The 72,089-nt window shown below is 35.0% G+C and overlaps 1 protein-coding gene across 1 annotated transcript; it reads left to right on the forward strand.

The window, feature by feature from the left end:
* Positions 1-44,615: 44,615 nt before the first annotated feature.
* On the forward strand, positions 44,616-46,587 carry LOC107847169 (tetraspanin-9-like). The gene is made up of 2 exons (XM_016691398.2): positions 44,616-45,121; positions 45,995-46,587. Exons 1-2 carry the CDS (start codon positions 44,693-44,695, stop codon positions 46,376-46,378), a joined length of 813 nt encoding a protein of 270 aa, XP_016546884.1. The 5' UTR covers positions 44,616-44,692; the 3' UTR covers positions 46,379-46,587.
* The last annotated feature ends 25,502 nt before the right edge of the window (positions 46,588-72,089 follow it).

The raw sequence follows: 72,089 nt of genomic DNA on the forward strand, positions 1-72,089 counted from the left end.
AAAGTGCAATGGGAGAGCACAATTTTATCTTATAAGATAAATGGAGTCTCTTATCTTACCCTTAGATTAATAGAGGGTGGGGGTAGGATATTTAATTTAAGGTGATGGGATTATCAACTGACCCCTAGGGAAAGAGAAATATTAATTTTTAGGAGCTGATACCAATGTACTCCCTCGTCCATCTTTACTTGTTCATTTTTCTATTTTGAAACGTTCAATAATACTTGTTTAGTTTATAAATCAATGGATAATTTACTCATTTGTACCTATTTTACCCTTGATATTAAATACAATGCATCATTGCATTTTTCAAAGCAATAAATTTATCATATTCAAAGGAGGTGATATAGTGAAATCACTCATTTATTTTTTGTCTTTTAAGACATGTACCAAGTGAATAAGTACTTATGAACGGAGGGAGTATTTAGTGAAGAATTTATTTCAACTGATGATAGTGCAAGGTTAGTAGACTGTTTTACCTTACAAGGTAAAACTTGTCTCCCGCCTTATTAGTTTTCTTTTATAAAGCATTCATTTCATTCATTTTTTTGTCCACATTATTTTTAATGGTTGTTCAACCGTTCATTCTCTCTTGATTCATATTATTTTCAATCTTTGTTCATGTTCTTGTTCAAATCTATTTCATCTAAAATCTTATACTTTACGGTATATTTTGATCACCTTTTTATATAATTATTTCAATACCTAACAACCAAGTACGTAGTAGTAATATTATTAATCATCTTTTTAGCTTACTAATATGCCAAATGTTACAGGGGAATGTTCAACTGACGCATACATGTCAAGCCTCTATAGATAAAGGAGACTACCAAAAATTTCAATGTTACGATGAAATAAAGATAAATAATCATCATTCCAAATTGAGGTTTCACCAAATATTGGTTGTCCGTTGGGCGTAAAATAATTTGGATATCGACTAGAAATAACCACATCGTCTTCTGCATTAGTTATGCCCATTTTATTCCTAGTCAACCGTTCCAAATAATCATATTTGAGAGATAAAGGAATTGATTGAACCACTACAGGACGCCGACTATATCACATTGAATCCCACTCAAACAAAACTTCATCACCCCAATGTAAATTTACTCTTACCTTATTATCATCCATCTTAAAGTAAGAAATGAATAAGGTTCAACAAATATTTTACGTTATGCACTTTGACAAAATTTTTTAGAATTAAAGTAATTTAAAGAAACCTACACTCTTTATATAGCACCATGCAACATTGTTACAAGACAAACATCAGATCCTACCGTACAAGGTGAGAACTCATACTCGACTTACAAGTAAGTCCCATCAACTAGCAAAAGGAAATTTATTCACTCACTTGTCAACAAAAGGCAAAAGAGAATTTATTCCCTCACTTGATTTGCAAATACAAAAGGATAAGGTAAGGGACTTCATTTATCTTCGAAGGTAAATCGTTCTTTCGCCTTGCAGTTTACCATTACCTGACGACGTTAACCTTTTATGGACAAGGCAAATACCTTCGATTTCCTTGTCTGTTTTGAATTTTTTTTCATAAGCCCTCTCAAAACTTGCCCTTTAGGATCCAGACTCTTTTATCTTATATTAACAGGCTATAATATTTTTATTTTTGGATTTTTGACTTTTCAAATGAAGCAACTCTCTGCTCCAGTAATCATGCCGAGTCATATGGATTAACGTGGTCAGTTAAATACCCTTTGTCAAAAAATTATATTATATATTTGAAGAATTATACGAAATATTTAGGTCAAAAAACAATATTCAATAAGCTAGCTTAGATTGTTGAAATGAGTACACATCAATTTTAAAGGCAGAGATTATTTGTGAATTCGTAAGTTGTTTTCCTACTCAAAAAGCTCTCCAAAATATGTGGAAATAAGTGGATCTTTGTCTCCCCTCTGAGTGCCTTTTATATCTTGTGAAAATTTAGCTATGTGTCAGCATAATTGTTGCAATATACGCCAAATATGAGATTTTTCCCAAATGTTGTGCCACCCACACAGCTATACAGCATTGGAACACTGGATAATTTCATTTTGAAAATGTTATAATTTCACGGCTTGCTCGGTCCTAAGATATTTTATTGTATCCATATATATACTGGATCTCATATCACCTGGTACGTACATTAATAAAACCTAACCACTGCATTAAACCTCAAGTGGATTTCAAAATGGTTAGAACATTATGGGGCATTATAGTAATAACCATAAAAATTAAAAAGAACGAGAGAGAGTAGTTAATTGTAATGTTAAAAAGAAAAGAAATAGAGGCATGTTTTCTCTCTAAGCGCAGGATAGCAAGGTTGCTAAGATACTCCTTCACTGAGAAATAGAACCGCGTCGGACCTTGAGCTCTCCACTGCTGGCTATCATTACGCCAGTGAGTGGAATTCAACAATCTCTGTGTCCTTTAACATTTGGAAGCTTACAAGCTAGGCTTTCCAGACTTTGGTGGAAGAGCCTAAATTCGTAGATGATGTTGAAATGCGACCTACCCCAACAGGGAAACAGATTTCTCACCAGATTGAGGAAATGTAAGTACCTCAATGACTGCAATTCTTTGAGGATGAGACTTCATATTGAGCCTGTCCAACTGAACCCACCCTTGCTCCTACAAATCCTAAAATGAAGCTCAAGGAAGAGCCTAGGGGTGGGGGGGGGGGGGGGGGAACAGCTCGCAACAGGAATCGAAGTTTGCATATTGGTAAGAAACTCACCGATGTTCTAGCTTCTTAGAAAGGAGGTACATTTGTGGTACAAATTGAGGAGAAAGACATTCAAGAGAAAGATGTTCGGTGATACTCCGTATCTCAAATCAATGGAAAATTATGTGATGCACGCATGAAATTGCCTTAAAACCTCAAATTATGTATCACGATGATGGTTATTATGCATTCATGTTTGAAAATCTATTGAATAGGGATATTTTCATGAACTCAGGTCCTTATACGTACTATAATGAACCATTTATACTGTAGAATTAGTCAGTGGATTTTCAGTTTGACCTTGAATTCCTTAATGGTATTCCCTTGTGGGTTAAATTTTCTAGTCTTCTACTTGGATTTTGGTCAGTTGCGTTGTTAAGCAAAGTGGATAGTATGGTGCACAAGCCATTGTATATGGATAAATTCCTTCATATTTAGAGCATATTTCCTTTGGCAAGGTGTTAGTAGTAATGAATATTGGGTATCCCCTTACCCATACAGTGGAGTTGCATACAACAGCTAGGGTAGTTCAACAAGTTATTGAGTACGTTGGATCCCATAATACTGTGGTGATTGTAATAAATTTGGGCACAATGGTGAAGACTATTGGAAGATAAAGATATGAGGAATAAAAGTCCCATATTTAGAAACCACCATGAAGAAAAAGAATCGCAGACATCAGAGAATGGTCTAGAAGTGAGAGGTCAAGGATCAGGAAGAAGCTACTCCTACTGAGAATCTTGAGGTTATTGTTGAAGGCAGTGATCCTCCAAAAGAACAAATATGGAAGCTAATTTGTCTGTGAGTATTACTCCTACTATCCTCAAAGAAATAGATCCTATTATTGGAAATGATAATGAGAGAAGGGAGGTAGTAATGATGTTGGCATATGTCATGTTGGTACTAGAAAAGGTGTTGGGAGTTAATTCCATACCTATGATCATTTGTACATGTAATGTTAAAGGTTTCTACATGACCTTTAAATAGAAAGAGATAGCACTCTTTCTAAAGAAGAATAAGGCAGAGATAATGGGAGTTATTAAAACTAGAGTGAAGATTCATAATTCAAATAAGGTTAAAACAAAGGTGGTTAAAGATTAGAATGTAAATTCTAATTATAGTCATACTCCCAATGGTAGGGTTTGGACTTTATGGAAGACTTATATTTAGGTTTAGATCTTAGAAGTTGGGGCTCAATCCATCCATTATGAAGTAGTTAATTCCAACCTCAGTTCAAATTATTGTTGACTGTCATATATGCTAGTAATGATTTAGGGGAAAGGCAACTCACTCTCTTAGGAGCTCAAATACAATCTGAGTGGCTTATTAGTGGGGATTTCAACAATGTTTTAAATTTTGATGATAGAAATGGTGCTATAGTCACTCAAGCAGAAACACTTGGGTTCAAAGATATTAATGAGAATACACAATTAACCCTTTTGAAGATTACATGGTATCATTTTACTTGTGTAATATGCATGAGGAGAGGACTAGAGTATATATAAAAATATATTGGGCATTGGGTAACTACTGGTGGCTCCTATAACATATGCCTATTGAGGCTGAGTATATGAGCCGGGGGTACAAGATCATTTCCCTATTTGGGTAAATTGTCAACCAGATGCCCATCATGGGAATTTGCATCCAAAACTATTCAAACTATATATCATTATTATGGAGCTCCATATTCTGTCAAATCAGTAGAAAGGGGTTGGAGATAAGAGGTATCAATGCAACTTATGCAGGTTCTGTGGGCTAAATTGATGTCAGTAAAAGTGGCTATTTTAAAGGTTTGAATTCCTATCTAGCTTCTTAACAACAAAAAAGGGGCTATAAGACAAAAATTGGAAGGGCTATAAGACAAAAATTGGAGATCATTCAAGCATGTATCTCAGTCGATCCTTTAAATCATCTTCTCTTTGATTAGGAAAAGGAAGCTCTGGTAGAGGTTGAGAAGTGGAGCGATATAGAAGAACAAGTTATGAGACAAAAAGCAAGAGCAATATGGATTAAGTGTGGAGATTCTAATACCAAATATTTCCATGCTCAGTGGAAAATTAGGACTAGTGTTATACTATTACTTCTGTGCATAAAGAGGCTGGGGTAAAACTTACTGTTACCCGGTTGAAAGCGAAATTTATCTCTTATTTGTTGGTGTTTGTCCTAACTTTCTTACCATAACTGGGTTTCCTTTAGGTACCATAGTTAGATTTCCTTTTAGGAAAAGGAAAACATATTTTCCATATTTGGCTAATCCTTATTCTTGTAAAAAAAAGGTTATAGATTCTATAAATAGAGACTCTTTTCTTCTAACTTGGTAGCATCCACAATGTAGTCCTATGGGTTTGAGAGTTTCGTTTGGAGGAGACTTTGTGAGACACAAGTGTTGCGGGATCACTTGTGTGGACCTCTTTTATTCTGAGTGAATTATGTGAGGTTGTCTCTCTTGACAGTTTGTACTCTCTTTTATATAGTGGATTGCTCATCTCCTTTTGTGGATGTAGGTCGATTGACTGAACTATGTTAAATTATTGTGTTTCTTTTGATTATTTCTCATTTATCTTCTTATGTGGCATCTTTCGAGGTTTGGTTTGCTAACTTCCGCATGACACCTAATTATTTCGATCCTAACATTATTATACTAATCTTACATGACAAGAGGGGGGTGTTCATCCATATCCTGATGTTGAGGTTATAAAGAAAGGTTATTGTTTAAATAAAGATCAATAAATGAGACTTATTAAATAGGTCACTCTAGATGAAATCTTGGTAGTAGTAAAGGATATGCCAAAAAAGAAGGCTCAAGGGGTGGATGGATTTCCAAAACTTTTCACTAGATATTAGGAAGAGGTGAAGGGTGATCTTATAAATATTGTGCTCCATTTATTCAATACTAGCGAGTGGATAAGTCTATAAATTATACCGTTGTAACTTTAGTTCCTAAAGTTCTAGCTCCATCACATGTCAAGGACTTCCCGGCTATTGCTTATTGTACTTTTGGGTACAAGATTATCACTAAAATTTTGACTTGTAGGATCAAAGGTATTATTGGTGATTTGATTGGGAATTCACAATCTGTGTTTATTGAAGAAAAGTGAATTTTTAATAAAGAACTAGTTGCACATGAGTTGTTTAAAGGATACAAAAGGAAGGGCATTTCACCAAGGTGTGTGCTAAAGGTGGATATTAGGAAAAGCTATGACTCACTAGATTGGTGTTTCTTGAAGAGAACATTGATTGAATTGGATTTTCTAAATAAGTTTGCAGTATGATTATGACTTGTATCTCTACTATTTCCTATTCTTTAACTATTAATTGTGGGTCTACTAGACCTTTTCCTTGTAAGAGGAGTATCAGACAAGGGGATCCCATGGCACCATATTTGTTTATTATAGCCATGAAGTACCTGCACAAAGTATTTGTAACACCTTAAGAATTTTAAGCTAAGACTAAACTATTCTGTAATACCCCACCTTTCTAGTCATCTAATGACCTTTCATAAGTTCATATAAGGCTTCGAAATTAAGTGAAAAAGGTTTAGAAAATGTAAGACAAGTTCCTAAGAAAAACATTAGGTTGGTCTACTAGGTGGGGCTCTATGGCAGAGACAAAACTCTAGCTAGCCAATCTGGCGTACTAGGTGTCCCTTTGTGCTAACTGCTACACACAAAAAAAGTCTTTATTTTCTTATTTTTTCTATATTATTTAAGGGTCTTTTTGTCTTTTCTCACTCCCATAAGCCCAATCACGATTTATAAATCCTCTATAATCTATATTAAGGAGAATTTAAATATTTATGATTCAAATTCCTCTTACCCTTCCTCAAACACTTTTACGGGCAAATTCTCCAGAATCTTAGAGGATTTCTGAGAGGTGTTTTCTAGGTTCTTTGTCAAAAAATTTGTCGAACAATCCTCTTTCAAATAAATCTACAAGTGGTTTGTTTCCTATTACCAAAGTTGTATTCATGTGGATTTTGAATATGGGTGTTCAGAATGATTTTTGAAAATGAATTGAATTAAGCTTGCAACCCCTTTTCTACGAAAGTACTCTTGAATTGTCATTTGAATTTGGGAATTAAGATTATTGCTGAATGATTAAATCTTGTTATTATGAAATTATATTTAGACATTTGAAGTCAAGAATCCATGTTTTTTTTTATGAATAACCTTTATTATTCAAATAATATTTTTGGTGAAAAAATAAAAGTACTACATCCCTTGCTTTAGAAAAATATTGATATTTAATGTGAAATCTTCAACCTTTAAGGGATATTTAAATGTTTTTAAGTCTTCAAAATGGTGGGGATAATGATGTAAGAATATACAAAATAATTATGGCATGTTATGTATGACTTGCAAGTCTTGGTATGACGAAACCAATATAGCAATTACCCTATGAAAAACTTATTATAAGTCAAATGGTAAATATTCATGTACATATAAGAATTGGGTTTAAAGTGAATTATGTAGTTCACTATAAGGTGTAAGTACACGTGAACCAATGCCTAAAACCTATGTTTTGCCGACATAGAGATGGTTTTTCCCTTAATGGACAACCCAACACTTGAAGCCTATGTTTTGCCGACATAGAAATGTTTCGTTCCTTAATGGAAAACTTGATGATGATTTTCTCTAGTGAGTATATTATGATATCCAAATTACGTATATCTCAATTCATGAGATAAACATAGATTGGTGCTCCGCCGAATGGGCAAAGATCAGATTCACATAGCCCATAGGTTACTTAATGTCGGTCAAACTACGTTGTTCATAATTTAAGTTTAATAATTGGTAATGATTTATGATTTAGAGTAATTTTTCTCATATTTTCCCTTGTTATGATTTATGTTAATACTTTTATGACTTGCTTTATAACTATTTTTCCCTTCCTCTGGGTTGCATACCAGTACTCATCGTACTGACCATCTTTAAAAGTTACATCATTTCATGATATAGGTTTGAAGGTATTTTATCGTGGTTCTATGCAACATTAGGGTTCTTTAGAATAATTTTAATTTTTGTGAGCCCTTGTTTGGAAGACATAGTCCATTTGATGTCTAGACTTTGTCTCAATGTTTATGGTATAGTCGAGACCTTGTCCCGACGTAATTACTAAGTCAGGCTATGTAGAGGCTTCATAGATCTAGATACCAGTTTTTAAATATTTTAAAGATGTTTTAGTCTTATTCAATTACTTTGAAATTTACCCTTTTCATGTTTTTAAGTATATACAAAATGGGTTCCATTTTTGTAATTGCCTATATGATTTTAAATATTAGTTCTGCACCTTTTAATTTAATTCTTATTTTGAATTCTAAGAGGTTTTATCAAGCCATAATAGTTCTGGGTGCTTGTTACATCAAGAGTCTAGTCGTGGGTCATTACAAACTTAGTATCAGAGCTCAGAGTTCTAGTATCCTAGGGTGTCTATAAAGTCCTGTATAGTAGTCTTTCTTATGGGTGTGCTGTGTACCTCACTTATAATTAGGAAGCTACAGGGTATTTAGAAAATATTTCTTATTTTTTCAGACTCTAGATCATACATCAGTGTTGCCCGTACGAAAGTTATCCAGATTCCTACTTAACTCTGATTCTACTGGTTATACCTCATTTTTGAAGTGATAGAAGTACAAAATCTCAAATTTCTAACTATGTGATCTTTTCTAATTGAGTCATAAAAAATTTACAAAAACTACACAAGGACTTAAGGGAGTCCATTTGTGTGTCAAAGTCTATTGATTTTAAGTTTATACCTCTATCTTTATAAATCATACGGTTAAGTCAAGGTGAGACCTGTATTCATACCTTTTGAAGAACTTTGTTATAGATGACTTTCTTAAGGGGGAAGGTATATAGCTTAATATTATGGTAATGTTGTCACCTAAGAGATACTGTAAATGTAATAACACCAAATATCGTTATGAAAATAATTTATGATAAACAATATGCTCAAATTACACCTGAGAAAAATTAAATCAAAAAGATAATACTAAGACTGATTGGGCCAAAAGGCCCAAAAGAAATTGGGTTATCCTACCTACCACTGAAGTGGTCATATAACCGCTACACAATACGCGACAATAGCCAACCTAAAGAAATTATAAAATCCTCATCTTTATTATTTCCCTATTTACTTTTCCCATATTTACTTTTCCCAACTCATAGCATACTTTGCTAACTTATTAACTTCCTATCTCAATTAGAAAGAAGTTAAATTATAAACTACTTTAAAATAATGAAATCGTAGCCTAAAGTACGTCAACATGGAGCCTTACCCTCAGGAACGGCGTCAACACCAACTACAATATTCAAATATTGTATCTACGCATTAAAATAAAGGTAACGATATCTATATTGTTCATATTCAAGCTAGGACAAGAATGGGTTCGAAAAATGAGTTCAAAAATAAAGTGGGTAAAACCAGAGTTTTTGTTTCAAAAACACATTCTCTAAGTTTATAAGAGTCTGCAGGAGAAAACCCATACGAAAATAGGTTAAAATTGAGGTTCAAAATGAAGAGAACCCCTTTTTAAATTTTATTGGTAAACCCCCCCAATTTTCCACTTTGAAATCATTGATTTAAAAATAAAATCAATGTGAAATAGTGGGATTATGATTTTAGAAGTTACACACATGAAAATCAACATTGAAACCTTCAAAAATCATCTTACCCAAGCTTATATGTCCAAATATAGCGTAAACTCGTGAAAATAGGATGTTATACTATTTAGTGAACAGTACCTAGTAAACAGTGTTAACCTTTCATATTAGTGAGGGTCAACACTGACCGGCCAATTAAATTGGCCATCACGTTTGTGGCCAGGGATTCTCATTCGCGAAGGTCTAAGACCCAGACCCTCGCATTTGTAACAACTCTGTGCATTCGTAAAGAAGGGCCTTCTATTCGACCCAGCTTGATTAACCTTTGCGATCATGACCCTACTATCGCGTTTGCGATGAAGGAATAATTCCTTCTCTAGTTTAAAATAAGAGGGCCGTATTCACAAAAAAGGTAACATTCAGGCACTAGATATCGACAATCATCTAATTTGCATGATTTTCAAAATATTTAAACTGACCCTCGAAATTCGTTTGAGATTTGACAGAAATGAACCATATAATTTTGTAGGCTAATTTCTATATGATGAACTCAAAGGCGATGTTAGAGTTTCAAAAAAGGTTTTTTTCAAAAAATTAACCCCTAAGACCCTATTTTAATATTTTCTAAATAAAGGATCCAAATAAGATATAACAGTCTCGAAATCGAACCTAACCTACTGCTAACCCAAATTTGATATTCTGGATTTGTTGGTGCAGTTCGTTAAGTCATCTGACACTGTGAACAACAGAAGTTGAATGAAGTCAACTATATGGATTCTCAAGCCTTAAAACATTACAAACTCACACAATTATTGCCGATTGGATTGGAATCTATGCAAACCATCCACAATCCTTATAATGAAAATGTAGAAACAATGGTGAACGTTGAAATGGTGAAAAAACATAGAAATGAAAATTTACAAATTTAGGTCACTGTAGCACCACCAATTAAAATTTAGTTCGCCCTTGAACTAAAGGTGAGAAAAAATTACCTAAATTGGTAAAGTTATGAGGGTAACAATTACGCATGTCAGACTCAACCTTCCAAGTAGCCTCCTCAATAGGACGATGTCTCCACTGAACCTTAACTACAGAAATATCTCTAGAACACAACTGCCTTACATCCCTAGCTAAAATGGATATTGGCTCTTCAACAAACGCCAATCTCTCATCCAACTGAACCGAGTCCTAATGAATCCCAAGAGACTTATTTGGAATATAGCGTCAAAGAAAGTAAACATGAAAAACTAAATGAATGGTTGAAAAGTTTGGAGGTAAAACCAACTCATAAGCAACCTCCCTAACTGCTCGGAGAATCTCAAATAGTCTAATATACTTGGCGCTAAGCTTGCGCCTCTTCCAAAAACTCATCATGCCCTTCATGGGTGACACACGGAGAAATGGTTTATCACTAATCCCAAACTTCAAGGCACGAAACCTATGGTCTGCTTAACTCTTTTGCCTACCCTGGACTGCTTGAAACCAATTTTGAATCACCAGAACTCTATCCAAAGACTCATAAAGAAAATCAATACCACAGGGTCTAAACTTTGAAGTCTCAAACCAACTAAAAGGATATCAATAATGCCTACTATACGACACCTCAAAAGGGGCCATCTCGATACTTGCAATTGAATGGTAGCTATTATTATAAGTGAAATCTGCCAAGGCCAAAGGTTGCTCCCACTGACCCCTAAAATCCATAACACATGTGTGGAGAATATCATTCAAAACTTAAATAGTCCACTCCGTTTGACCATCAGTCTACGGGTGGAAAGTTGTGCTAAGGTCAACTTGAGTGAGCAACTTTTCCTGAAAGGTTCGCCAGAAGATAAAAGTGAACACTGGGCCTCATTCTGATATAATAGACATGGGTACCCCATGAAGATGAACTATCTTATAAACATAGATATGGAATAACCTTTTGATAATGAAGAAAATCTAAATAGGGATGAAATGGGTTGATTTGGTCAACTGATCCATGATGACCCAAATATAATTTGAACCATAAGAAGTACGACGCAACCCAATCATGAAGTCCATAAGGATCCACTCCCATTTCCACTAAGGAATAGGTAATCTCTGAAGAAAACCACCTATCTCTTATGCTCGGCCTTCACATACTGACAACACAAAAAATGAGCTACAATATCTGCCACATCCTTCTTCATACCACCCCACTAGTAAAGCTGCTTCAAATCATGATACATCTTGGTCACATAAAGATGGATATAATATCCAAAGCAATAAGACTCCTCTAAAACTAACCTCTCCTAATCTCTGACTTTCAACATATAAACTCGGCCTCAAATCCTCAATACATTGCAAAAATCAAGAGTGGTTTCCTTACCTTTGCTACACAACGCCTTATCCCAAATTACCCAAAATTATCATCATTAAACTAGTAAGCTCCAATCTACTCCATCAAGGAAAATCTAGCATCAACAAAGTCTAAAACACACTCGAGTATCAAAATATAAAGTCTAACCATATAATTTCCTAAAGACTGAACCTTCAAAGATAAAGGTAACTTATGGGTCAAGAGATGAGCTAAACTCACCATACTTGTCAAATTCTAACTCAAGGAATTCATAACCTACATTAGCCTTGCTCAGATGGTACAAAATAGTGATGTCATAATACTTAAGCAACTCAAGCCAAAGTTTCTGCCTAATATTAAGATGTCGTTGTTTGAAGAAGTACTGAAGGCTTTGGTGGTTTGAGAAAATCTCACAAGGCACCCTATACAAGTAGTGTCACCACAACTTCAGCACAAACATTATGGATGCAAACACCAAATCATGGGTAGGGTAATTCTTCTGTAATACCCCGTACTTCTACCAAGCTTAAATTCATCCCGAAGATGTCAAAGAAATGCTTTAAATATTAATAAACTTTTATATATGTGTAATTTTTAATATTTTCACTTTTTGGTGTGTGAGAAATTCAATAAGCTTTCCATCGATACCAAATTTGCCCAAATTTGACACTCGGGCGAAGAGTTAGGGCCTTTTTAGTAAAACAATGTATCACCTGAGCCATCAGCACATTGCAGAGCCCGCTTAAATAGAAATTGTCAATTTTCAGTATTGGTCCGCGATAGTGGTGCATTGTTCCAAAGGCCCAGTTCACAATTATCCTTTTTCAGTGTTCCAACGTGATACCACCGCATCACGGTGAGATCCCAGGTCGCGTCCAAGGTGGCAACGCGATTGTATTGCATCGCGCTACCATGCAATTTTCCAGTTTTCACTTTCCATAGACACGGTGTGATAGCGCCGCATCGCGCTAGGGGTCCAGATCAAGAAATTTTCACAAAAATTAAAAGACGCGTCCAGTGTTAAATGGGTCTTTTCCCATAATTTTATTCCACCCAGATATGAGATTTAAGCCCTAAAAACATCCTTAGCTACTTATTATTCACTTTTTTCCCAATATCAAGAACATTCTTTCTCAAGAAAACAAAACCCTATCCCTTGAGAATCAAGATCAATCTCAAGAAATCCATCCAAGAACTCCAAGAATCTTCAAGGTTTCCTTTCTCAGGTATGCAAAGTGTTCATTCATGGATTCCTTTCGTCCATGAAGCCCAAGAATCAAATTTTAAACTATGAATTATGATATTTATGCTATGTGCTGATTATATTCATGTGGTTGTTATTGTTGTTGTATGGTTCCCAAGTTGGAATCTTTATGTGTTTTTATGAAAATATGTTAGCATGTGAGTTGAAAATCATGAATTTTAGTTGGTTATGAAATGTTAATTTGATGATTATGTCATGCCCTAAGTCATGCACCCCAAGTGTTTGACAAAATGCCTAAGAGACTAGAAATTATGTAATATGTCTCAACTGTGACTTAAGTGAAGGATTCATGTTTTACCCTTATGTTCAAATGACTCCCATGCTATTGATGTGCCATGTAGATATTTGTTGGAATGCTCATACTGTTAGAGTATAAAATTATGAAATTAAGTATATGCATTCCTACCATGTACAATATTATAATAACCATGTACTTCATGAAATCCCTAACTTATTATATTACGGATTGTTGATGTTGGTCGTGTATTCAAGAATGTCATGCCTTGTTATTTTTCTTCTATCGAGTCCTAAGGATACTTGTACCTGACAATTTAGCTGTGTGCCTAGAGCCAGTGTCATGTTTTTATGATATCCTCAGTCAAGCCATGTTCAGTAGAATTCAGTCAGTCATGTGACTCAGGAAAACTCAGTAAACTCAATAATCCCAGTAATCTCAGAAAGCTCAGTACTTCAGTAATCTCAGTAGTATTTCGTCACTTAAAGAAACTCAATTAAATCATTTCAATTTAATTTAGTTAATCATGTTCAGTGTCTACTCAGATGGGAGTAGGATTTAGCACCGAGTGAACCCAATGATGAGGACACATACTGACAGTTGAGGGTGTGATCCTTAGAAGTAATCCTTGCATTCTAGAACTATGTAGCCAGCATAGGTTGAGACATCAACACTGATAGATGAGGGTTGATGAGGTGGATAAACACTGTCAGATGAGGGCCCAACCGTTCTCTTTTGAAGACACTGTCAGATGAGGGTCACCTACAACTTGTGTTTACCAGTGGCGCGGTATTGGCACCCTTCTAATTAGGGTTACAATTAGACCCCAACCAAGATATATTACTTTATTTGGGGCATGTTGGTTAGATAACTACTTCCCACAATTACAGTTTCAAACTCAGTCTCAGTAATAGAACTCAAATAGTTGTTCAAAATTTTAGGACTGTCAGATACAATCAACTCAGAATAATATGAAACTTAGTTAGTTCCATCAGAACCTAGACTGCCATATACAGTTGCTCTGTATAAGTTATATCAGTTATCAGTGGCTCATGTTACCAACAATCAGTACCATCACGAATTCAGTCGCATTCATTTATTCATGCATGTATGCTCATGTTCATGTTATACAGTCAGTTAACATTATTTATTCATTTAAACCTTTTGCTTTCAGTCTACTTCACATGGAGGGGTGTACATAGGTCGGGTTGGTTTGATTTTTCATTAAAATATAACCAAACATACAATGTCGGTTTTCTAAATCTATAAACCAAATCAAACCAATATACAATCGATTTTTATATTTTGGTTTTAATCGGGTTTTTTTTGTTTTTTCTGTTTTTTTTGTTTTTTTTGTTTTTTTCTCGATTTTTTTTACAATTATAATGTGATTGAAGAAAAAATTAAATGTTTTCACTAAAAAGATAAAAAAAAACAATGGTCATAGAGTAGTTCCAATTAAAATTAAGTTGGCAAATTACTAAGACGTTTAAACTCCTATCTCTCAAAGTAATATTATGTGGATACTCAGTGGTTCAATTTGTAAGTCACTAGTCACAATAGCTTGTCTGAAAGTTTCCTTCACATAAAATGTGAGCATAAAGAAGAATGAAGAATTGGAGACAACTTATTAAAAATTTAACTCCATAAAATAATTAACTATAACATAATTCCACAAGAAAAAAGAGAAATAAGAGAAACAAACCTAAATCAAAACTTGACGAATGAGGAGAATGAGAAAAGTAAGATGAGAAAATAATGAGAACTCTCTGAAAACTTGGAAAGTAAAATGTAAAGTGAAGCAATTGAAGAGTTATAGGTTTTTATATTAATATTGGGTTTTGTATTAATCTGTTACTAATGGATAAATATTAGGGAAAAGGACAGCAATGACACCTAAAACTAAAATAATATCATAAAAATAGCACTCAAAATTAAATACCCTATAAATAGCCACAAACTAATTTCACTAGCTAACCTTCACTGTCATACGCTTAAACATAATCAAAAATGTTGTTAAAGTAACTTTCTCTTTCTTTCCTTTTCATTCACATTTTCCTTTCCATTCAAATTCCCAAACCTTCATTCTTTTACCTTTTTCGATACTTCAGTTAATCTTTCTTATTCCATAAAATTTGTATAAAATTTCCAAAAATCTGCATTCAATTAGCTTCTTATAACTTTTTCCCATTGTAAATTTGCTCAAAATTATTCAAGATAATGGCTTCAACTTTCGTTTTAGTTTAAATAATGATAAAATACAGAGTTCAGTGGATACCTGATGTTGAATTTAAGTGTATCAATGTGGTATAAAAGAGTATCAACTGAGTATAGGAATTGCATGTCCATGCAAAGAATTCCCTCTCCCTTTTTTAAAAAGTATATCAATGTAGTATAAAAGTGTATGAATGTGACATAAAAATGTATTAAATGGGTATAAAGACTGTATATGCATCCATAGGTTCCCCTTTTCTTATTTTTTTTAAAAAAAGAGTATCAATGTGGCATAAAAGTGTATCAAACTAGTATAAAAGAGTATCAATTGGGTATAGAGATTGTATGTGCATGCAAAGGTTCCCCTTCTCTCTTTTAAAAAATGTGTATCAATCTGGCATAAAAGAGTATCTATTGACATATTCTTTTTTTTTTTATCTTTACATGCATCAAAACATCTCCGACTCACCATGATTGAGTTAGCCTCTAAGAAGAACATCTCCGACTCACCGTGATTGAATCAGCCTCTGAGAAGAACATGGACCAAGACATGGCTTTTCTCTTACCTTGAGACCTCATTATTTTATTTTTTCCTTCTTCAAGTTTAAAGAACTGTGACATTGCTTCAAGTACAAACCTGTATGTAATGATTCTGTAAAATAATCATCATTAACAACAAATTTGAGGTCAAAATTGACCGCTTTACCTGTTAATTTTAACTTTCCTTTATTTTCTATTTTTTGCTTCATGTCCATAGTTTTCAATGCTCCAATGTAAGAAACAATAAATCAATTTTTGATATTGATCATAAAATACAGTAGATTGATCGATGCATAATAGAGGAGAAAAAAGAAGATTTGAGAAAGTATATTTAGAAAAGAAAAGTGATTTAAGAGTAACAACTATAAAGAGCATTTAATTTCCTTAATTGTGTAAGGAGAGTGGTTTTGGGCCAAGTGGCTAAAAAAAGGAAATAAATTGGGCCGACTGACTCCAATTGTCCATATTTTTATAGTGTGGACCATTTCTTTTTAAAATGGTTAGTTCATGTTCTTTTTCCTAAATATTATAACTAAAGGCCCAAGAATATATATCTATTTTCTGAATATAAAAAAGTTATAAAAGTAATTAGAAAGTAGATTATAAGTAATATTTTTTTACGTATAAGAAATTAAAATTATATATGTATTATGTCAGTTCGGTTTAGGTTCGGTTTAATTTTATTTTTGCTAATACCAAACCAAACCAAGAATGATCATTTTTTTTGAACACCAAACCAATCAAACCAAACCATAAGTCGGTTTTTTTCCTCGGGTTGGTTTGATTCATCGGTTTGGTTTGACTTAACGGTTCGGTTTGTACACCCCTACTCACATGCATACCAGTACATTCAATTGTACTGACGCATTTGTTCTATGGTGTTTATTCTATACCATAAGTTCAGAAGCATGAGCTCCAGAGCATTAATAACATTTTAGTTTCAGCAGTCAGAGTTAGCAGTAAGTCCTCATCCTTTGAGGACATGATCATTACTTTATTTCTTCATTACTTAGTTCATTTAAGTAGTTGGAGTTATTTGGGGACATGTCCCATCAACTCCTTATTCAGACAGTTTAGAGGCTTTCAGACTACAGTGTTTTCAGACTAGATATTTTTAGAAATTGTTTTAGTTTTTGCATTGTCGTGATAGATTATTCAGATATGGTCTTATCAGATGATATTTGGTTTTAAACCTTATGGTATATTTCATCCTACTATTTCCGCATTTATATAGTATATTATGTAGTGTTAAGGTACATATACCAGTCATGGGTTAGCTTGTGGTCCTTTGGGGTCATGAGCACCGTATAGCATTTTGGGAACCAGATTAGGGGTGTTACAAACTTGGTATCAAAGAATAAGGTTCAATAGAGTCCTAGAAAGTCTGAAAGCAGCATCTAGTAGAGTCTTGTACATGGGTGTGTTGCAGGCCACATTTTTGTGCAGGAGGCTATGAGATATTTTAGGAACAATTTCCGTTCTTTCAGTATTCATGTCATGCCGATGAGTGTGAGATCAAATTTAACTCTCAGTCTAATCTATTTCTCCCTTTCTTCTACAGAATATGCCTCCCAAAAAAGGAAATAGAAATCAGTCAGCCCCTCAGCCCGTCCAAGCAGATCCCTTGGACAAACATGTTCTCATGCAAAGTTCAGAGCTGCATTCACCACTCTTTCTAATTCAGTTGCTTCTCTTAATGAACGACCATCTGTCATTCCGGCCAACCCAGTGGCCAATTCAGTTGTAGCAAGGATTCGGGACTTCACCTGAATGAATCCTCCATCTTTTTTGGGTCTAAGTCAGAAGAGGATCCTCATGAGTTCCTAGACCAGGTTTAGAAGGTTACAGACATCATGGGGGTTACTTTTAGTGAGAGTACTGAGCTAGCTATATATCAGTTGCAGGATGTTGCTCACACTTGGTTTAAATAGTAGAAGTCAGAGAGGTTAGTTGATGTAGGGCCTATTAAGTGAGAGGAGTTTGTCACTGAATTCTTAGATTCATTACCCAAGAGCTGAGGGAAGCTAAGGTGTTAGAATTTTTTAACCTCACGCAGGGCAACATAACGGTGAAAGAGTATTCTCTTAAATTTACTCAATTAGCCAGATATGTTCCTCATATGGTTGCAGATAGCATGGCCAAGATGAGTAAGTTTGTTTCTGGGGTGAATGATAGTGTAGTTGAAGGATCTCTTAGATAAGCGATTCATCTGACCCATTATGTCCCCGTGGTGCGCACCAGTCTTATTCTTATGCAAGAAAGATGATTCTCTTAGAATGTGCATTAGTTACTGTTGGCTCAATAAAGTCACGGTCAAGAACAAGTATCCACTTCCCTAAATTGACGACTTGTTTGACCAACTTTAGGGTGCCAACTATTTCTCTAAGATAGACCTCAGATCAGGGTATCATCAGCTCAGAGTCATGGAATGTGATATTTTGAAAATAGCTTTCCGAACTCGGTATGGTCACTTCGAATTCCTAGTCATGTCCTTTGGTCTGACCAATGCCCCTGCAACTTTCATGGACTTGATGAACTGTGTGTTCAAGGAGTACTTAGACATGTTATTTATAGTCTTCATAGATGATATTCTTGTCTATTCCTGCAGTGAATGTGATCACGCAGACCATCTCAAAATCATACTTCAGACTCTTAGAGATCATCAACTATTTGCCAAATTCAGTATATGCGAATTTTGGCTAAGGTCAGTAGCATTCCTTGGTTATATCATTTTTGGTGATGGTATTAGAGTAGATCCTCAAAAGATCAAAGCAGTAAGAAATTGGCGTAGACTTGTCTCTCTATCAGATATTAGGAGTTTCTTGGGTTTGGCTGGTTATTATAGACAGTTTTTTGAGGGATTTTATTCTATTGCATCCCCTATGTCCAGATTGACTCAGAAGAAAGTCAATTTTCAGTGGTCAGATCCTTACGAGAAGATTTTTTAGGAGTTGAAGACTCGACTCACCTCAGGTCTAGTTTTGGCTCTTCCAGATGGTTCAGATGGTTTCATAGTGTATTGTGATGCATACAGAGTAGGTTTGGGTTGTGTCCTCATGCAGCATGGTAAGGTCATAGCCTACGCCTCCAGACAACTTAAACCCCATGAGAAGAATTATCTTTCTCATAATCTTGAGTTAGCAGCCGTAGTATGTGCCTTAAAGATTTGGAGGCATTATCTATACGGAGTTCATGTAGATGTTTTCATAGATCATAAGAGCCTTCAGTATGTTTTTTCTCAAAAAGATCTCAATCTTTGTCAGAGAAGGTGGTTAGAGCTCTTAAAAGATTATGACATGAGTGTCTTTTATCATCCGGGAAAGGATAACGTAGTGGCTGACGCTCTCAATAGACCGTCTATGGGCAGTGTTGCTCATGTTGAGGATAGTAAGAACAAGTTAGCTCAGGAAGTCCATCAGCTTGCCAAACTAGGTGTTTGCTTAGTCAGTACAGAGGAGGGTGATATATGGGTTCAGAGTAGTTTAGAATCATCTCTATTTTTCGAGGTGAAGGAAAAGTATGATAGGGATCCCAGTCTAGTCAAGTTAAAGGAATCATCCAAGGATCATAAGGTTGAGATTTTATCCCAAGGAGGAGATGGTGTATTGCATTGTCAGGGTTGTTTGTGTATTCCAGGTGTAGATGACTTGAGGCAGCGAATTCTTGTAGAAGTGCATGGTGCACGCTACTCTATTCATCCAGGGGCCATAAAGATGTACCGCGACTTTTGGGAGATCAATTGGTGGAGTGGGATGAAGATTGACATGGCAGAGTTTGTGGCTAAGTACTTTACATGTCAGCAGGTTCAGGTTGAGCATCAGAAGCCTAGTGGGTCCATTCAAGAGTTTAATATTCCTACTTGGAAGTGGGAAAGAGTGAACATGGACTTTGTGATGGATTTGCCTCATACTCGTCATTAGCATGATTCATTTTGGGTCATTGTAGATAGGATGACCAAATCACCTTATTTTATTCCAGTCCAAACCTCTTATTCAGCCAAGGACTACGCCAAACTCTATATCAGAGAGTTGGTCAAATTGCACGATGTTCCATTCTCTATTATCTCAGATAGAGGTACCCAGTTCACCTCTCATTTCTGGAAAGCATTCCAAAAGGGTCTTGTTACTTGAGTTTATCTCCATACTACCTTTCATCCTCAGATAGATGGTCAAGCAGAAAGGATCATTCAAACTTTGGATGATATTCTAAGGGCGTGTGCAATTGATTTCAAGGGCTTGGGATAACCACTTGCCTTTGATTGAGTTTACATATAACAACAACTATCATTCCATTATTCAGATGGCTCCATTTGAAGCTCTCTATGGTAGGAGATGCAGATCTCCAGTTGGTTGGTTCGAAGTTAGTGAGGCCTCAGTTATAGGGCCTGACTTAGTATTCGATACCTTAGAAAAAGTCAAGTTTATCAGAGAAAGACTTCGGGCTGCTCAGAGCCGACAGAAGTCTTATGCAGATGTGCGTAGGAATGATATCGAGTTTAAGATTGGTGATTATATTTATCTAAAGATCTCTCCCATGAAGGGAGTGAAGAGATTCGGCAAGAAGGGAAAGCTCAATCCCCAATATATCGGTCCTTTCAAAATTCTCAGTCGCTTCGGCAAAGTAGCTTATAAGCTAGAATTGCTTTCAGATCTCGCCTCAGTTCATCTAGTCTTCCATGTCTCTTTGCTCAAGAAGTGCATAGGTGACCCAGCAGTTGTAGTCCCTATTCAGAGCATAGATATTCAGAATAACCTCTGATTTCGATTGAAATTCTTGAGTATCAGACTCGTAGACTTAGGAACAAATGAGTCCCTCTAGTTAAAGTCCTTTGGCGGAATCAGTCCATTGAGGGAGATACTTAGGAAATAGAAGTAGACATGCATACCAAGTATCCTCACCTCTTCTCTTTTAATTCAAACTAAGCCCAAGGTAATAACTTTTCTTATGCCTTTCAGTGTTATGTTCAGATTTCAGTTACAACTTGGTGTTAAGTTCATGTTTAGAATTCCATTATAAACTTGGTATCAATTACTATTTTATAGTCAGTCATGCATTCATGTCTCAGTTCAGTCATATATTCATGCATCAAATATGCATGTTCAGTTTGATGAGAAAATCATCTTATCAGTAATTCAGTCATGAAGTCATAAATCCATTATTTATGCATTAGATGTACATATTCAGCATAATACATTCATCTTATCAGTTATATTAGTCATGAAATCCTGTTTCAATTATATATGTTCAGCATGTACTTTAGTCTATCATTTCTCCCATCTCAATCAGTTTCATTCGAGGACGAATGTTTCCAAGGGAGAGATATTGTAATACCCCATAATTCTACCTAGCTTAAATTCATCCCGAAGATGTCAAATACATTCTTTAAAGATTAATAAACTTTTATATATGTAGAATTTTCAAGATTTTCACTTATTTTTTGTGTGGGAAATTCAATAAGCTTTCCATCGATACCAAATTTGCCCAAATCCGACACCTGGGTGAAGAGTTAGAGCTTTTTTAGTGAGACAGTGTATCACCTGAGCCTCAGTGCATTGTAGAGCCATCTTAAACGGCAATTGTCAATTTCCAGTGTTTCTCCGTGATTGTGGCGCATCGCGCAAAAGGCCCAGTTCATAATTTTCCTTTTCCAGTGTTCCAACTCGATACCACCACGTCGCGGTGAGATTTCAGGTCGTGTCCAAGATGGCAATGCGATTGTACCGCGTTGCACCACCATGCAATTTTCTAGTTTTCACTTTCCAGAGACACGGCGCGATAGCACTGCATCGCGTAAGGGGTCTAGATCGAGAATTTTTCAAAAAAATTAAAAGACGTATCTAGGGTTAAATGGGTCTTTTTCCACGATTTTATTCCACCTAGATGTGAGATTTCAGCCCTAAAAAAGTCCTTAGCTACTTATTATTCACTTTTTTACCAATATCAAGAACATTCTCTCTCAAGAAAACAAAACACTAGCCCTTGAGAATCAAGATCAATCTCAAGAAATCCATCCAAGAACTCCAAGAACCTTTAAGGTTTCCTTTCTCAGGTATGCATAGTGTTCATTCATGGATTCCTTTCGTCCGTGAAGCCCAAGAATCAAGTTTTAAACTATGAATTATGATATTCATGCTATGTGTTGATTATATTCATATGGTTGTTGTTGTTGTATGATTCCCAAGTTGGAATCTTCATGTGTTTTTACGAAAATATGTTTGCATGTGAGTTGGAAACCATGAATTTTAGTTGGTTATGATATGTTAATTTGATGATTATACCATGCCCTAAGTCATGCACCCTAAGTGTTTGACAAAATGCCTAAGAGACAAGAAATTATGTAATATGACTCAATTGTGACTTAAGTGAAGGATTCATGTTTTACCCTTATGTTCAAATGACTCCCATGCTATTGATGTGCAATGTAGATATTTGTTGGAATGCTCATGAAGTTAGTGTATGAAATTATGACATTGAGTATATGCATTCCTACCATGTAAAAGATTATGATAACCATGTACTTCATGAAATCCCCAACTTATTATATTATGGATTGTTGATGTTGGTCATGTATTCAAGAATGTCATGCCTTGTCAGTTTCCTTCTATCGAGTTCTGGAGGTACTTGTACACTATCAGATGAGGGTCACCCACATCTTGTCCTTACTAGTGGTGTGGTATTGAAACCTTTCCAATTAGGGTTACAGATTAGATTCAACCTAGCGATATTGCTTTATTTGGGGCATGTCGGTTAGATGACTACTTCCCACAGTTACATTTTCAGACTCAGTATCAGTAGTAGAACTTATATAGTTCTTCAAAATTTTAGTACTGTTAGATACAGTCAACTCAGAATAGTATAGAACTCAGTTAGTTCCATCAGAACCTAGACTATCAGATACAGTCATTCAATATCAGTTATATCAATTATCAGTGACTCATGTTATTAGTAATCAGACTCAGTAGTAAGTACCATCACGAATTCAGTCATAATCACTTATTCATGCATGTATTCTCACGTTCATGTTATACAGTCAGTTAGCATTCTTTATGCATTTGAACCCTTTGCATTCAGCCTATCTCACATGCATACTAGTATATTCAATCATACTGACGCATTAGTCCTATGGTGTTTTATTCTATACCATCGGTTTAGAATCACGAGCTCCAGAGCATCAGTGACATTCTAGTTTCAGCAGTCAGAGTTAGCAGTGAGTCCTCATCCTTTGAGGACATAATCATTACTTTATTTATTCATTACTTAGTTTATTTTAGTAGTTGGAGTAGTTGGGGACATGTCTCATCAACTCCTTATTCAGACAGTTTAGAGGCTTTCAGACTACAGTATTTTCAGACTAGATGTTTTCAGATATTGTTTTAGTTTTGGTATTGTCGTACCACATTATTCAAATATGGTTTTACCAGATGTTTATCAGTTTTGAATCTTATGGCATGTTTCAGCCTACTATTTCCGTATCTATACAGTATATTATGCAGTGTTCAGGTATAAATATCAGTCATGGGTTAGCTTGTAGTCCTTTGGGTCATAAGCACCGTGTAGCATTCCGGGTACTAGATTCGGGGTGTAACATTCTCTCATGAGGCTTCAACTGATGAGAGGCATGATAAATCACCTTGCCTTCATGTATCAACACCGTACCCAAACCAACACCCAAATCATTACAAAATATGATAAAACATACACCCTCCTTATGCAAAGTCAAAATAAGAGTTGGAGTCAACACTCTTTGAGCTTTTGAAAGATCTTCTCACATATCCTACCACTGAAATGCCACCTTGTTTAAGCCAACTAGGTCAAAAGAGATGCCGTAGATGAGAAAACCTCTATAAAACACCAATAATAACCTGCCAAACAAATAAAGCCTTGAATCTCGATAGAATATATAGGTCTAGACCAATCATAAATCATTGTTATCTTGGCTGGATCGACCACAATGACATTCTTAGTTACCACATAACCCAAAAAAAAAATAGAATCCAACCAAAACTCACACTTAGAGAACTTAGCATACAACTTCTCATCACATAACCTCAAAGCATAATCCTTAAATGCTTCACATGGCCAGCCTTACTTTTAGAATAAACTAAGATGCTATCTATAAATACAATCACAATGGCGTTGACATATGATTGAATTACCTAGTTCATCAACTCTATGAGCATTGTAGAGAAATTGGTCAATCTAAAAGACATGACCAAGAACTCATAATGATCGTATCGAGTCTGAAAGAATCTTTGAAACATTTGAAGCTCTAATCTTCAGATGATGATACCCCAACCTCAAATCAATATTGGAAAACACCAAAGCATCTTGAAACTGGTCAAATAGATCATAATGTAAGAAATAGAATACTTGTTCTTAACCTTCAGACTTGGTGGAGATACTAGCAGTTGAATACCTAGATAATGTAATAAAATAAGCCTCATACCAAAAAATAGTCATAGTTCCCTACTCTAAATGATCAAAATCATCACTCATATTGTCTCTCAAACTATATGGCAGAACCCTCTCCTAGAAAGCGTTAGAAAATTGAGTGTAGGTCATAGCAGGTGAACTTAAAGGTCAACAACTCGCATATGACCTCTACTAATTCCTAACCATATTCGTCAATTGATAGTAGTATAAGCAACTGTATGAGACTTAAGGGATCAAAGATTATGTAACTTCTCCTAGAATTCAATCAAGAACTCATATCCATCCTGACCAATAGCACCACTAAACTTGGATGACCCAAATAAATAAACCTCTCAAACATATTCTAATCACCAGAAGACATAACTATACATGAAGTAACCAGAGAAATAGTAAGTTTGACAAATTGGGAATCTATACATAGAGGTACCATAGATGAAGGATGTACCCCTAAACTAAGAATACAATGATCCGATACTAGCACAAAAGGTGGAAAACTACTTAAAGTTTGAGAAATATCATAATTAGATGCCAGTATAGATAGCTAAACTGCACTCGAGATCAAAAGGAATACTATAAGTAGACACCACCACCAATGGTGTACCATATTTAGAACAGGAGGAACACTAGGTGCTCTCAAGGGAACACCATCTAAGCCAGTCAGTAACCAAATAAACAAACCCTCTAAAACTGGGGTAGAAACTAAAACCTATGGGATCTGAGCTGGACTACATCTTTTGTATACTTAACCTCAGGCTTAAGAAAGATCCTTCTAGCACTACCTCTGACTAGGCGAGCTCCTCATTCCCATCCTCTACCTCTGGGCCATCCATAATACCTACCCCGCTCTCTAGTATAGTCTCTATCCTTGGGTGCTGGATCAATATCTCTAACCTCTTGAAATCTATTCCTCATCATCTATGTAGAAAAAAATTAAAAATAATTAAAAATATAGGGTATGAATAACCTGCACATTAAGGAATTAAAACATAGAAAGTTTTCCTAAAGTCATCTTATAGCCTCTTAAACATAGATACGATATCATGACCCGAGGCTACCCCTAGCCATGACAACGGTGCTTATGATCACAAGTGACAACAAGCTAACCCATGGGCTGGTACCTGTTGTGAGAACTGTATAAAATAGCACTAATATAACATACGTGGAAGATAAGCTGATAAACAACTAAAAAACTGAAATACTAAAATACGTAATACTGTTATGTCTGAATTAACTGATAAAAGATAAAGGTAATTGATTGACTATCTAATTGTTTATCTAAAAATCCTCTAACTGATTGAGAAGTTTATGGAACAAAAACCTAAATAATTTCGACTGATTGAACATAATGGAATACTGAAGTACTGAATGAGAGATAATATGTACTCAATAGATGAGGAATCACCACTACCACTATTGACTGCACTGGCTGTCTAACTAAGGTTGGAAAACTGAGCCTCCAAACCTATGTTATAAGACAATATAGCGCAAAGAAGAGTATGCGATCAGTACTTTGAATGTACTAGTGTATGAGACAAGGACTAACTGAACAACATGAAATAACTGAGCATGAATGTATAAAAACTACAATATCTGAGAATGCAAGACAAACATATACATATTTCTAAAATAATCTATAAACTTAAAGACTGAAATCTGTATAACTAAATATCTGTAAATTTGTATACTTTGGTCAAGCAAACCTGGATTGAATATACACCTAATACTATACTGAGATTGTGGGAGGCATCATCTAACCAACATGCCCCAATCTGAGCTAATCGAGGTCTAACTTGTAACCACTATTGGAAGGGTGTCAGTACCGTGCCATGGGTACTAACACTGGCTATGTGGATCCATTAAACTGGTGTCCCGAAGGACTAATGAGTCACCCTCAACTGGAAGGCAATCTAATGAGATATGTATTACCCTAAACTGGTAGGTAAACACCTTGTCAACCCTCAACTGAAAGGTAGACATCTCTAACCTATGCTGGTTAAATAGTTCTATAACTCGAGGATTGCTACTAAAGGTCACACCTTCTAATATCAGGTGAGCCCTCATCCATAAGTTCTTTTAGTGCTATATCCTACTCCCAACTGAACTGACACTGGAACTGAACTGAACTAAGCTTCACTGAACATGATTTCATAACTTATAGTACTCATCATGAATACATCAACTGAGTAAATAATAGAATTCATGGTTTTAAATAAATCATTACTGAAATAATCTGAATTCATGTAAAAACACTTAGTATTGGGTATTGATAACCCACCAGCACTGAGTAATCACTGAATGTAATAAAAAGTTTAAAACTGTAGTAAATGATCATGGTTTAAAACCCATAAGCATAGACATTCCATCAAACATGTGGGGATTATGAATTTAAACATGGAAATGCTTTAGTTAGGGGAAATAATATGATTACATAATTGAAATCATAAATTGCGGATTTAACATGGAATTCACTTGAAATAGGACATGGGAAACTGAAATTCAAAGCATGAGGAAATACAATCTTGCATAGGATTATACATGGGCCGAATTGAATTAAAATCACCATGAAAACATGAGTAAATCCATCTTAAACAATATAAAATACCATAATAATAGAAAAATCCATTCTTTAATTGAAAAGAGGTTTTTTGGGCTCCATGGGTGAAAGAGACCCGTGAATGAACACCCCACATACCTTAAGCTTTTAACTTGAAAGGAAAAATACTATTCTTGATGCTTTCTTGAAGGTTCTTAAATTTGGGGAATTTGATTTCTTGATTTCTTGGGGAGAAAGGAATTGAATTTTTGTTCTTCGGGAAAAGGGAATGGCTTTCTTGAGAGAGATTTGGAGAAGAAGGGAAAATGATGCCTTAAATAATGTCCTAATTTGTGTTATGGACGATTTGGGTTGAGGGGGAAAAGACCCAATTGCCCCTCAATTATTTAAATCAAAACTGGATGCAACAATGTTATCGCGATGTGGTCTAATCACAATTGTTGAATTCCCTCACCGCGATGTGGTAAACATGAGTTCGGGACTATTATTACTCTGCGGCCTTATCATGGTAACCTACTAGTTTTGTTATCCAATTATGCCCCAAACTTTGTTCGAAAAATCTGAAACTTCTCCGAGACATACCTCTTACATCCCTGAAAATGAATCAACTCAAAAATCAATATCTCAGGGTCGGGAAGACCAAAGATAAAATCCTTGAAGTTTAAGGGTCTTGAAAATAACTAAGACCCCAACACTTAGTGAAATTTTAAGGCCTTAAGCCCCTTATGCATGCAACTAAAAGCTGAACAGAGCTAAAAATAGTACGGGGTATTACAATATCTCCCCCTTGGGAACATTCATCCTCAAATGAGATTGGTTAGACTGAGAGTACTGCACTAAGGCAACTAAGATCACATACTGAACATGCATGACTGGGAACATGATTACATAACTGAGTTTAAAACATAATACATGAAATGAACTGATTTTGTAAATGCATAAAATGACATAAGAATGATTATATTGCTGGAACTGAGAATGGGAATGAGTCAATCTAAGGAAAACTGCTACCTCTAGCTGAGTCTGAGTTTACGGAGAAAAAATGAGGGTACTTGGTACGCATATATTCTTTTGCTTCCCAAGTAGCTCCCTCAACGAACTGATTCTTCCATAGAACTTTAACCAAGGGAACTTCTTTGTTCCTTAGTCTACGAATCTGATGATCTAGAATCTCAACTGGAACTTCTTTGAAAGAAAGGCTATCCTGAACACCTGTACTTTCTAAAGGAATAACAACAGCTGATTCACCAATACATTTCTTTAAAAAAGAAACATAAAATACTAGATACACTGATGCCAAATCTGTAGGTAACTCGAGCTCATAAACTAACTTCCCAAAATGGTTTAAGATTTTATAAGGGACAACATATCGGGGACTGAGTTTCCCCTTCTTGCCAAATATCTTCACTCCCTTTGTGGGCGAGATCTTAAAATAAACTAAATCACCTATATCAAACTCAAGGTCTCTTCTCCTAACATCGACATAAGATTTTTTACGGCTTTGGGCTATCTTAAGCCTCTCCCAAATCAACAGAACTTTCTCCATCTCATAAATACAAACCTGGAACACATAACCTGCACTACAATGCAACACACTATCTCCTTTTGGATAAAACCTCTACTTTCTAATCTCTAACTGATTCCTTCAACTTAACAAGACTGGGATCCCTATCTTGCTTTTCCTTTACTTCGGCAACCAATGAAGATTTCGAACCATTCTGAACCCATACACTGCCTTTAACTGAGTCAACAGGCCAAACACCTAATCTAGAAAGCTAATGAACCTCCCTGGCTAACCTCTTCTTATCCTTCTCAATATAAGCAACACTACCTATATACAATCTACTAAAGGCATATGCCACTACATTGGCCTTGCCCGGATGATACAAAAACTCATGTCATAATTTTTCAACAACTCAAGCCACCTTCTCTGACGAAGATTCAAATCTTTCTGCGAGAACACATACTATAAACTTTTGTGATCCGTGAACACGTTAACTTGAACTCCATAAAGATAATTTCTTCAAATTTTTAAGCCAAAAACAATGACTGCCAACTCAAGATCATGGGTTGGATAATTCTTCTCATGGGATTTAAGCTGTCTAGAGGCATAACCTATGACCTTACCTCTCTGTATCAGAACACAACCAAGACTAACTCTTGACGCATCAAAATAACTACAAATCTATCTGAACCATCTAGCAAAGTCAAGACTGGGGCTAAAGTGAATTGAGTCTTCAACTCTTAAAAACACTTCTCACATAAATCTGACCACTAAAATTTGACTTTGTTCATAGTCAGTTGAGACATGGGGAGGCAATAAAAGAAAATCCTTCAACAAACCATCTGTAATAGCTAGCCAAACTCAAGAAACTTCTGATATCAGATATAGAGATAGGTCTTGACTAGTTTCTTACTACTTTAGTCTTTTGAGGATTAACTCGAATGCTATCACAAAAAATAATATGGCCAAGAAAAGCTACTGATCTTAGCCAAAACTCACACTTACTAAACTTGGCAAACAATTGGTGATCTCTAAGGGTCTATAACACAATTCTCAGATGGTTTACATGATCATTTTCACTATGAGAATAGACACGGATATCATTAATGAAGACTATGATGAACATGTCCAAATACTGCTTGAACACTTTATTCATCAAGTCCTTGAAAGATGCAGGGGTATTCGTTAGTCCAAAAGACATAACTAGAAATTCGAAGTAACCATATCGACTTTTGAAAACTGTCTTCGGAATGTCACATTCTCTAACTCTGAGCCGATGATATTTGAATCTGAGATCTATCTTAGAGAAGTAACTAGCACCCTAAAGTTGTTCAAACAAGTCATCAATCCTAGGGAGTGGATAATTATTCTTGATTGTGACTTTGTTCAACTGACTATAATCGATGTACATTCTCAAAGAACCATCTTTCTTATGAATGAAAAGGAATAGAGAACCCCATGGGGAAACACTGGGCCTAATGAATCCCTTATCTAAGAGATCTTACAACTGTTCTTTCAATTTCCTAAGCTCAGCTGGAGCCATTCTATAGGACAAAATAGAGATAGGCTGGGTATCTGGAAGAAGATCTATTCTGAAGTCAATTTCCCTTTCAGGAGGAACTCTGAGAAGATCTTCAGGGAACACATTTGGAAATTCCCATACTACTAAAACTGACTCGATACTTGGAATCTCAAAACTAGAGTCTTTGACTCACATAAGATGGTACCTGCACCTCTTCGATATCATTTTTCTTACCTTAAGATAAGAAACAATCTGACCCTTAAGTACAAAGGTACTACCCTACCATTCAATGACTAGTTTATTAAGAAACTGAAATTGAATGACTCTATTTCTACAATCAACTGAGGCATAAAATGAGTGGATCCAATCTATGCCAAGAATGTCTTCAAAATTAGTCATATCTAACTCTACAAGATCAACTGAGGTAACTTTCTAAGATACTATAATTGGGATTTTTTTGTATACCCATCTGGATATAATAGATTTAACCACTGGGGTAGAAACTGAGAAAGGTTCTACTAAAGATTTAGGACTGATACCAAAATCGACTACTATATAAGGGGTTACAAAGAGAGTGAAGCTTTGGGATCTAATAAAGCATAAACATAGAGATGAAAGATCTAAAATGTACCCATAACTACATAAAAAAAAACTTTCTTGATCATGTTAGGTCTGGAGGGCATACAACCTATTCTAATATTGCCCACTGGTTATGCTGGAAGCGGTACCCTCTTATGTCAGGCGACTGACTGGAATTGAAGAGCGGTTGGGATGACCCTACTAACCATCCTTTGGGTAATCTTTGACTTTGTGGCTTGACTTACCATAACCAGAATACATATCACTGTTAGCTCTACACATACCCTGATGATTCCTGCTGCATTTCTTGTAGAGCAAATTAATACGACCACAGTTCACAATATCCTAGGACTTAGATCCTGGTGCCCTATCCCAACTATCTTGCCTGAATTTAGGCACTGACATACTAGCTGAAGAAGGAGTTGGGACTAAAAACTTCTAATGAAATTGAGAACGATAATCAGCTTCCTACCTAGGCTTAGAAAAGTTAAAACTACCTGTTCTGGCCCTCTTATTCTCTCTCTCTTTCTCCTTAAGCTTCTCTTCCTTAATCTGCTGAGCATGAATCATAAGTCTAGATAAGTCTATCTACTTAATCAACTTGGAAGTCCTACACTCCTTAACCTCACTATCAGCTACACCAAACAGGAACTTACTCATTCTAGACCTATTATCTGCAACCACATTAGGAGCATACCTCGCCAACTGAGTAAACTTAAGTGAATACTCATTCATACTCATACTGCCCTACTTTAAGTTAATGAACTCCTGAATCTTAGCATCCCTCAACTCTAATGGGAAGAACTTATCTAGAAAAGTCATGGCAAATTCCTCCTCCTCAACAAGCCCTGCGTCAACACCATGATACTCCTTCCACTACTTAAACCAGGTGTAAGCTACATCTTGCAACTAATATGCAGCTAACTTTGCACTCTCACTCAAAGTGACATCCATAATATCTATCACCTTTTTCACCATATCAAGAAACTCCATCAGGTCCTCTTCAGACTTAGATCCCAAAAATAAAAGGGGATTCATTCGAGTGAAATCCTAAATTCTAGCTGCAACTGTATTTGCCACTGAATTAGCTGGAGCAATAACTTACTTATTATTTTGAGCATCTTCTGAATGGGCTAAGGTAGTAACAGCTGCTCTGAACTCGACATGAGATACATGCTTATTCAGAAAATCTTCCTAAACAGGCGGAGGTGTGGGCAGGTCCTCATTCCTTCTTTGGTTATTTCTTATGGGAGGCATGGTCTGTAAATAGAATGAAGGATGAGTTAGAAAGAGAGATTAAATAAAGATTATGCTTTTTTGTACGACATGATTTCTAAAAGAAGGAAAATTTTTCCTAAAACATCTCATAGCCTCGCATCCATAAGTGTGGCGAACTACATACCCATGCACAAGACTCTACTCAACGTGACTTTCAGACACCCTAGGACATTGTAAAACCTTAGGCTCAGATACCGAGTTTTTTCATGACTTGAGGACCCCTAGCCGCGATAATGGTCTTATGGTCATAAGTGACCATAAACTAACCCATGAGCTGGTACCTTCTATGAGTACTGAATAAAATAGCATTAATATAACATACGCAGAAGATAAGCTGATAAGGAATTAAAAAACTAAAATATTAAAATACATAATACTGTTATGTCTTAAATAACTAAATACACTAAATACTATACTGAGACTGTGGGGGATATCATTTAACCAACATGCCCCAATCTGAGCTAATTGGATTCCAACCTGTAACCCAGTTAAAAGGGTGTTAGTATTATGCCACGGGTACTAACACTGGCTGTATGGATCTAATAAACTGGTGTCTCGATGGACTAATGAGTCACCCTCAACTAGAAGGAGTTCTAATGAGATGTGTGTCACCCTCAACTAGTAGGTAAACACCTTGTCAACCCTCAACTGACAGGTGGACATCTCTATCCTTGCTGGCTATGTAGTTCTATAACTCGGGGATTTCTGCTAAGGGTCACACCCTCTATTGTCAGGTGAGCCCTTATCCCTGAGTTCGATCAGTGCTAAATTTTACTCCCAACTAAACTGACACTGGAACTGAACTGAACTAAGCTTGACTAAACATGATTTCATAACTTATAGTGCTTATCATGATTACATCAACTGAGTAAATAATAGAATTTCTAGTTTAACTGAATCATTACTGAAATAATCTGAATTCATGGAAAAACACTTAGGTATCGGGTATTCATAGCCCACCAGCACTAAGTGATTATTAATGTAATAACAAGCTTAAAAACTGTAGTAAAGGATCATGGTTCAAAACCCATAAGCATAGATATTCTATTAAATATATGGGGATCATGAATTTAAACATAGGAATGCTTTAAATAAGGGAAACAACATGATTACATGACTGAAATCATAAATTGCGGATTTAACATGGAGTTTACTTGAAATAGGACATGGGAAACTGAAATTCAAAGAATAAGGAAATCAAATCTTGCATGGGATCATACATGGGCTGAATTGAATTAAAATCACAATGTAGGGAAACCAAGGAAAGCAAGTAAGATATGTACGCAATGCAATGCAATATGGATGGAATTAATGGTGAAAGCCATCACATGACTTTTAATATACACCTACCAAGCTCGCAGCTACCATGAAAGACCTATGGGGGTTCACAATGCATATATTATATCTCATATCTCAATCTTGACTCTTCTCTCTAGCTCATGTTCATAGAGAGGATTTTTATAAAAGCATCTCATTTTTTCAAAATAGTGTTTCTCAATGGTACCATTATCTCATGAATGTATATGTATGGAATGAGGATGTAATGCTCACAACAGATAAAATAAGGATAGCTAATCTAATCAACATATAAGTATATATAAGTGATCTTGAAAATCAAGTCAGTATGTCCATAATTCATGATTATTAACTCAATGTTTTGTACCATCCAAATAAATATGCATGAAAGACATTATCTATATTATATTGATACCTAACTTGGTTATAACTATCATGATAAAAGCAACTAATTCTTAAATAACACCTATATAATCAAATCAAGATCGATAAGGCTAACGATGACAAATAAAGCCTCTATACTAGAAACACATAATATCAGATATCACAAGTCAACTATAACGACACATAAGCCCCCACATGAGCACACCAAAATAAAAATAATCTTGAAATATAAAGCTTATAGTTATTTTCCCCAACACATAGCATGCTTTACTAATATATTAATTACACAGCTCAATCTGAAAGAATTTAAGCCATAACCTACCTTGAAATAATGAAATCATAGCTTCAAGTGCTTCAACACGGAGCTTTCTCCTTGTGAACGGTGTCAACACCAACTATATTATTCAAATATAACATCTATACTTTTAAAAGAAAGCTAACAATATGAAGCACAAGTCAAGGTAACTAAAAAAGCAAGTAAGATATCTATGCTATGTAATGTAATACAATACAATATGGGTGGAATATACAGTAAAAGCCATCACATGACTTTTCATATACACTCATCGAGCACGTAGTTACCAGATAGGCCCCTTGGGGGGTTCATAACCTGTATACTGTATCTCATATATCAATCTTAACTCTCTTTTCCAACTTATTTTTATAAAAAGGGTTTGCATAAAAGTGTTATTTTCTTTCAGCAATAGTATTTCTTAGTGGTACCAGCAACTCTTGAATATATATGTATGGAATGAGGATTTAATGCTCACAATCATCCAAAGTGAGTATAGCCAATCCAATCAACATGTAAGTATATATATAAGTGATCCCAGAAATCAACTTAATATGTCCTCAATTTATGATTGTTAACTTAATGTTTTGGACTAACAGAATAAATATTCACAAAGGACATAATTCATATCATATCAATGCCTAACTTGGGTATAACTATCATGATAAAAGCAATTACTACTTAAATAAGGCCTATATGATCAAATCAAGCCCCCGTACAGGGATTATATCTAAAATAAAGGCATATAAATACTATAGATAAGGCTAATTATGCCAAATAAAGTCCCTACATAGACAACATATAACATCATATATCATAAGTCAACAACAACAACATATAAGCCCCCACAAGGGCATACAACAGTAAAAATAATCTCAAAATATAAATACCATAGTTACTTTTCCTAACTCATAGAATGCTTTACTTATATATTAACTACCCAGCTTAGTTTAAAAGAATTTAAGCCATAACCTACCTCAAAATGATAAAATCCAATATGGCTCCATCACGAACTTCCATTGCCAGGACTAAAGTAGTTCAACACAGAGCCTTTCCCTCATGAATGGCCCTAACACCAGCTATAATATTCAAATATAGAATCTACAAATTAAAAAAAAGTTAACCATACCCATATTGCCCATATTTGGGTCAAGGCCAAAATGGATTCGAAAAATGAGTTTTAAAATAAAAAGGGTAAAATTAAAGTTTTTGTTTCAAAAAACATTCTCCAAGGTTATAGGATTCTACAGGAGAAAACCCATACAAAAACAAATTAAAATTGAGGTAAAAGATGAAGAAAAATCCTTCTTAAACTTTACAAATAAAAAATTTAATTTTCCACTTTAACTGTTTGACATCATGATTTAAAAGTGTTTTTAAAGATAAAATAAATGAAAAATAGTAGGACTACGAGTTTAGAAGTTTCCCACACACAAAAAAATATTAAAACTCTCAAAAATTGCCTTTCTAAAAAATGAAGGTCCAAAAATAGAGTAAAATCACAAAAATGATATTTTATACTATTCAGTAAATAATACCTTGGGCAATTGGTTAACCCTTCACATTTGTAAGGGTTTAAAGCTAACCAGCTAATTATATTGGCCTTTGCATTCATGAAGGTCCAAAACCCAGACCCTCACATTCACGACAACCCTGTGTGTTCACAAATAAGGGCCTTCAACTTGACCCAACCCTATTAACCTTTGCGATTGCAGCCCTCTATCTTGTTCACGATGAAGGAAAAATTCCTTATATGTGTTTGCAGTCTGAGGTATACTTTCACAAAGAAGGTGACATTCAGGCACCATATATCAACAATTATTTGATTTACATAGTTTCTAAAATCTCCGGACAAAACTTCGAGATTCATTCAAAATCAATAGAATGAACCAGATATGCTACTAGGATAATATTGATGTTTCAAAATCAATGGATGCTATATAAAGTTTTGATAATGAGCAGCTAAATTGTAAAGGACTAGGTCTGTGAACGTGCAAAGTGCAGTATAGCTGGGACACGGTATCTGTACAACTTTTTCATCTTATGTAACAAACTTGCAGGTGCTATTTTGTACTGACTTGGATAGTTGGTCCAATGATATTTCAACCCTAATCATAACCCGAATATAAATTAAAAGAGACACCTCTTCTACAAATAGATTTTGTCAATTCTAAAGAGAGATAAGTGAGGCAACAAGAACTCCATTTTAAGACTGCTCAAGCATATCTCATGTTCTTAACTTTGCACTTTTCTTAAAGAATGAGTGAGTGTAAGTGTTGATTTGTAACAGAATCACTCGAGCTATAAGAGTAATATTTTGTTTTCTTGTTGAGATAAGTCTTAGGTAGAGTTTCCTAAGTGTAACACTAATTAAAGCTAATCAGTATAGAGAGAGTCCTTGGTAGAGTTACCAAGATAAGCTCATAGTAGAGTTGCTACTAGCGCAAGGATCCTATATTCAGGCTAAAATCTAGACTGTAATCAAGAGGTTAATTATAGTGGATTTGGAGGTGCTTGTCAGGGAAAGATATGGTTTTTCCCATCTTAGGTTTCCACATAAAAATTCTAGTGATTTTTTTTACTCTTTCTAAACTATCTCTTACTTTCTAGTTGATTTATTATATTTTGCCTACGATTGATATTGAGGGACCTGGTCCCATACTGTGTGGTGCAACCCCCAAGGGTTACAACAATTGATATCAGAGCAAGTTCACCCTAAAAGGTTCACACCTAGAGTGTCTTTGTTAGAATAACTGCTCCACCTAACCTAGAAGAAGGGTAATCTATAACTAGACCACCAAAATTCAATAGACAGTATTATGGGTGGTGGAAAATAGGATGTTTAACTTCATTATGGCTGAAGATAGTGAACTGATGGACATAATCCTTGATGGTCCTCATTTTTCAGTGAAAGAAGTCAAGGAAGGAGAAATGACAAGAATGGTTATCAAGAGCAGAAGGGAGTTCAATGATGAAGATATAAAAAAGATTGAAAAGAATTACAAATCCAAGAAACAGTTAGTATATGGCATAGGTCCTGAGAAATACAATAGGATCTCAGCTTATAAAAATGCTAAAGAGATTTTGGATTGCTTAAGGACTGGTCATGAGGGAACAATAGATATGAAGGATTCTAAAGTTGACATGCTGACAACTCAGTATGAAAACTTTACTATGAAAAAAGGAGGGACAATACAAGAAATGCATACAAGATTCATTTCCATCATAAATAAGTTACACTATTTAGGAAAGGTGATTCCATTGTATAAATAAGCGAGGAAGATTTTGGTTGTCCTTCCCAAGTCATGGGAAAGAAAAGTAGATGCCATAACTGAAGAAAGAAATCTGAAGACCTCACTATGGAGAACTCATTAGGAATTTGAAAACTTATGAACTTAAAAAGCAGTAAGAGCATGAGAAGATGGAGGTAAAAATAGGAAAAATCTCTATCACTAAAAGCATCTAAATCAGACTCTAAGGAAGAAGACACTAATATTGCATACTTGGAAAAAGGAATAGCTAGAGTTATGGGACAAAGTGGCCGATTTTAAAGAAGTAGGAGTAACAACAAAAGGGGAGGCACTATAGAAGTTTGTCACAGATTTGGAAGTCCTGAACATTTTATTAAGGATTTTCCCTTGCACAAAATAGATTATCAAACTACCTCAAGGCTAATGGTGATAAATAAAAGATCAGGGACCAGGTCCCTGACAATTAAAGAAGAAAGGTTGCAGCTGATTACGTATAAAAGCAAGCTCTAGCAGCATGGGGAGATTCTTCCGGTGATTCAAGTGATGATGAGAAGACTAGAGATGTCACTATGCTAGTAGCAGAAAAAGGTCCAATTATATATAATTCCTTGTTTGCACTCAGGGTAGACACAGAAGATGAAAAAGATTAGGAGGTAACTTTCTTTGATATTAAGGAGAATCTAGATAATTACACAACTAGGAAGATAAAAAGGCTTGTAAGTATGTTGATAGACTCTGTATATGAACTAACTACTGAAAATAATACCTTAGAAGAAAAGGTAGAGAATCAAGCGCATGAGCTAATTTCTTTAACTCATGAAATTTCTAAAATTGAAGAGTTATTCACAAAAATCAACTCTGAAAATCTGAGTCTAGTAGTTAGTCTGATGAAAGTAAATGGTGTAGATAGTAAAGGGAAAAAAGAAACCTCAGGATTGAGATTAATCTTGAGGAGAGATTGAAATATTCTCAAAAACACCTTATGGATGCACTTCACATGAATAAAGAATTAAAGAGGGACCTGGTCTTCCTAAAAGAATAGTTTAACAAGTCTCTCAAATGGACTACTTCCTCATTAATCCTTTCTGACTTGACTATTTAAGGTGTTAATGATGGTAGAGGTCTAGGCTACCAAGGAAAATTCCAACCCAGTGAGTCTAAAGGAAAGGCTACTCATGATGATAGAAGCAAAGGGCACAAACTATTGTGTACCCACTACTAAAGAGATGGAAATTTGAAAGAAAGATATTAGCACTGACTTAAGGCAAATCTAAGGAATATTGAATATACTCAGCTGGATAGTACATATCATATGGACTTTGAGTCTTTGAGAAAAGTTAAGAGGAAGCCATCACTACCTAGGTAGGCTAAAAAGAATTTGATTACTTTATTATCCTACTACTGGAAGCTCAGACTCAAGTGGGTTCCCAAATCTTACAAGTGATCATGATTCTAGGCATGAGAAAGGAATTACAGTCAGGAATAGGACATTGATGGAAGGTCTAACAATGTTCTCTCTCTCAAGACACTTTAGGTAAATGTGTATTTTTGTGATAAGTTAATCTCAAGGACCTAGTCCTTAGAATATGTGAAGCTTGTGTTAAAAAAAAGCCCTAGAATGACCTTCAAGATTTGATGAATGAAAATGCTTTAGAGAATGAACTGAAAAAGAATTCTGTGGATTGATATAAGAGGTGCATGTAGTTCTTGATTAGTCAGGAAAATTATTGATCCTTAGTGGTGATGAAAATAATAAGGAAGAGGATGAAAAAATACAGATAAGTCATAATTCATCTCAGAAAGAGAAGCTTTAGTAGCCCTAATTTAGTCAAGTCTGGGACCTGGTCCTCAAACCTATATTAAGAAAAGTCTGTGGAACTAAAAGGGTTTGTAGAGGTAGAAAGACTGAAGAAGGATTGATAAAAGTAACCTGACCCATCATGTGAATCAATGTCTCTCTATAAAAATTGGCTATTATAAGTAGACATGTATCCTTGATAAAGTAGGTGCACACTAGTCTAACTCAGTACCATACCCTTGTAGGTATACATCTATGGGAACAACTTTGAAAATAGACAGATATGACCTACACAAATTTAAAGATTCACCCCAAAAAGGAGAGAGACTCGGTCTTATCTCTCAGGTTAGTATCACTGCAATATGCTTTAATAATCATAAAATATTATTTGAGAAAGCCATGCATTTTTTTCCTTCCCATATAAAAACTATCAATTATTTTACAAAATGAAAAGTCACTCTTATTAAAACCAGACATTTCATTCCAAAAGGAACATCTTTTGATGGCAAAGGTCACCTCTTCAAATTGCAAAATCAAGCTAATTCCCATTCTTTGTCTTAACTCATCACTCTTTGCCTCTTTTAAACCAACCTGGTCCTTCTCATTCTCTTTCACTCACAAAACCAAGTTGAATATGCCCTCATCAAATACCTTAATCCTTTAACAACCAAAGCCATAAAAAACTTTGCCTTAGGTCGTCTAAGTTAAAGTCTGGTAAGCTTGCTGGAATGAGGCAGAAATATATAGATGTGAAAAGAGAAAAAAGCCTCTGAGGGACCTGGTCCCAAGAAGATAAAAGTTGTGATTAAAAAAAAAAGGTAAGTGAAGATACCAAAGTAAGAGATGAAGGATGTGCGTAGTTAAAGAAAGAATAAAATGCTGATGACTCAGAAGGTTCTCTCAGGAAGAAATTTTTATCCCAAGATATGTGAGAAGAAAAGGAAACATGGAATGACATATGGGTACCTCCCTAATAAAGTATTCAATCACTTTAGGGTACTTGGGATAAAGGGAACACATGGAACAACAAAGCTAATGATCACAAAACTTATGGAGAATGTATCTCAAGTATCTGAGCTTCCAGTTGTTTAAGAGAAGTTAGGAATGTAAATGGAGGAGTTAAGGATTAAGTTAGCTCCAAAGAAGCTAAATTAAATGTATTTAACATTATTGAATAAAAGATTGTCCTCTGAGGACCAGATGCCACTGATTAACCTGTAACTAAAAATATAAAACTCCAGGCAAGAATGGACAACCTGAAGGATGAATTGAAGGGCCTTACCAAATAGTTTTTGGATGCTCACATTGCTAAAAATACAAGAATAGAGATACTGTTTAAGTCCTTTAGCCAACCCTCCCTCAAATTGAAACCTGTTATCCTTATTTCTTCATCAATCTTATGTTAGTTTCATATCTTGATTATCATAATGGCTTTTAAAGACAGTTATCTTATGATGATTATTTTAGCTTAAGATACTGGTACTGACTATTATGAGTGGATGAATCTTTGCTTTGTGCGTAACATTTGTTCTCTTTAAAGTGTAAAGCTATTGTTCATGTTAGTGTTGCCCTAATGGCCATGAGTTAACTAATTTATCCTTAATTTACTCTTGTTTTACTGTTCTTACTTTTCAATGATGACAAAATGGGTAATACTGAGTTTATGAAGTAGGGTACAAAGTAGGATACCAAGTGAATTGAGCTGCAGATCAGATTGCTGCAGATTTGAATGGCATGTTGATAGGGGAAAGTATGTGACATGCTGAATGATGTGCTGAAATATAGATAAAAAAGGGGAACGAAGTGATATTCGAAGTGTGAATAATAAGGCACAATTACAGTTGGAAGTAATTGCAGTTTTTGCTACAAATGACAATAAGGGACCAGGTCCCTGTGTTTCTTACTGAACGATGAAGCATGATGATAGGGGGAACATTCATCTTCAGGTGGTAATCACTCTGATTAAATGTGAAGAATGTGCACTGATGCTCATGCTCAAATTATATGGTTTGGTTTGCCATTATTTAAAAGGCAAAAATTGCTATATGAAGTTTTGATGATGAGCAGCTAAACTACATGGGACCAGGTCCTTGGACGTGTAAAGTATAGTATAGTTGGCACACAGTATCTGCACAGCTTTGTCTTATTTTGTAACAAAATTGTAGGTGCTATTTTGTACTAACTTGGATTACTGGTCTAATGATATTTCAGCCCTAATCATCACCCAGCTATAAAAGAAAAAAGACGCCTCTTCAAGAAATAGTTTTTGCCAATTCTATAGAGAGAAGTAAGGTAGCAAAAATTCCATTTTAAGACTGCTCAAGCATTGCTTATGTTCTTAACTTTGTACTTTTCTTAAGGAATGAGTGAGTGTTTTTGAGTGTTGATTTGTAAAAGAATTACTCAAGCTATAAGAGTACTATTTTATTTTCTTTTTAAGATAAGTACTTAGGTTGATTGCCTAAGTCTAACATTAATTAGAGCTAATCAGTGTAGAGAGAGTCCTTGGTACAGTTACCAAGATGGGCTTGTTGTAGAGTTGCTACTAGCGCAAGGATCCTAGAGTTAGGCTAAAATCTAGACTGTAATTAAGAGGTTGATTATAGTGGATTTGGAGGTGCTTATGAGGGCAAGTCATAGTTTTTTCCATCTTGGGTTTCCATGTAAAAATCCTTGTGTTTTTTTTACTCTTTATGCACTGTCTTTTACTTCCTGGTTGCTTTACTGTATTTTGCCTGCGATTGATCTTAAAGGACCTAGTCCCTTACTATGTAGTGCAAACCGCAAGGGTTACAACAATGGTAGTGTTAGATTTTAGAAAAAAAGGTCATTTTCACAAAATTAACTCCCGGGACCTTCTTTCACTATTTTTTAATCAAGGGTCAAGATGAGATACAATAGCCCTAGAACCAAATTAACGCCGCTGCTAATCCAAGTTTGATATTTTGGATTTACTAGCACAGTTCATTTTATCATCCAATACTCTGAATAACAAATGTCGATTGAAGTCAACTATATGGCTTCTCAAGCCTTTAAAAACCACAAATTTGCATAACTCATTCCCGATTGCATCGAGAACTATACCATTAATCACCAAACCTTAAAATCAACATGGCGAAACTGTGGGAATGGATAAAAGGGTCAAAACAAATAGAAATATAAAACTTATAAATTTAGGTCATTAAATATTTAGATGTGTTTGTCTTTATAATGATGGGGCTAACGATGTACGAATATATGAAATAGTTATAGCATGATATGTATAACTTAAAAGTCTTGGTATGATGATACCAATATAATGGTTTCCCTTTGAAAGACTTATTATATGTTAAATGTAAATGTTTATTGAAAATGTAAGAACGGGCTTAAAGAGAATTATATAGTTCATCGAGAAGGTGTGAGTCCTCATGACCCAATGCTTGAAACCTACATTTTGCTGACATTGGGATGGTTCGTTCCTTAACAAAAAACCTTATGATGTTTTTCTTTATGAGGATATTATAATGGACAAATTATTTACATATCAATTCATGGAGCAAACATGGATTGGGGCTCCACCGGTTGGACGAAGACCGAACCCATATTGCCAGTGAGTTACTTGATGTCGGTGAAACTATATGGTTCAAAATTCACGTATACCATATTTTCCCCTATTAAGATTTATTTTAAGAATTTTATGACTCACTTTATAACTGCTTTGTCACTTCCCCTGGGTAGCATACGAGTACTCATCGTACTGATCATCTTTGGATGCTATATCACTTTACGATATAGGTTCGGAGGTATTTTCTCATGGTTTGATATAGCATTAGGATTATTTGAGGTAACTTTAGCTTTGGTGAGCCCTCCATTATCCAGAAGGCATAGTCTATTTGATATCTAGACCTTGTCTTAAAATTTATGGTGTAGTCGGGTCATGTCTCCATATAACTGTTATGTCAGGTTATTAAGAGTATTCATAAGCCTATGTAGATGTCTGTTTTCAAATATTTTTAAGATTTTTCAATCTTGTTCAATTACTTTGAAATTTCACCTTTCAATTGAATGCTCATTATGAATGCTAAGAGGTTCTCTAGTTTCAGATGCTTATTACTTCTAGGGCATAGTCATGAGTAGTGCTCGTGACAGTATTGAATTGGATAGCTAGGAATAGGGCTTTTTGTTTCATCCATAGTGCAAGAAATTGGGTGTTATATATGTATGCTTTACTGATGACCTCTTGATGTTCTGTAGGGAAATTCGGCTTTTATTAGACTCTCAAATCAGAATTTTTTGAAGTTCTTTCAAGCTTCAAGCTTACAGACTAATGTTTATAAAATCTCTCTTTATTTAGCTGGTGTTTTTGCTCAACAAAAAAAGGACATCTTCGAGGAGAAAGGCTGTAGTGCAGGATCATTTCCTTATAAATATTTAGGAGTTCCTCTTGTGGCTAGAAAGTTGTCCATTTAACAATATTAGCCATTGTTAGAAAAGATTACTGCAAGAATAAGCTGTTGGTCATCTAGATTGTTATCTTAGTAGACTACAGAATGAATCAGTTCTATTTAGCATACAATCATATTAAGAACAAACTTTTTTGCTTCCTAAGAAGGTGTTACAAAGTATTGAGGCTATCTGCAGATTATTTTTATGGACTAGGCACTCTGAGATATCTAGAAACACTATTGTATCTTGGGATAGGATCTATTTACCTCAGGCTACTGATGGGTTGAATGTCTTAAATATGCATTTGTTGAACAAGGCTGAAGTAGCTAAACATTTATGGATGATTACTGTAAAAAAGGACTGCTTATGGATTAGGTGGATTCATCATTTTTATTTAAAACAACACCCTCTAGAGCTTAGTCCCATACCCAAGAATGCATCTTGGGTTGTGAGGAAAATATTGAATACTAGGAAGGTTCTTGACTGTGGAATAGATACAAGGTCATTTAGTTAGCAGGTTCACTCAACTACAGCAAGGGAAAATGTTCAGCATTAAGAAGTTGCAAACCCCTCAAATTCAAAGTATCTTGAAAGCATCTGATTCTGTAGCCTCATATGCATCCTAGCCGTAGATCCAATTTGTGGTTAGGTTTGCAAAAATGGTTGGGAAAACTGGACACATGTGGATAAAGTTTAGGGTGCAGGTTTCCAAGACGTGTATTTTGTGGTTTGACTGATGGAATATTTGACCATCTTCTCTTTGAGTATACTATTACTAGAGGTATATAGTCTAGATTAATGAATTGGCTTGGTCTTACTAGAGTCACTAGGAACTGGCAAGCAGAAATTGAAAAAATTATTGCAAAGGGTGAAGAAGAAGACTGGATATAGGGAGATTGTTTTATTTATGTTTGGAATGATGATATACTTAATTTGGAGAGATAGGAACAAGCTCATATTCCAGAATGGAATAAGCTTAAGTTTCAGATTATGTAGTGAAATAGCAATCCATATACATACAGATGGAGGCTCTATCGCTAGATGGCAAAATCACTTTGTATCTATGAATTATTATCCGTGGTTGCTTTTATTAGGCTATAGGCTGTAGCTGTTTTGATTTTCCTAAGATTAGTTGATCTGATGTATATGGACTTTTGGTAGGATATGAGAGGTGATTAGCCGTCAATCACCAAGCTTTGTAATGGCTTTTTTTTGGTGTACAGTTTGATGTAAATATCATGTACGGACCTCCCTATTCACAATATTAACTTAATTATAACTAAATCAACGATATGCGTGTGGCGAATAAAAACTAATTTTTTAATGTACATTTATCTGTGAACCTGGACCACAAATTACCAAAAACAAGAAAAGGAGGTTATTATCAATTTCAAGAATGAACAATTGTTAAGGAACCATCTAAAGCAAACAGAAAACACCCCAAAATGAAAAAGTGTAGTAAATCTAATATTCTTTATCAAGATGGATATTGGGAAAAATGGCTACATTATCATGCTTATCCTCAATTTATGTGGAATTATCATATCAATTCCCGTAATAGTTATCCCCCTCGTAACAGCTAACAAATTTTGTCGTGAAACATCAATGTCAATGTTTTTAATTGCTGGAATTATGATACTAACATGGTCATTGGCTGGTTTTGTAAGTTCAATATGTTGTTGGAGAATTGGTTTTCATGAATTTGTTTATATGAGGTCACAAGTTTTTATACTTTTTATAGTAGTTCTTTTGGGGACAATGGCATGGTGGCAATCAAGAACAGATTCACGTTTGTTCACATATTATGATTGGGATACTTTCAAGAATTGTATGATAAATAAACAAATTTGTCAGAGAAATTTAGGACATGGATTGGAAAGATTATCACCATTTGCTTCACGTCCTCTTCAGGTATTTATTTTCCACCTTTTTATAAGGTTTTTGTTCTATACAAAATTTGCATGCATTCATACTATGTATGATTTCTTCTATTTGTTATTCATTGTAGAAGGAAAAACGTTTTGGTTGGAAGTACTTTAATTTTGGTTGGAAATACTTTAATCCCTCACTTTACATATTCGACATGAATTGAATTAATTAGAGAAGTGAGTAATGAATATCAAATGTTTAAACAAAAAAAATTATTCATAATCAATCACCATTTATATGATACATATAGGAAAAGGAAAAAGTAGATGAGAGATATATCAATTATCAACTAGAGATGGAATATGGGCGGATAGCATTAAATTATGATTCCACCTCCTCTTTTTTTTTTTTGACATAATTCTCAATCTTCAATTTATCATAATCCCAATGTTCTTTCATATTTTATAAAATAAATCGCAAAATTTAGTATTGTACGCTTGGATTAAGTGGGATTTTGACCCACCATGTTATCTAGTCTTGACTCATTTGACCCAAAATTTAGATGAGTTATTTTAAGTTCGACCCGTTTATAAATCAAGTTAATAACCTAGTCAAAATTCAGTCTAGCGATTAAAATTTGGACGAATTGAGCCGATTACAAATGAATTACTCCACTTCATTTTGCCAACTCTAATTGCAACCATGCACCTAAACAATCAATATATCGAGGGTATATATAGTTGCACACCACCAATTCATGCAACAATTATGATATTTCATGCTAGACGCCTTCATTCAACTTGATATCTCATTCTCTACTAGTTAATTTTGTCCACAATATGTATTATTATTTGTGGTTGGAATAATTATCCGTTTAACATAATAAATATCTAGATCGAATAATTTTTGTTTTAGGACGCTTGTTGCAAGTATCCCATGATATGTGACAATGGTAAAAATAAATCAGAAAACAAGCGCCCAAACTCGCGTGATCCTTTTACTTGGATGGAAACATATGATGGTCTTCCTGTCACTGATAATCAAGAAAACAAGTCTAGTGGAACTATCGAAGATTGTCGTACATGGAATAGTGATTCCAACAAGCTTTGCTTCGAGTGCTATGAATGCAAAAAGACTTATTTGGAGAAACAAGATCAAAATTGGGTTACTGCACTTTCAATTTGTGTTATTAATAGTGTTGTTCTCCTTTCATTTTCTTGTTACTTCTATAGCAAGAATTTTGAGGAGCCTGGTCGCGGAAAATCAAAAAGCAGCAAAGTCCATCCATCTGATGTATAGGAATGTGTTGTGTAACAACATATAAAGATGTTACGTATTGTGTATCATATGTACGTAAGTTTGTGTTAAAATTTGTTGTTTCTTCTTGGGAGGATACATAGTTACTCTTTTAACCTGTACGTATTTTTCAAGAAGATACTGAAACTTTGTAGGAGTTCTATGACTCCCTATTGTTATCTAAATTGGTATAAATATCACATTTTGTCCTAGGTGGTGCTGGTGGGGTTTTAGCTTCTAGCTAGCGCTTGAGAGTGTCAAAATTAAAATATATTTTTTCATTAATAATATAGTATTAATATAAGAGTAAAATAGCTTGAAGAAAGAACTATTGAAGACTCATCCACAGGCATGATATTTTCAGGTGCACCTAGAGTCGAAATTTTTAACTCTTTTTTAAATACAATTTTTTAAGGAAAATAAAAGAGAGAAAAAGAAAGCCCTGAAGAACGAAATGGCCATCTAATGCCCAAAAATACAAGGTTTCAAGTGTTGATTTGTCACGATCAAAAATTAAGGTCATAATGACACTTATTGCGGTCCAACCTTGATAAATAAGTTAATCATCCCTAAAGAAATAAACATAAGATAAATAAGGCAATAAAGTAAGACAAGACTTCTACAATGAAGTCAAACCAAGCATATACATATGGAAAGGATAGAAATCCAAAAAAGATACAAAAATCAATCCCAAAATCTGATGTCATAAGTGTAGAGCATTTAATAATACAAACTGAATCTGGAGTGCATAATCTGTCTCAGAAAAAGAATATAAGGACATCCAACTAGATAAGAAGAGGTTTGGATCGATTCTAAAGAAATAGGGCAACTGATACCTCAAATATCACCAATCAACAACACGATCTCAATCTCCACCTGTCGTACTCGTGCTAGGATCTACACTAAAAGGACATAGAGGGATGAGTATGGTCCACTTGTACTCAGTACGTACTTGTAGACACATGATTTTGTCCCTCCCAAAAGTCAAATTTTATCCATTTTTGCCTCACCTTATCGTACACCCTCACCCATTTAATAATTTCTCCACTAAAAACAAAAATAACAAATTCATAACAAATCTAATCGCCTAATATTCACTCAACAAAACAATAATCACCTTATCCACCCCCGATACCCATGTGCTTACCTCTACCCCTACTCTTCTTCACATTTCTTCCCCATTATCCCCTTTAACAGAATACACCTCATAGATACCCACAAAAAATTTCACAATTCAGGGACAAAATTTACTCACAATAATATACACATCCACACAACACATCACAATTCAGGGATGAAATTCACTCACAATTCATGTGTTGAATGATAATACTTAGGATTGTGAATTGTTGAATGCTAGAATGTGTTGAATGACTTTTATTTCATTGCATCTAAATTTCTTGTACTCATTTGGCTGGGGAATACTCCGAGTAAAATTATATTTATTCACCAAAAATGCCCTGAGAAAAATTATATATATTCACCAGGAAATATCCTGACGTACTATATAGGTGGAAGCTGTTCGTGATCAAGGCCCGGGGCATCAGGTAAAGCATTAGTTAGGATATTTTAGATTTATTTCCGTATTTTCATTTTGATTTGTAATAAATTAGACTGGACATTATATTATTTTTCAGATTTTGGACTATTTGGTTGTTTGTTCTTCTAGTTGTGTGTTTTATGTGGTTTATGCATTTTATAGTGTCATACTAGCCAATATACTCCATGCGATCGTGGTCAAACCACGAGACCGAAGGGTGACTAACACCTTCCACTCGTTCAATAGAATTTCTTAACCGAAATCTCTGTTTGCGGATCAATTGATAAGAGTCAAAATTATTTTAAAAAAGAATTTTCAAAGGTGACTTGACACATCACACTTATGCCAAGTGGAAACTCTGAGTTTTAATTGTTAAAAGTCATTTTCAAAATAAATTATTTTCTTTTATAACTTAATAATAAAACACTTTTCAAACTTAAATAGAATCTCTTTTGGTAAAAAGAAGGTATGACAATAAGTATCATAAGCCGATCGAGCAAAGCAGAAAATAAGGTAAGTAAAATACCACCATGTACACGTCAACTGCAAGAAGAAAAGTCTCATATGGCTGATAGCTCAGACCGTATCCACTAATAGTTCTAATATATATACATAGAAATGAAAACAACACATATATACATAAACAATAAACTGAAACTAAGCACAAGTCAAGAAAACTAACCATAAAAGATGAGTGTCTAAATGCAATGTGGATGGGATGAATGATGAAAGTCATCACATGACTTTCTATATACTCCCACCGAGCTCGCAACTTTCTGATAGGACCCATAAGCAGGGGTTGGGTGTTCCCAGTTTATATACTATATCTCATATCTCAATTCTCAACTTACTTCTTTGGCCCATATTCATGGAGAACAACAACAACAATAAACTCAGTGTATTCCCATATAGTAGGGTCTAGGGAGAATAAGATGTACGCAGTCCATACCACTATGTTCGAAAAAGTAGAAAGACTGTTTTTGATAGACCCCATATTCACGGAGAGGATTTATTAAAATAACTCGTTTCTTTCAAAAATATTGTTACTCAATGGTACTAGTATCTCATAAATGTATATGTGTGAAATAAGGATTTAATGCTCAAAATCAACTCAATATGATGATATTCAATCCATCCAACATGTATATATGTGTGTGTGTTAGTGGTAGCTTTTTGGTAAAACAGCCCAAACCCCTACTTTAGGCCTCCATTTTTTTGGGGGGGGGGGGGGGGGGGGGGGGGGGGGGAGGGAGGGAGGTGGGCGGCACTTTACATAACCTTTTATAAAAAAAAAAATCAGAACATGTTCAATGGCTTAAAACTTGAAAGTGTAAAGGGGTCCATTTGTACAAAATATGGAATAGTATATAAACATTTTTTTCTTTAGAAAAGGTAAAAATTTGAAAAGGCAAATACACTTTTAAAGGAGTTGATTTGACTAGGCCTTGAAAAAAAACCAAAATACATATTTATAAGTAAAAAAATTTGGTAGAAAGAACAAACATTAATTACTACTTTTTTTTAACCTTTTCAATTAAAATGAAATCTTTCATTTTCCTTTTCTTGAATGATGAAAAATAATGTACATATTCATTCTTCTCTATTTATTACCTTCAATTCTTATTTTTTCATTTTAATTCTTATATCATCAAAGCTTCAATTGTTTAAGAAATTTTTTTTCATAATATTATTACTGATCTAATTTTTTCTTGAATATCAAGATTGTTGGTAGTTTATGAAGATTGAAGCTATTATTTTCAGATCGAGTTATTAAATCAGGTTCTATTATTTTAGTTTTATTATTATTATTATTATGTTAAATATTTGTGCATACATATGTTGATATTCTTAGTAGACATATTTTGTTGTTTATTGAATTTTTTTTGAGTTTTTAATTTTGTAAATTTACATTACTCTTTACTAGTTATTAAAATTTAAATATGCCAACTAGTGAATATGAATTCAGTGCTTCCAATCTTAAAAAAAAGAATTGAAACTTTGGTAGAATCTCAAAAAGGAGCTTTAGATAAATTTTTAAGAAATAATAAAACAACAGAACTAGAAAATATAGGAGAATGTTCTCAAGATGAGTAAGTTACTAAGTCAGTTGAATTAGATGGTAGGAGTAATACTATTCAAAAAAAAAGAGAGAGGAGAAATTAATGATAAATCTAATATAGATCCTCAAAAAAAATTAAGAACTTAATGAATAAAATAATTGTATTCCTAAAAATATATATGATCCTAGTCAATGAATCAATATCGATTCAAAATTGAGGGACTTACTAGTGGAAAAGGGAGTAGTTCGAATTAGTGATACAAAATTTTTAAATAATAAATTATAAAGATATTTTTCTAATGTCCATTATTTTCAAATTTTAGCAAATGGAGAAAGACATGAAAGAAAATGGTTAATTTATTCTAGATATTTGGATAAAGTATTTCATTTTGATTGTAAATTATTTAATACAAATTCTAATATTAGTAAATAGTAAACTAGCAAGTGAAGGTAGTAGAGATTGGAGAAACCTTAGCGCTAAGCTTAAACTTCATGAGATATCAACAAACATATTATTAATATGGATGCATGAATTGATTTAGAAATAAGATTGAAGAAAAATAAAACATTTGATAAAGATGTTCAAGATCAAATCAATAGGGATAGAGAAAGCTGAAAATATGTATTATCAAGATTATTACTGTAATAAAAACTCTCAAAAAAAATAATTTGGCATTTAAGGAAAAAATAAGAAGATTTATCAAGAGAATAGTGGAATTTTCTTAAGTCTAATTGAAATGATTGTTGAATTTGATCCAATTTTGCAAGAGCATATCCAACTAATTAAACATGATGAACTTCACAATCATTACTTAAAACATAATATACAAAATGAGTTAATAAATTTATTGGTGAGTGAAATTAAAAACAAAATTATTGAAAAATTCATAGAAACAAAGTATTTTTCAATTGTACTTGATTGCACTCCGGGTACTAGTCATCAAGAACAAATGTCTTTTATACTGTGAAGTGAAGATATTTCAACAACTCCAATAAAAGTTATTGAATATTTTTTAAAATTTCTAAAAGTAGATGATACAAGTGGCAAAGATCTTTTTGAATTTATTGTAGATGAAATTAAAAATATTGAACTTGACATTGATAATTTAAGAGGACAAAAATATGATAATGGATCTAATATGAAGGAAAAACACCAAGGAGTTCAAAAACGACATTTAGATATAAATCCAAGATCATTTTATACTCCATGTGGTTGTCATAATCTAAATTTAGTACTTCGTGATGTTTCTAATTCTTTCACAAAAGCTATTTCATTTATTGGAGTGGTACAATGTATATACACTATTTTCTACTTCTACTAAGCAATGAAATTTTTTAAAAGATAGTGTACTTGGCCTATCTCTCAAAACATTGTCACAAACACGATGGAAAAGTTGTATTGGAAGTGTTAAGGCCATAAGATTTAAAACCCCATAATAAGAGATGATTTATTGAAATTAGCAGAAGTTAGTGAGGATCCAAAAACTAAAAGTGAAGCAACATATGAACTTGAAAATTTTGAATTTTTATTGTGTATGACTATTTGACATGCTATTTTATTTGCAAGTAATTCAGTTAACAAATCCTTGCAATCAAAAGATATGAATATTGATATTGCTATACATAAATTAAGGGGTTTAGTTTCTTTTTTCTTTTTAAAATATTGAGAGAAAGGATTTATAAGTGCTATGATTTCTTCTAAAGAAATTTGCATTTGAGATGAATATAGAACCTGAATTTCGTACTAAACATGTAATACATAGAAAAAATAATATGATGAGAATGTTAATAATGAAATCACAAAGTCTCCTGAAGAAATTTTTAGAGTTGATTACTTCTTATATAGAATAGACCAAACTATTGTTTCTCTTCAAAATAGATTTGAACAATTTGAAACTTATGAAAATATTTTTGGATTTCTATTTAGAGTTAAAAATTGAGATCACTGAGAATTTAAAAAAAACATTGTCTTACTCTTGAGTGTTCTTTAAAATATAATAATCATTCTGATATTAACGGTTTAGACTTATTTTCTGAGTTAAGAGTGTTAAGGGAGATAGTACAAGTAGATGACAATACTTTAATTGATATACTAAATCAAATAAAAAGACTTGATTCTTTTCTGTATGCTTATATTTCTTATAGAATAATGTTAATTGTTCTTGTAACAGTTGCCTCAACGGAAAGAAGTTTTTCAAAATTAAAACTGATAAAATCTTACTTGCGATCAACAATGTCTCAAGAGATATTAAGTGGATTAGGTATATTATCAATTGAAAAAGAATTATTATAAGAAAGTGATTATAAGAAAATTATTCATAACTTTGCATCTCAGAAAGCTAGAAAAATAGATTTTAAATAAAAATATATATTGTATAGTTTTTTCTTGAAATAAAATATCAAGGTATTTGTCGAAGTTTGGCTTTAGGCCTTCAATAATGTTGAGCTGTCCCTAGTGTGTGTGTGCCCAAACAATCAATTTAATATGTCCACAATTTATATCAATCCTTCACTTTGGTATTTCTATCATGATGAAGGAAATTAATGCTCAAATAAGGCCTATATTAGCTAAGCCCCTATATGAGCATTATAACTAGAATGAAGATATTTAAATACAGAGATAAGTTAGATGCTGTCAAATAAAGCCCCCACACGAGCAACACGTAATATCAAATAATCCAAGTTAACAATAACTGAATATAATCCCTCACAAAGGCACACAACAATAATACTATCCTCGAAATATGAACATCATAGTTATTTTTTTTAACCCATAGTATGCGTTACTTATATATTAACTACCCAACTCAATCTGAAAGAAGTTAAGCCATAACCTACCTCGAAATAATAAAATCCCACCCAAAGTGTGTCAACATGGAGTTTTTTCCTTATGAAAAACCTCAGAATCAGCTAAAACATTCAAAAATAGCATCTACGTATTCAACGAAAGTGAATGATACCCATATTTGAGCAGGGTTCAAAATGGATTTAAAAAACGAGTTCGAGAATAAAATGGATAAAATCAAAATTTATTTTTGAAATATATTTCCTAAGGTTATAGAAGTCTACAGTTGGAAACTCATGCAAAAATGAATTAAAAATGAGGTCAAAATCAAAGAAAAACTATTTGTATGCTTTACCGATAAAAACCTAAAAATCTCATATTAAAATCTTGAAAAAAGGTATTTTAGAAGATGTAATCAATTAAAAATAAAGGGGATATGAGTTAAGAGGTTACCCATAAGATACCCGATGAGGAAATCCTAGAAAATAGCCTTTTTCGAAGCTTGGATGCTCAAAAATGGTGATCACAAAAATGGGGCTTTTATACTGTTTAGTGAATAATGCCTCGTGAAACCGGTCAACCCTTCGCGTTCATGAGGGTCAACTTTGACTAGGCCAACTTATTGGTATTCACATTCATGATAGTCTCACCGCGTTTGCAAAGAAGGGAAAACCAACCCTAATCTCATTACCTTTCGCGGTCATATCATCGCCCTTACGACGGTAAATAAGGAGCAATTCCTTCTTTGTGTTCAAGGCTAAGGGAATGCATTCACGAAGAAGGATTTTAGGTTGCACCAAAATTCTGCAAACCAGCTTGAATACAACTTGAAATGTTTTTGAACGGATCCTAGGGATTCTTTCGGGACCAGTAAAAAAGAAACCACATATGATACCAGGCTATTTTTGATGTTTTTGACTCAATGTCGACGTCGGATTTTTGAAAAAAATATTATTTTCAATAAGTTTTCCCTGGGACCCATTTTTCGCTATATTGCGAATGAAGGTTAAGAAAATAAGATAAAGATCTCAAACTCAAACCTCCCATGCTATAAACCCAAATTTGACATTTCGGACCTACTAGAATTGTCCAAATCATTATTCAATTCTCAGAACAACAAGCATTGATCGAAGTCAACTATATGGCTTCTTAAACCTCAAAAATCACAAACTCATCAAAACTACTCTCGATCACAGCGAAATTTGTGCAAATCATGCCACACCCGAAAATCAACATACATAAACAAAAAGGAAGGTCAAAATAGTCAAACATATAAAAGGAAGTTTTCACAAATCAGGTCATTACAACATCCACCACTAAAATTCTAGTTCTCTCTCGAATTAAAAGGCAAGAAAATACCTGAATCAATAAAAAGTTGGGGATAACTACTATGGATGTTGGATTCAACCTCTCAAGTAGTCTCCTCAATAGGATAATGTCTCCACCAAACCTTAACCATAGGAATATCTCTAGGATACAACCATCTAACATTCCTAGATAAAATGGACACTAGCTCTTCTACAAAGATAAACCTCTTACCCAACTGAACTGAATCCCAATGAAGCACAAGAGACTCATTCAGAATATATCGTCAAAGCATAGATACATGAAAAACTGAATGAACGACTGGAAAGTCTGAAGGTAAGGTCAACTCATATGTAACCTCCCAAATATTAAAGTACCTCAAATCGTCCAATGTACCTCATGCTTAGATTTCCCCTTTTCCCTAAACTTATCACACCTTTCATAGGATATATACAAAGGAAAACTCAATCTTCAATCCCAAACTTCAAGGCACGAATCCCATGATCCACATAACTCTTTTGCCTACTCTGGACTGCCCAAAGCCTATCCTAATCTAAACTATGTCCAAAGTCTCGCAAAGCCAGTTAATACCATAGGGTCTAACCTATGAAGTCTCAAACAAACAAATAGGAGATCGACAATGCCTACCATATAATGCCTTTAAAGGGGCCATCTCAATACTCAAATAGTAGCTATTATTATAAGCAAAATCAGCCAAGGATAAATAGTTCTCCCTAGGGCCAAGTATTGCTCCTATTGACCTCCTAAGTCTACAAAACATGTGCGGAGTATATACTCCAAAAACATAATAGTCCGCCCCGACTGACCCTTGGTCTGGGGTTAAAAAACTGTGCTAAGGTAAACCTGAGTACCCAACTCCTCCTAAAAAGTTTACCAAAAGTAAGAAGTGAAAAATGAACCTTTGTTTGAAAATATAGACATAGGTATCACATGAAGACAAACTATATCATGAACATAGATACACGCCAACCTCTCGGTATAGAAGGAAATATAAATAAGTATAAAATATGTTGGTTTAGTCAACCCATCCATGATGATCGGGATGTTGTTAGAACCACAAAAAGTACAAAGCAACCCACTCATGAAGTCCATTATGATCCGCTCCCACTTTTACTCAGGAATGGGTAATCTGTAAAGCAAACCACCCAATCTCTAATTCTCAACCTACATCTAATGACAAAACCAACAACGAGCTACAAAGTCCACTACATCCTTTTTCATATAGCCCCACTAGTAAAGTTACTTCAAATCATAATACATATTAGTCACTCCTGGATGGATAGCCAAAGGACTAGCCTCTTCTAAAATCAAATTCACCAATCCACCAACTCTCTGCATAAAAATTCGATCTCTAAATCTCAAAACACCATCAGAATTAAAATATATTGCCATAGCCTTAACATGCAACACCATATCTCAAATTACCTTCAAATTATCATTATCAAACTAGTGAGCTCGAATATACTCTATCAAGAAAGATTTAGTATCCACAAAGGATAAAACACATCCAGGTGTCAAAATAACAAGCCTAACCATCTACTTGGCTAAAGATTGAACCTTTAATTCTAAAGGATGATCTTGGGTCAAGAGATGAGCTAAACTCCCTATACTAGTTGACTTTCGACTCAAGGTATCCGCAACCACATTAGCCTTGCCCGGACGATAAAGAATAAAAAATTTATAATCCTTAAGCAACTCAAGCCAATGTCATTACCTCATATCAAGATCTCATTGGATGAAGAGTACAGAAGGCTATGATGGTCAAAGAAAATCTCACAAGGAACTCCATACAAGTAATGACACAACTTCAACACAAACACTATGGTAGCCATCTCTAAATCATAGGTCGGATACTTTCTCTGATGAGGCTTTAACAGACTAGAGACATAAACAACCACCTTACCCTCCTGCATGAAAACCACACCCAAAATGATGCTAGATATATCATAAAATATAGTAAAACCCATACCTACCTTAGGTGAAGTCAAAATAGGAACAGAAATCAACAACCCTTTCATTTTTTGAAAGATTTTCTCACATGTATCTGACCACTAAAATACTACTTTTTTGAGTCAACTTGGTCAAATGAGACGCAATAGACAAGAAGCCATCTACAAAATGCAAATATTAACCCGTTAAACCAATGAAACTCCAAATCTCTATAGGAGAAGTAGGTCTATCCCAGTCACAAATCACTGATATCTTTGTTAAATTAATAATAATGTCATTCTTGGTCACCACATTACCCAAGAAGGACATAAAATCCAACTAAAACTCACACTTGGAAAACTTGGCATACAACTCCTTATCTTGTAAACCTTTGATGTATAATCCTTGAATGATTCACATGATTGGTCTCATTCTTGGAATAAACCAAGATGTCATTTGTAAATACAATCACAAAGGAGTAAAGATAAGATCAAAATACCCAGTTCATCAATTCTATGAATATTGAAGGGGCATTGGTCAATCCAAAAGACATGACCAAGAACTTATATTGACCGTATCAATTTTAAAAAGTAATCTTTAGAACATCCAAAGTTCTAATCTCTAATTAATGGTACCTAGATCTCAATCAATCATGGAAAAATGTCAAAGCACCCTGAAGATGGTCAAAAAGATCATCAATGCGAGGAAGAGGATACTTGTTCTTAACTGTCACTTTGTTCTACTAACTATAATCAGTGCACATACATATAGAACAATCTTTTTTCTCTAAGAACAATACCAAAGCACCCTAAGGAGATACATTAGGACAAATGAACCCCTTACTTAATAAATCTTTCAACTGTTTCTTTAATTTCTTGAACTCAGTCAGATTCATCCTAAATAGAGGGATGTAAATGGGCTTGGTGATCGACTATATATCAATAGCAAAATTAATGTCATGATTTAAAGAAATGCCTATCAAATACAAAGAAAGCATATCTATAATCTCATGAACCACTCGAATAGAATCTATATGAGGTGGTAAGACAATACTACTATCATAAATATGAGACAAATAAGACAAACACCCTCTATCTATTATACGATGAGAACATAAAAAATATATAACACCCTTCGAACTTGAATTAAACGTCCCCTTTGAAGCTAATCTTAGTACACTTGGTGTAGATAAGGCCACGGGCTTGGTATAACTATCCAAAATTGCAAAGCTTACTAGTCCATATCAAAAATAGTATTAAAGTCAACCATTTCTAGGATAATTAAGTATACCCAAGTCTCACAGACCTCAAAGTTAACCACGCAAGATTAGTACACTCGATCTGCCATAAAAAATCTCTACAAGCATATAAATGTAAAGAGGCATAACTAGAGGCTCTTACACAACATCAAACCAGAAGAAAAATATGTAGACACTTAGGATAATATAGACCAAGGGTCAAATAACACAAAAGCATATCTATATCAAACTGAGACAATACATATAATAACTATATCATACTCCTTTTCCTTGGGTCTCCTAGGTATAGCATAACACTAACTATGTTCACTCTTAGATTGAGTAAATCGTAACCACCTATACAAGAACCCTTACCTCTACCTCTAACACCTTCTTTACCACTCCATGAACCACCTCTCACTATAGAAATTAGAGTAGGGCAAAGCTAAAGTTCAGAACCCTACTGAGTAGATCCATACATATCTCAAGGATAATCCTTAGACACATGGCAAAACTCATTTATTACAAAATATCCTTAATAGCTTAACTCAATCTATAAGGGTGTGGATAAATAGAACGACCTCTCTTGCTAGATACCTAGCTACCAGAAGCTTCCAAACTTGAAGGTCTACCACTTAATCCCAATATTGCATCCAGAATTGGCTGAACTAATAACCATGAGAACTTTTACTAGAGAAACTCTATCTAAGGAGGCATTTACACTGAATTCACCATGACGACGCACCTTTTTAGTGCCTTCTAGAGTAGCATATATAATAGACTCGATCATCTTGGCATGCCTAATGATACTTGAGAAAGAAGTTTGTAAAACTATGATTTGGGTTGTAGCTAACTGATAGTACCATCTAACCCCTTTAAAAACTTTTGAATCCTCTCAAACTTGATAGAGATGCTAGCGGTTGAATATCAGGATAAGGTATAATAATGTGTCTCAACTAGGCAATAGACATAGAGCTCTACTCTAAGTGATCAAACTCATCACACATCTAACTCTCAATCTGTACAAAACAAACCTCTCTAAGAAGGACTTAAAAAATTAAACCAAGAAATTGCAGGAAAACTCAAAGACATAGAAAGTGACCTCCACCAATCCCTAGCCACCTCCGTTAAATGATAGGTAGTATAAGAAAATCTATGAGACTCAGGATATCCAAGATTAGTTAAATTCTCATAGAAATAAATTAAAAATCATAGGCATCCTCGCCAACAGCTCCCCTAAACTTAGGCAGACCCAAGCAAATAAACTCTCAAATCTCTTCTGATCATTAAAAGACATAACTGTACCCAAAACAACTAAATGAATAGTGAGTTAGTAAGGCAAAGAGTCTACCCATGAGGATACCATAAATTATGGATGTACCTTAAAACAGGAATACCATAAGCAGATATTGGCACAGAGGGTGGAGTACCACTTAAAGTCTGAGAGATACTAGGCACATGAAACACCTTGGTTTCTAAACCATAGAAAATTTCCTATAATTCTAATCTCTAGACCCAATAAAAATTATGGGTATAAGATGTATATTGGGGTATGGATGGTATGGTCCAGTTGTATGGTAAACAGTGTCAGTTGGTGGGATGGATTTTAGTTACTGAAATAGGTATGACTTAGGGGTATGAGTCGTATTGGTTGTTACAGATTGTTTGGTTCCTTAAATTAATCTTAGACTTGGTTAATTAGGTTGGATCTAATTTTGAGTGGCTTACCATGAGTAGTAAGCCAGGGTACGAGTCATACCCAGGACTCGTATGGTGGATAATGTCTAAATCTGCCAGGGGGTACGGGTGAAAGGTACAGATTGTATGCTTTGGATATAACTTAGTTAGATAAACTATATACTGGATAGTATTTGATCTAAAGGTTGAGACTTAGGGTACGAGTGGAGTGTATCACTCATATCGGAGGGTATGACTCGTGTAGGTTAGTTGTACCCCTATGATGGGGTATTCTGGATATTTCCCCACTTACCCCTATGATGGGGTATTCTGGATATTTCCCCACTTACCCTAATAAGGTACTATGACTTATAAGCTATTTGGAAGGTTATTTACCTTATTATTCCATTCATTAACACTTAGAAACTCTACTCTAAAATTCTCTCAAAAGATTTTGGGCAAGGGAAGCTAGGGTTTCAATTAGAGGATTGATTTAGGGCTTGTCATGGTGATTTTTTTCTATTATCATATTGGTTTAAGGAATATTCTCTTCCATCATTGTTATTTTTATCTAAAGGCATAGTTTTTATGAATTTTCCATGATTTTATTGATTGTATAGTTTTGGTTTTCAAATATAAATTGGGGGTTTTGATGTTAAATAGTTAGTTATGATTTTCCATGGTTTTAATTATGCTTTTATATGCATTAATAGTGGTTTTGGATAGTTGGATTATATGAGAATGGTTTAATGATAATTAGAACTGGTTTGGTCATACTATACCCCTAATGTGTTTGACAAAATACTTATAAAGATATGTTCATTGTATTGACTAGTTTTAATGGAAATCTTGCATATTTTAAAACTTGGTACAGGAGTTATGCATGGGTTAAATGGATTTCATTTATAAATTCCCAATGGTTATTCTTGTAGGGTACATGGAATTCCCTAAATGGATTAATATGGTAAATAAAAGGGCACTTGAAAGTCCCCTTAAATCTATACATGGTTGGCTATTGATAATTCTTGCAAGTAAGGATTGGTATGATGATACCAACATCAATGGCCTTGGTTAATAAATGGGAAATGGTTTGTTTATTTGGAAATTGGTTTTAATTAGGCAGTAATGGTGAGATGTGTAGCTAAGTCATGGAAAACGGAGGTCTCGGGTGGACCAAAATCAGAAACTCATATTTGCCGCTATGAGGTTATTTTGGTGACCATGTTCATGATGTCATACTATATTTTGGGGGATGTACTAGTCATCTCAAGGTATTCTTCCCTGGTCGTATGAGTACACGCACTAGGGCCCTTTCAGCAGGGGAAGCTGGACCCATATATCTCGTGGGTGCTTTAGGACGGCAAAGCTACACATTCCAGGTAAAGGTTTTAAAGGCATGCTAAACCCACCCCCTTTCACAGCATGTTTTTATATATATGTATATGTATGGTTGTTTGCATATAGATGGTTTTACTTGGCTTTATAAATGGCATTATTTTATCCTTATCCTGAGATCATGCTAGCGTTCACCTGCTAACCTATCTACTTATGGTTCTATACCCACGCTATGCAGGAACCGCCCATTTTACTCTTCTTACATAGTGATTAACCCAGGAATAATATTTGGACTGAAGTGGTGAGCTTCCATCCTTTTGAAAGGCTATATTTTATGTTATGGACATTTTTAGATAGTTTGGTTTTGTTCTGGATATTGATTTTGGCTATGGTTGGGGGAATGTCCCAACTAGATTTTATTACTCTTTTGGTTTGTGGTACTTCTATGGGTTGAAATTTGCAGGATCAGTATAGGTGTCAGCTTTGGCATCAGAATAAGTTGGGAGGCTAGTATCATCGGACATAATTTCTCACTTTTCCATCATATTTCATTTTAGGATTGATTATATTATGTTTTGGAATATCTTTGGTTATGGCCTAGTTTATGGCCCTTGTTTTGGTATGGTTTGGTATAGTTAGATATTGGTATGAAATGGTTGGAATCAGTTGGGTCGGTCATGGTTGTGATCTTATCTAAGAGTTATCATTTGAGCTTTTGCACTATTTTGTAACATGCTTGAAATTTAGCCAACTCAGGGCAGGCGGCTGGAGATTGTGTTGGGTAAAGTGGGTGCTCTCCGATCTCGGTCAGACTTGGGATTCCCATTATGATAAGTCCCCCGATCGGGTCACGTTAAGTTGGTATCAGATCCTAGGTTCATGGTTAATTAGGAGTCTACAAAGCCATGTTGAGTAGGGTCTCTTTTAAGGGTGTGTAGCACGCCACACTCATAAGGTAGAAGCTACAAGTAATTTAAGAATTTCTCACTTTCTTGGTATTTTATTTTCAAGCTTGGAGTCTCAGTCTTGGAATCATCTCTAATCCTTATTTGCTTGTCTTTCAGATCATGCCTCGTTGATTTAGAACACAAGAAAATTCTTCTATCCCATATGGAGGTAATTCTGAAGGGGTGTATCCTACTTTTGTGGTTTATCTTTAATCTCACGGTCCTATCACTGATAGTTCTGGAGTTCCACTAGTTGCTACTATTCCTCTTCAAGGTAAGGTAACTAATGTAGAATTTTGTCAGTCTATTCATGTTATTGCTCAGATGGTCGCTGCTCATGCTAAGCGGGATGTGTCTGGTTCTTTGTTTGCTGAGGCTACAAGGGTTGGCCAATTTATGAAAATAGATCCTCCTACTTTTTCTAAAGTGAAAGTGGAGAAGTATCCACAGGGCTTCTTGGATGAAATGGAATAGATATTTTAGGTGATGAAGGCTACTAGTATGGAGGGGGTAAAATTTATAGCTTATCAGCTCAAAGAGTTTGCATATCAGTGTTATGAAGAGTGGGAAATATATAGGGGTATTGTGGAAGAATCCGTCTTATGGGATAATTTGTATAAGGCCTTCTTAAATAATTTCTTTCCCTAAGAAATAATGGAAACAAAGATGAAAGAGTTTGTGACCTCAATCAAGGGAGAATGTCTATCAAGGAATATACCTTGAAGTTTCATCAATTGTTAAGGTATGCTTCTTATTTAGTTGCTGACATATGAGCTAAAATAAGGAAGTTTACTTCTGGGTTGAATCGAGATTTGATTTTGAAGAGCAAGAATGCCTTGTTGATTAATGATATGAATATCTCTAGGTTGACTATTCTTATGAAGCAAGTTGAGGATGAAAAGAGAAAACAAGCAGAGTTTAGGGATAGGCAGGGGAAGAGAAGAAGGTTTTCTAACAAGGAAGATGCTCAGTCTCAGGTGGTCGAGATAGTGGCTAGTGGCAGAAAAAGAAGTGAGGGATTTTTGCTTCCTACTCTTTTGCTAGTGCTCTTTACCTGTCGGGCGACAAGCATCATTATGGTGGTAATAATTTTTGGGCATAGGGTGCCCAATCTTAGGCAAGCGGAGGCCAGACAGTTTCTTCATGCCCTCCTTGTCGGTTCATGGTCGTCCTCACGGGGTTTATTAAGATGAAAAAAGGGATAAATGCTTTAAGTATGGCCAGACAAGTCATCAACTTAGGGATTATCTGGTTAATAAGGTTGCTACAGGGGCAAATAAGATTCCTATGGCTTCATCTTCTGCTTTTACACCTGGTGGTGTGGTATCTACTTTCGTTACTACTTCTGGTTCTAGTGTTGATCGAAATAGGTTGTATGCTTTAGCAACCCAATAGGAATTTGAGGCATCACCTAATATCATTATTGATAAATTATAGCTTTTGTTTTGTGACCTGTATTGTTTTCTTGATTCGGGGTCTACTCTTTCTTATGTGACTTTTTATATAGCTGTATCTTTTGGTTTTGATCTGAAAGTTATTTTAGATCCCTTTTCTATTTCTACCCCAGTAGGTGACTTGGTTATTACTAAGAGAGTTTATAGTGGGTGTGTGGTATCTGTTGGTGGCAAGCAAACCTTGGTAGATCTATTTGAGTTAGGTATGGTGGATTTCGATCTCATCCAGGGTATGGATTAGTTGCACTCTTGTTATGCATCCTTGGATTATTGGATCGGTAGGGTTATCTTTAGGTTCCCTAGTGAGACGATTATATAATGGGAGGGTGGTTCTCTAGCTCCTAGGGGTAGATTTATTTCTTATCTTAGATCTTGAAGGTTAATCTCTAAAGACTGTCTTTATCATTTAGTCCGAGTTAAGATTCTAACTCAGAAGGTCATTCTTTCCAGCCAGTTCTAGTGGTTAATGAGTTTCTAGAGGTCTTTTTGGATAATCTTCCTAGTATTCCTACGAATAAGGAAATAAAGTTTGGTATTGACTTGGTTCTGGACACTCGTCCAATTTTTATTCCTCCATATAGAATGGCTCCGACTGAGTTGAGGTAACTCAAGAAGTAACTTAAGGATCTTTTAGATAAGAGTTTTATTCATTATAGTGTATCTCTTTGGGGTGCACTGGTGTTGTTTGTGCATAAGAAGGATGGTTCCCTTCAGATGTGCATTGATTATATGTAGTTGAACAAGGTGACGGTTAAGAAAAAGTATCCTTTTCCAAGGATAGATGATCTGTTTGACCAGTTGCAAGAGGCCAAGTTCTTTTCTTAGATAGATCTTCGATCTAGGTACCCATCAACTAAAGATTAGGGAGGTAGATATCCCTAAGACAGATTTACGTACTTGATATAGGTACTTTGAGTTTTTGGTAATATCATTTAGGTTGACTAATGCTCCAACGGAATTTATGGATCTGATGAATAGGGTTTTCATCAGTATTTGGATATTTTTGTTATTGTATTTATTGATGACATTATGGTATATTTGAAGAGTAAGGTATATCATGCTAATCACCTCTGTGTGGTATTGTAGACCTTAAATGAATAGTAGTTGTATGCCAAGTTCTTTAAGTGTGAGTTTTGGTTGAACGCTGTAACTTTTTTAGGTCATGTTATTTCTAATGAGAGGATTATGGTGGATCCGTAAAAGATTACTGTGGTAAAGAGGTGGTTTAGACCCACGACTCCATCTGATATTCAGAGCTTCTTGGGTTTAGTCAGGTATTATAGGTGGTTTGTGGAAAGCTTTTTGCCGATAGCTACTCGTTTGACTAAGTTAACTCAGAAGAAGGTTAAGTTTTCTTGGTCAGATGCTTGTGAAGGGAGTTTTAATAAGTTGAAGGATAGGTTGACTTCGGTTCCAATTCTGACTTTACCGAAAGGCAATGATAGGATTATGGTTTACTGTGATGCATCTCGGGTAGGGCTTGGTTGTGTTTTGATACAACATAGGAAGGTAATTGTCTATACTTCTAAGCAGTTAAAGGTGCATGAGAGAAATTATTCTACTCATAATTTAGAGATCTGGAGGTTGTGTTCACTTTGAAAATATGAAGGCATTATTTGTATGGCGTGCATGTGAATATCTTTTCTTATCATAAGAGTTGACAGTATGTGTTCACTCAGAAGGAGCTTAATCTCAGGTAGAGAAAATGGCTTGAACTTCTTAAGGACTATGACATGAGTCTTCACTATCACCCAGGCAAGGCTGATATGGTTGCTGATGCTTTTAGCAGGTTATCCATGGAGAGTTTGGCTCATGTGGAGAAAGGAAAGACAGAAGTTATGAAGGATATTTACCATTTGGCTAATCTTGAAGTTCGCCTCTTGATCTCCAAGGATGGTGTTATGAGGGTGCAAGAAGTGGTTTGATCATCTTTTGGTGCGAAAAATAAGGAGAAATAAGTGCTAGATCCTATCTTGATGAAAATCAAGAATGATGTTGCTGGAAAAAGGTAGTGGTGTTTGATTAGGTTGTGATGGTACTTTATGATAGAAAAAAAGGTTGTGTGTTCCTGATGTCGACGGTTTGCAATAAAAAATTTTGGCTGAGGTGCAGGATTCGTGCTATCTTGTTCATCCTAGCTCAACTAAGATGTATCATGATATCAAGAAGATCTATTGGTGGAATGGCATGAAGTAAGATGTGGCTGATTTTGTGGCCAAGTGCATAGTGTATCAACAGGTTAAGATTAAATACATGAGGCTAGAAGATTTGTATCAAGAATTTGACATGCCTAAATGGAAGTGATAAGTGATCAATATGGACTTTGTTACCGATCTTCCTCGATATCGGAATCAATATGATTCTATTTAGGTCATCTTGGATAGGATGACTAAGTTTATGCACTTTTTGCCAGAGCGGACTACCTTCACAGTGGAGAATTATGCGAAGCTGTATCTTCAAGAGATTGTGAAGCTTCATGGGGTGCCTATTTTGATTATTTCTGATCGTGGCACGGAATTTACATTTGACTTCTGGTAATTTTTCAGAAAGGATTGGGGACTAAGGTTAGTCCGAGTACTGCTTTCCATCCGCAGATGGATGGGCAAGCAGAGAGAACTATTCAAACATTGGAGGATAAGCTTCAGGCTTGTGTGATTGATTATGGTGGCAATTTGGTTGAGCATCTACCTTTGGTGGAGTTTTCTTACAATAATAGCTATCATTCTTGTATTGGTATAGCCCCTTTTGAGGCATTGTGAGGCGGACATGTTTGGTCCTGACTTTTTTTACCAAGTATGGAGAAGGTGAAAGTGATTCAAGAGAGGCTTAAGGCTACCCAAAGTCACCAAAAGTTCTAGGTGGAAGTTAGGAGTAGACACTTTGAGCTTGGGGATAAGATTTTCCTCAAGGTATCTCCCATGAAGGGAGTAGTGCGGTTTTGCAAGAAGGGGAAACTTAATCCTCGATTTGTTGGTCCTTATGAGGTTTTGCGGAGAATTGATAATATTTCTTATGATTTGGAGTTACCATCTAGTTTGAGCTTGGTTCATCTGCTCTTTTATGTTTCTCTATTGAGGAAGTACATTGGTGATCCATCTTCGGTTGTTCCTTTGGAAGGATTAGGTATCACTGATTCTTTGTCTTATGAATAAGTCCCAATTGAGATCTTGGATAGGCAGTTTTGTTGGTTGCAGACCAACGATGTGGCTTTATTTAAGGTTCTTTGGCAGAACCATAAGGTGGAAGAAGCTACATGGGAAGCGGAAGAGGACATAAAGACCAAATATCTGCATTTGTTTTCTGCTCCTGGGATTCGTGCAGTAGGTATGTGTCTTCAACATATCTTTATTTTTAGAGTTTGTTAAAGAAAAGATTAGTATATTTGCCTTTTTGTTTTTGAACTTTGTTAAAGATTGGGAATATATTTGATATTACAAATGAATCTTGCGTGTGGTTACCCCTACCTTATTCGTCATTTGGGAATGAATGTTCCTAGTGGGAGAGACTGAAACACCTTAGTTTCAGGACCTTAGAAAGGTTTTTGGAATTCTGATCTCTGAACCCAATACAACTCATGGGTACAAGCCGTATGTTGGGGTACGGATGGTATGGTCCAGTCGTATGCTGACCAGTGTTGGTTGATGGGATGGATTTTGGTTACTAAAATGGGTACGACTTAGCGGTACGAGCCGTATTGGTGGTTACAGATTGTTTGGTTCCTTAACTCAATCTTATACATGGTTACTTAGGTTGGATTTGAGTACGAGGGGCTCACCATGAGCCATAAGCAAGGGTATAAGTCATACCCGGGACTCGTATGGTGGACAATGTCTAAATCTTTCTTGGGTTTAAATGTGCCATGGGTACGGGTGAAAGGTATAAATCCTATGCTTTGGATATGGCTTGGTTAGATGAGTCATATACTGGATCCAAAGGTTGAGGCTTGGGGTAGGAGTTGAGGTACCACTAGTATCGGAGGGTATAACTTGTGTTAGTCAATCATACCCCTGTGATGGGATTTTGGTGCAACTTAAGTGGGGCTATTCTGGATATTTTCCCATCTATCCTAATAAGACCCCATGACTTCTAGTCTACTTGGAAGGATATTTAACCTATTATTCGATTCATTAATCCTTAAAAACTCCTCTAAACACTCTAAAATTCTCTCAAAAGCTTTTGGGCAAGGGAAGATAAGGTTTCAACTAGAGGATTGATTTAGAGCTAGTCTTGGTGATTTCTTTCTATCATCATCTTGGTGTAAGGTATGTTCTCTTCCCTCATTGTTAATTCTATCTAAAGGCATGTCTTTTATGAATTTTTCCATGATTTCATTGATTGTATGATTTTGGTTTTCAAATATTAATTGGGGGTTTTGATGTAAAATGGTTGGTTATAGTTTTCCATGATTTTAATTATGCTTTTATATTCATTAATGGTGGTTTGGATAATTGGATTGCATGGGAATGGAAATTGTAATTGGTTTGATCATATAATGCCCACAATGTGTTTGACAAAATGCTTATAAAGATATGTTCATTGCATTGACTACTTTTAATGGAACTCTTACATGTTTTAAAACTTGGTAAAAGAGTTATGCATAGGCAAAATGGCTTGGAACGGTAAATGACTAATGGTTATTCTTGTGGGGTACATGGAAATCCCCAAGTGGCTTAATATGACAAATTGAAGGGCACTTGAAAGTTTCCTTAAACCTATACATGGTTGGCTATGGATAATACTTGCAAATAAGGATTGGTATGATGATACCAATATCAATGGCCTTGGTTAATAAATGAAAAATGGTTTGGTTATTTTGAAATTAGTTTTAATTGGGAAATAATGGCGGGATGTGTAGTAAAGACATGGAAGATGAAGGTCCCCGGGGGACCAAAACTGGAAACTCATATTTGTCGATACGAGGTTGGTCTTAGTGACCGTGTACATGATGTCACTATATTTCGGGGGATGTACTAGTGATCCTAAGGTTTTCTTCCCTAGTCATACGGCTACATGCACTGAGGCCTTTTGAACAGGGGGAGAGGAACCCATATAGCCTGTGGGTGGTTTAGGACGGCAAAGTTACACAATCCAGGTAAAGGTTTTAAACTCATGCGAAACCCGATCCCCTTTTTCGGAATGGTTATATATATATGTATAGTTGTGTGCATATGGATGGTTTTACTTGGCTTTATAAATGACATTATTTTGTCCTTATTCTAAGATCATGCTAGCGTTCACCTGCTAACCCATCTACTAACGGCTGTATACCCATGCTATGCAGGAATCGACCATTCTATTCCTCCAACATAGTGATTGACTCAGGGACAATATTTGGACTGAAGTGGTGAGCTTCCATCCTTTCGGAAGGCTCTATTTCATGTTATGGACATTTATAGATATTTTGGTTTTATTATGGATATTGGTTTTGGCTATGGTTGGGGGCATGTCCAAACTGGATTTAATTACTCTTTTGGTTAGAGGCTTTGTGATGCTTCTATGAGTTGGAATGGGTAGGATTGATATAGGTGTCAGCATTGGCATTGTAATAAGCTGAGACGCTGGCAACATCGGACATAATTTTTCACTATTCCATCATATTTCATTTTGGTATTAATTATATTATGATTCGGAACATCTTTGGTTATGGCCTGGTTTATTAACCTTGTTTTGGTATGGTTTGGTATGGTTGGATTGTTGGTATGGGATGGTTGGACTCGGTTGGGTCGGTCATGATTGTGATATTATCCCAGAGTCATCATATGAGCTGTTGTACTATCTTTTTCATGCTCAAAATTCAGCCAACTTAGGGCAGGCGGTTGTAGGTTGGGTTGGGTAATGGGGGTACTCTCCGGTCCCGATCGGACTTGGGATGCCCATTACGATAAGGCCTCCGGCCGGGTCGCGTCAGTACACTCAAGGGAACATCCTCCAAATGACTCAAGGGATGGACCAAAAGACTCTAAAGCACTGGGTATCGATTGAACCCTATGGAACCTGAGTTAGCCTCGCATTCACTATCTGATAATCATCCCTAGAATACACAACCTCAGGTTTGGGAAGGGCCTTCCCATCTTCTAGATGGGGCAGTTCCTCATGCCCATCCTCTACCTCTGGGTCGACCATGACCCCTTTTTCATCCTCGAACTAAGGCTCTCATCTCGAGTATCAACTCGGCATCTCTAGCCTCTATTGACCTAGTCCTTACCATCTACACAAAAAGAAATAAAATACAAGCTTAGAATGTTAGGTATGAGTAACCCAAACAACAAGGAATCAAATTAGAGAAGTTTTATTTATAATATATCTTGTAGCCTCTAAAATATAGATACGAATGTCTACTACCAATCCGCAAAACCCTACTAAACATCCTGCTGTTACACTTATGAGGCTGATGAAGTTGGCTGCTCAAAGACCAATTTATCATGACCCAAAATTAAGGTCATGATGACACTTATCACGGCCCATCCTTAAAGCGTAGTCGATCACCCCCAAAAGAAATAAATACTAGATAAATAAGGAAATAAAGTAAAACAAGACTCCTAGAAAAAAATCAAGTCAAGCATATATATTTGCAAAGGATAGAAATTGAAACAAGATACAAAACTCAATCCTAAAATCTGATATCATAATTATAGTGTATCTAATAACACAAACTAAATCTAAAGTATATAATGTGTCTCTGAAAAAAATAAGGACAACCAACTAGGTAATAAGAGGTTTGGGTCTACTTTGACAATATAGAGCATTTGATACCTGAATTTCCCCGATAAACAACACAATCTCAACCTCCGTATGTCGTACTCGTTCTAGGATCAACACCAAAAGGGCACAGTAGGGATGAGTATGATCTATTTGTACTCAGTAGGTATCATAGGATGACTGAGTAGAGCAAAAAATATGGTAAGTAAAATAACTATGAGCATGTCACCTGTGACCATGAAAGTCCCAAATGGTAGTTCACATCGTCTTCACTAACAGTTATAATATATATATATATATATATATATATATATATATATAAAGATTCACATAAAAAATATATTAAAACTAAAAACAAGTCAATGAAACTAAAGAAACCATAAAAGATGAATGTTTAAATACAATGCAATGTAGATGGGGTCAATGTTGAAGGTCATCACATGACGTTCTGTATGCACCACCGAGTTTACAACTTCAGGGTAGGACCTATAATGGGATTTCTACCCATATACTATATCTCAAATCTCAACCCACCTCTCAAACCCATGTTCACAGAGAGGGCTTATAAAAATATCCCATTTCTTTCAAAAATAGTGTTCCTCAATGGTACCAATATCTCATGAATATAAATGTATGAAATGAGGATGTAATGCTCACAATCAACTCAATATGATGATATCCGATCCATCAACCATATATATATATATATATATATATATATATATATCTATACAAATAAATATATATACACTCGTGTTCACGGAGAGGGTTTATAAAAATATCTCATTTCTTCAAAAAATAGTGTTTCTCAAAGGTACCAGTATGTCATGAATTTAAATGTATGAAATAAGTATGTAATTTCCACAATCAACTGTAAGACCCCATAAAGTTCCCTCGTAGTCTAAACCTTTAGAGTATGTCAAGTGAAGCCTTTTTCCATCTCTAAAAGATTTAGGAATGACTTCCAAATTGATTGGTGTTTAAACCATATGGAATTTACCTAAATTTGAATTTTTATCGTGTGGGGAATTGAATTAGCTTTCCAACTATACCAATTTTTTCCAAATCCGGTATCAGGGTGAGAAGTTATGGTCGTTTTACTAAAAGCTATTGGAATCGCCTAGGTGCGACGAGCAGGTTGACGGACCGTCGAGTTTGTGACGGACCGTCGCAACCAAGGTAGTGACTCCCTCTTCTGGAAAAAGTGTGATGGCCAGGATGATGGATCTTCAAGGTAGCGATGCACCATCACAACGAGGCAGTGTGGCCTTTTTCAGACCAACGTGCGACGATCCATCAGACTAGCGACGGACGATCACTCCAACCATCACAAATCCCATTTAGTATTTTTAAGCCATTTTAAAAAGGACTTTTGATCTTTTGCCACCCTTTTGACACTTAGATATATTTAGAACGAAGAAAATAACTTTATATCCATCAAAACATCAAGGCCTAGGGTTTTCTCCCTCAAGAGCAAACTCAATTCGTTCTCCAAGAACTTCAAGATTCCACCATAAATTCTGTAAATTGAGTTGAGATTCAAAGTTTCCTAGTCAAAAGATTCAAGAACTCTCTCTCAAAAGTATGAAAAATAGTCTCAAACAAGCTTGTTCACATATAAGTCAGAATCTAAGGTATGTGGAATTTGAACAAGGGTAACCCTTTCACCCTTGTGCCCAAAAGCTTACTTTAACTTATAAATTTCTGTAATTTATGAGATTTTTCCATGAAATTCATTTAGGGTTTACACCCACTATCATTCATTGCAATATTTTGGTATTTACCATGAATTGAGAGTTGAATTACATTATTTTAATGGTATTCCATGCCTATTGATAAAAACTACAGTTTCCAAGATACCTTATGAGTAATTGCATTCTTAAGCATAAATTTTTCAGATGTTGAGTTTGAGATTTATTGTTTGGATCAATAGACCCCCATTTTAAGATTTATTGTTCAAGACTGTTTGGGTCATGAGTACCCCATAACTAAGCTATTTTCAGATTTTAGTTAAAGATTTGACCCCATGGGTCTAACCTCAGATAGAAATCTACATTTGATTATGATTTAAATCAAAGAGGAATATATTTTGGTCTTCATTATAGACCCTTGAGTTATTTTGAGGTGGATTTTCTAAAAGTTCTGAGCTGAGTATGGGAGTAGTATTTAGCACCGAGTTGGGTATGATTTCAAGGTTTTATGCCCTAGAACTACGTGCCACTGTAGGATTGAGATTTATGGGCCTGAGGCTGAGATAGTGATCACTTAAGTTAAGTTATATTCTGATGGAAAGGGTAGAAGAACTCTCCCCAACATAGGCAAGGCGTTGGACTCCATGTAGCTCACATGTTTTATGTCGGTTAGAAGAAACTCCCGAGTCAAAAAGGATTCCAGAGTTCCCAAGTGTTAAAAGTTCCTAAAAGTTCTAAGTCCTTAAGTTTTAAAGAAGTTTTACTCTCCACAAGATAAAAGTATGAGTTTGAAAGTTTTGTTTAAAGTTTCATTTAGCCTTCAAGTACTGAGAATAAGAGGAGAGTATAGATTTTAAAGTTAAGTATAATGACTCACGATATTTTTGTTACATGTTTCACTATTCATGATTTATGAGTTTTATATTTTTGACTTATTCAAGCCATGTGAGTCATTCCTATTTGCATGCATGATTTTATTAAAGAGTATTAGTATTGCTTTATGTAAATGCATATACCCCCATATACTCAGTACCT

The sequence above is a fragment of the Capsicum annuum genome, chromosome 11 (genome assembly GCF_002878395.1).
Source record: "Capsicum annuum cultivar UCD-10X-F1 chromosome 11, UCD10Xv1.1, whole genome shotgun sequence".
Taxonomy (NCBI): Eukaryota; Viridiplantae; Streptophyta; class Magnoliopsida; order Solanales; family Solanaceae; genus Capsicum; species Capsicum annuum.

What these genes read in the sequence shown, in the direction of transcription:
- LOC107847169 (XM_016691398.2), top strand. Translation starts at nt 44,693, where the DNA reads ATGGATATTGGGAAAAATGGCTACATTATCATGCTTATCCTCAATTTA. An exon ending in TTGCTTCACGTCCTCTTCAG is followed by an intron (nt 45,122 to 45,994) that starts GTATTTATTTTC and finishes TTTTTGTTTTAG; the next exon opens with GACGCTTGTTGCAAGTATCC.